At 42.3% G+C, this 71,738-nt stretch overlaps 3 protein-coding genes and 1 long non-coding RNA gene across 6 annotated transcripts in view; 2 read left to right on the top strand and 2 right to left on the bottom strand.

Moving 5' to 3' along the window:
* Window positions 1–26,547: 26,547 nt before the first annotated feature.
* Window positions 26,548–31,860, bottom strand: LOC129456953 (uncharacterized). The gene is made up of 4 exons (XR_008649009.1): window positions 28,802–31,860; window positions 28,380–28,419; window positions 28,014–28,112; window positions 26,548–26,992 (listed from the first exon to the last, which is right to left on the bottom strand). It is a non-coding gene; the product is annotated as an uncharacterized LOC129456953 (long non-coding RNA).
* Window positions 31,861–31,951: 91 nt separating this feature from the next.
* LOC117383692 (aldehyde dehydrogenase, mitochondrial-like) lies at window positions 31,952–47,421 on the top strand. The gene is made up of 13 exons (XM_033980900.2): window positions 31,952–32,095; window positions 32,476–32,580; window positions 35,902–36,042; window positions 38,307–38,386; window positions 41,158–41,269; window positions 42,118–42,246; window positions 42,500–42,613; window positions 43,598–43,700; window positions 43,772–43,956; window positions 44,566–44,730; window positions 45,476–45,633; window positions 45,705–45,819; window positions 47,287–47,421. The coding sequence occupies exons 1-13, from the start codon at window positions 31,973–31,975 to the stop codon at window positions 47,317–47,319; spliced, it is 1,563 nt and encodes a 520-aa protein (XP_033836791.1). The 5' UTR covers window positions 31,952–31,972; the 3' UTR covers window positions 47,320–47,421.
* Window positions 47,422–47,503: 82 nt separating this feature from the next.
* On the bottom strand, window positions 47,504–54,741 carry LOC129456926 (zona pellucida sperm-binding protein 3-like). Of its 2 annotated transcripts, none has more exons than XM_055227983.1 (8): window positions 54,309–54,741; window positions 53,827–53,939; window positions 52,201–52,304; window positions 51,032–51,206; window positions 50,006–50,114; window positions 49,240–49,349; window positions 48,616–48,686; window positions 47,504–48,401 (listed from the first exon to the last, which is right to left on the bottom strand). In XM_055227983.1, exons 1-8 carry the CDS (start codon window positions 54,726–54,728, stop codon window positions 48,058–48,060), a joined length of 1,446 nt encoding a protein of 481 aa, XP_055083958.1. In that variant the 5' UTR covers window positions 54,729–54,741; the 3' UTR covers window positions 47,504–48,057. The 2 variants fall into 2 exon arrangements, with proteins under 2 accessions (XP_055083958.1, XP_055083959.1); XM_055227984.1 differs by having other exon boundaries at window positions 47,633–48,401; window positions 49,240–49,325.
* Window positions 54,742–65,721: 10,980 nt separating this feature from the next.
* The window catches only part of LOC117383842 (dysbindin-A-like), a 9,900-nt gene continuing 3,883 nt past the window's right edge, over window positions 65,722–71,738 (top strand). The window contains exons 1-6 of one of the 2 annotated variants that reach the window (XM_033981081.2): window positions 65,722–65,915; window positions 67,670–67,723; window positions 68,518–68,568; window positions 69,055–69,115; window positions 69,889–70,021; window positions 70,693–70,825. In XM_033981081.2, coding sequence (XP_033836972.1) covers window positions 65,860–65,915; window positions 67,670–67,723; window positions 68,518–68,568; window positions 69,055–69,115; window positions 69,889–70,021; window positions 70,693–70,825 — 488 coding nt within the window. In that variant the 5' untranslated portion in view covers window positions 65,722–65,859. The remainder of the gene's footprint in view (window positions 65,916–67,669; window positions 67,724–68,517; window positions 68,569–69,054; window positions 69,116–69,888; window positions 70,022–70,692; window positions 70,826–71,738) is intronic. The other variant, XM_055228022.1, reaches the window with a different exon arrangement.

Raw genomic sequence — 71,738 nt, forward strand, 5'->3', positions numbered from 1 at the left:
ATAATAAAATAAGTCAAAACTAATAAATAAGTCAATAAATAATAAAATAAATAATAAAATAATCAATAAATAATAAAATAAGTCAAAACTAAACAAGTAAATAAAACATAAGTAAAACATAAACACACTAGCCAGCCTAAATAAGACTAAATAAATAGAGACGTAAACTAAAATGATAAATACTAATCAAAAGCTATGCTAAAAAGATGGGTCTTGAGCCTGCTTTTAAAAACCTGAATGTTCTCTGCGGCCCTGAGGTCCTCCGGCAGGCTGTTCCATAGACGGGGGCCATAAAACTGGAAAGAGGCCTCTCCATGCGTGTGTGTCCTGACTTTGGGAATAACTAGGAGCCTGCTGCCGGAGGAGCGCAGGGGCCGCGAGGGTTCATAGGATAAAAGCAGTTCTGTAAGATAAGAAGGCCCAAGACCATTAAGACATTTAAAAACCAGTAAAAGAACTTTAAAATCGATCCTGAAACACACAGGGAGCCAATGCAGGGATTCTAATACCGGTGTAATGTGGTCCCGCCCCCTGGTCTTAGTCAGGACACGTGCTGCTGAATTTTGTAATAATTGTAGACCTGAAATCGCCTTTTTGGGAAGACCAGAGAGCAGGGCATTACAGTAGTCTATACGACTGGTGATAAAAGCATGCATCAGCGTCTCTGTGTTGGCCCGAGAGAGAATGGGACGGACTCTGGCTATGTTTTTCAAATGGTAAAAAACAATTTTTGTGATGTTTTTAATGTGTGGAATAAAAGTCAGCTCAGAGTCAAAAATAACGCCCAGGTTTCTTACTTGTGATGATGGATTAAAAGACTGTGACTGTAATTTGGGTAAAAGTTTCTCTCTCTGGGCCTCAGGACCGATGATTAAAACCTCAGTTTTGTCCTGGTTAAGCTGGAGGAAGTTTTCTGCCATCCAGGATTTGATGTCTAAAAATACAGTTAAAAAAAGCATCCACTGGGCTGGTGTCATCAGGAGACACGGAGATGTAAAGCTGTGTATCAGCTGCATAGCTGTGGAAGCTGATTCCATGTCTCCTGATGACATCACCAAGAGGGAGCATGTACAGGTTAAAAAGTATAGGACCTAAAATGGAAATGGAGACATACCTGTGGATGTATTCAAAGGCAAATCTGCTTTTCTGATTTCTTTTGACATCATGAGAGGGTCAAAAGAAATCATACAGTCTAGTTCATCCCAATTCACAGATGCCTGAAGGTGCCACGTTCATCTGTTAAAATAATTATACACAAGTATAAACACCATGGGAATTTCCAGCCATCATACCACTCAAGAAGATGAAGGGTTCTGTGTCCCAAAGGTGAACGTGATTTGGTCCGAAATGTGCATATCAAGCCAAGAACAAAGGCTAAAGACCTTGTGAAGATGCTGCTGAAGCTGGTAAGAGTGTGTCATTATTCACGAAGGACTGTACTGACATGGACTGAAAGGACACTCTGCAGGAAGAAGCTATTACCCCAAAAGAAACTTTAAAAAAGGCAGGTTACAGTTTTTCAAATGCAAACAGCACCTTCATTTGAGACATGTCATGCCATGTGATGGCATCATGAAGAAAAAACAATATTTGGATTGAAGCAACATCTCAAAACATTAGCCAGAATGTTAAAGCGTGGGCACAAATGAGTTCCAAATGGACGGTGACAAAGCATACTGCCAACCAGTTTTGGAGTGGCCATCACAAAGCCCTGTTCTCAATCCTATTGAAAATTTATGGGCTTGCTTTTTGTTTATGGGCTTGCTTTTTGTAGGCGGGATAACAGACTGCAGACAAGATAAGTGACAGAAAAAAACTCCAATTTATGATTTTCTCAGTGGACCAATCAATTATGGGATTGTGAATTTTGAGCCACGGGAAACCCAAAACCAAGGGAGTCCCTCTATAATATCCTATATAACATCTGTTACTCACTTGACACTCTATAATCCCTGCCACTTTATAACCCACGACCTGCTTGCCCCTGAGTAGAATTGCACTATCATCTGGGCTGGCAGCTTGGCTTTCCTCAGATACCCTTAGCAGGAAGTAAATTCTCTGCTGAGCCTTCATGATGAGGGAGCTTAGTAAGAGGAAGCAAAAGGAGTCTACGGTGGAGAAGGGGATGTCAGTCAGGGCAAGAGAGGACAGGGCGAGATGGGACAGGGCAAGTGGGGACAGGGAGAGAGGGGACAGGGCGAGATGGGACAGAATGAGATGAGACAGGGCAAGATGGGACAGGACGAGAGGGGACAGGGTGAGAGAGAATGGGGGGCTGTGAGTTTCCGGAAGTTCACCATTATTTCCACTGTCGTCTGATCATCTCCGCTGTCTTCTGGGCATTGAGCTCCAGGTTGTTGCGAATGCATCAGAAAAGAGGGCAGTGAGAGAGAGAAGGGGCATGCTCCCACAGGACAATTCTCTATAAATATACAAAAACATGATACAAAAGGACTACAGCTTTACAAACCTGATACGATGTGCAGTAATTTCATTAGTGGAGTGCACGCCAATTGTAATGTGTTGGCACTCTGAAGGGGTCTAGACTTGGCACTGGTGCTGTTACGCAACTGGGTTTCGGTACCCATCTCTACTAGAGTGGGGTTTACGGTCACAGGCAGTACGCTGAGTCAGTGTGGCTGCTACTGTGGCACTGGGAGCAATAACATGGTATGCCTGAAGTTTTCCCCTCATCTGTAAAGTGTTTAACATGTTGTCAGTGTCATCCACCCACAGCTCCCTGTTCACTGCCGGACCTTAACCCTACCCCCTAACCCAGAGGCAGCAGTGAAATGCTGAGAAAGAGTCACAGGGGATGGGCAGGCAGAGAGCACCTACAGGTGAGTTGAATTGTGCTATTAAACAAGTCCCTCTCAAATAACATTAGAATGACAAGCTAGCTAGCATTAGCCAACTGTAGACCTGTCTCCATAATTACTATATCGACTGACTTATTGTTCAATATATGAAATCTGGGACAATATATTTTGGGGCTCAATATTTATTTTGTGTACATTTTCTATATAGTAATGGGGATTTTTTGTTGTTATTTTTGAGCTGCAGAGGCTTGAAAAAGTAACTTTTGTGTCTAGATATTTCTTCATTCTGTTATTTGTTGCTGCTTCAGCCTTTTAATGATACTGTCTATATAAACATTTGTTTACTGAGGTAATCCTGCTTTGTTTTTGCATTAGTGGCATAAAGTAGCTTCAGTATTATTGTTTATCGCAGTATATCGCTGTAGCAATATATTGTTCTTCAGAATGTGTTATTGTGACAGGCTTAATGCCAAGTGTTCTTCAGTGAGTCACTCAATAAACAAGACCGTGAATAAACAGGACCGTGAATATCACGTATTGATCACAGGCTCATGAAAATATGCTGTTTAAATTCATTTTGTATTTTTTTTCAGCTCTCCGACTCTTATTGCTTATTTGGCACTGTTTGATAATGTGTGCATTGTGCCACCATGGTAACTGGTGAACCTCCATGCAGTCCCACCATTGTGATGTCACTGCAGAGTATCAATAAGCTCATAACCTGCTCAGCATAATGTTACACTGTAGATGCATGCACACACCCGGCTCGTGCACACTCGGCTTGTGCACACTTGGCTCATGGGCATCAGTAGGTAGCCCATGTTGATACAGAAACAGGCGTACTGTGAGATTAATATTTCATGTAACATGATATATCATACTTTGACCTGTGTGTTTACATGTGCGCCAGCGTGGCATGTCTTGTCATAACATACTTTGTGCTGCCACATGCATGATTCTTAAGAAAGATCAGATAATACATGTTTTGCACACTCTGTCTTCAATGAACCCAGATAACATTCTTCATGTCTGTACATTTCAAGCTAATTATTAAGAAGTTATGACGTGTGCCACTAGTATATAGGTATATAGGAACTGCCCAGCCTTCTGGACTCCTGCTTTCAGTTCGTCTCCAGAGAAAACTGACAGTACAAAAGGTTTTATCCCTCTCTTTTATTATTATTATTATTTTTTTTTTTGTGTGTGATGCAAACAGAGACAGAACAGATCAGAACCAAAAATCACAGTTTATAAACCCTTGTCTGAGCTCACCAGGCCAGACAAATAAACCCGGGACCTTTTAATTGTGGTATGTTTTATATTAAAGTCCCTAAAAAAACAACCAATATTCGTGGAAATAGAAAAGGTATAGTGGGTTCAGCGAAGCCTTCAGACCAGTCGCAAACTCTTCAGGAACAGCCCTAAGAGCAGAGACAGAATGAGCCACAGCTGAGAGCACACAGGTAAAACAGGGCCAAGTACCACCTGGTCTGGATGGATTTGGGTTGGTCCTAGTTGGACCAGGACATGGAGATCAGGGTGCGGTTGGGGTCTTTCTTGAGGGACCGACGACGCCTGGCTATTCCACATGTCTGTCACACAGAGGGAATGAATTACCCACCACACCTACTGCACCCCCTTCTTCCTTGAGAGACCTGATTGCTGTCCATCTTCTTTACATAGATCTGGGCTGTGTCCACCCTAGTCCTTAACCCTTCACTACATAGACCTGCACTCTTTAGCGGACTCTATAGTGCCTCATTTACAGAATGATTTCTGTCATAAATAATGATCAAATTGGACTTGCACATAGGTATTTATGGATTAATAATAACCATACAAGTTTTTGTCAAGCTCAATCTCACGCAAATGGACTGGATTATTACATTTTTGTCTGAGATGTGTAAATCGTGGCTCTTTTAACCGTTCGAGCTAAAGCTGCTAATGCTAGCAACGTTATGCCATAACATTTACTTAATAGTGATTTATTCATAGTCAGGGATCAACCCTGAGATAAACCAGCACTTCTATCTGCTCCATTCAGCCATGTTGTGTTCAGTAAAAGTGGTCTTCGGTTCTTGTCTTCTGGTCATATTGTCCCGTCTGGTGACCACTGATGCCCACTACTTTTCAAGGTGGATTGTCGCAAATTTTGAGTGCACTACTTTTCCACTAACTGGACATTTGGACGCCACTAAAAATAGTGCCCTAAGTAGGAAATACTGTGGGCAGAGCCTTGGTCTCTTAGTCTTCCAGTAATTTATTAATGCTGCAAAGGCCATTTAATTTAATGTAATTTTTATTTTTTGGTTACTACTCATTTACAGTGATGTAAAGATGCAGTTTCCATGAAACTTGCACTAAAGCCACATTTATTGTTTAAAGAGTCTATATTAAGTAAAATTTACTCCTGTGAGCTTTAAGACAAGAAGAACATTATTGCCTCCTCAAAAACACACCTGGAGTTGTGCTTTGTTTCATTCACACATGTTTGCGAAATCCTTTATTATTAGGCTGTCTGCATGTCCAAAGCTCACAATGCTCTGTTCCACCTTGTGATGTTATGAAGCAGTAGTTTTCAAGTTAACAGCTACCTTTTATCTTTATCTTTTGTTTAGTAGAGATGGGTAATTCCACACTTTAAAAACAGAGTGGAGCCACATGACATCACAAAGTGAACAGAGTGTTTTTTATTTGAGAGAAGAACACAGCCTAAATATGCAGTGTTGTGTCTTACATATGTGAATGAAACAAAACACAACTCCAGGTAATTTTGTTGTTACTTTTGACCAGAGGTGGGACTAAGTCCCTTTTGTGCAAGTCTTAGGCCTCAGGTCTTTGGCTTCAAATCTGAGTCAACTCCCAAGCCAAAGACGAACAAGTCCAAGTTCAGTCCAGAGTCAGTGAGTCATTTCAAGTCTTTAAAGTGAAGTGCAGCTTATGTTTTTGCAATATGCAAATTTAAAACAAATCATACTAGTCATGGTAAGAAATAGGGACGCAACAATATCCAAATCTCTCAAAAGATGTGCTTTTTAAAAAGTGTGGGTCATTACTGTCATAATCCAAAGAATTATTTAATAACAGTTACTTTATCAGGTAGTTTGCACTGAACCTGAGCAAAGGATCATGGTCTATGTATTTCCCTTTGCTTTTTATCAGTTGCTGCCACAAAACTATGCATGTAAACAATAGATTCAGTTTATTGTCTTAAGATATTTGATAATACAATGTCATAATCCAATTTATTAGATTAAGACATATGGTGATACAATATCATAATCCAATTTACTGAATTAAGGCATTTGATGATACTATATCATAGTATTTGAGTAATTATTTCATCCCCAGTAATAAACAGGGAAGTGGGAGGGACATCCTCCAGTTTGTTCCTGTAAAATTAAGCACAGGAAGCATCAACTGTATAGAGAAAAGTATTTTCTAAAAAAAAATCAAGTTGTTTTAAGTCTCAGGGCTCAAGTCTGAGTCAAGCCCAAAGTCACTGGCCTTCAAATCCAAATCGAGTACATTTGATCAAGTCACATCTCAAGTCCTCAAAATAGTAACTTACTAAGTCAAAGTCAAGACTTGCGAGTCCACACCTCTGTTCATGACAATGAAAATAAATACTTGAACCTTGAAGCTTCAGACAATATTATACCCGTGCCTCAGACTGAATTACATGTCTTGGATATTAAACTTGATGCCCTTCCTGACACAACCTTCTCTCTGACAAATGATCTACGACTGGTAAAAGGTTGTTTAGGGTGTGGTATTGGTTGTTTGTAAAGATTGGACAAACTGGGACAATGTTGCTTTTGGTCACACACAGAGACACCTCAGTGAGGGTTTGTGTTAAGTGCCTCTGGGGTCAGTTGTGGGGTCGGTTGTGGGTTTGGTTGTGGGACTCACCTTGACACAGTTGGACACACATAGAGACACCTCACAGTGGAGGTAGACGTCAGAGGACGATCCGGTGAACTGGAATATGTTGAAGTTGAAGTAGTTGGAAATTCCCACACCATTCCCATGGACCTGCACTGTAGAGTCATTGGATGGACATCTGCAGAGAACAACCAGGATTGAACCAGGACTGGACCAGAACTGGACCAGGACTAAACCTGGACTGAACCAGGACTGAACAAGGACTAAATCAGGACTGTTCCGGGACTAAACCAGTATCTCACCCGTTTGAGACCAGGTTGTATCGGGGCGTGGAGTTGGCCATTTGTTGACTGGTGGCCCAGCAGTCGTCTGTTACTATGGTGATCAGCTTTTCGTCCAGCCCCACTGCGCTGAGCACCACCCAGATGGGATCGCCCAGCTCAAGGGCAGACTCGGCGAGTGTGGTCCGGGCTGGGTTATTGTAGGCCTTCATGGTCAGATTATAAGACCACAATCCAGACACAATGGTCTGCAACACAGAGCTGCACAGGAGACACAGGAGACATGACACAAAGATATAGAAGTCTGTGTAATCCCTCAGTCGTCCAGGTTAAAAAAAAAAAAAAAAAAAAAAAAAAAAAGGATTTGAATTAATAAACAGAAACTGTAAACAAATAGTTAAGTGGGTCTCAGCATAGTCAGACAGACAGATAAGGCCCACCAGAAATCTGACCAGAAGTAAAGAAACCTGGATGAGTGGCCATCTTCACTCTACAATGTTTGTCCAGTGACACATTTGAATTTTTCTTCTGTTATGGATCATACCTGGACAACTGAGGCATTACACAAGCAAAAAGGCTAAAGACTATTAACAGGTCTAACAGGAGGACTAAACCGGGACTATGCCATGACTATGCCTGGACTATGCCAGGACCAAACTAGGACTAAACCAGACCCAAACCACGACTGAGTCAGAACTGAACCAGAACCAAACCAGGACTAAACTAGGATCAAGCCAAGAACAAATCCAGGACCAAACTGGGACTAAGCCAGACCCAAACCAGGACTGAACCAGGTTTAAGTCAGAATTGAACCAGAACCAAACCAGGACTAAACCAGGACTAAACCAAAACCAAACCAGGACTAAACCAGGACTAGACACAGGGAGACACAAAAGACATATTTGAGACTTGACATAAACATAAGGAGCTAACTAAAGCAGAACTAAACCAGGACTAACACAGGAGTAAAGCAGGATTAAACCAGCAGCAGACCTGTCCTTGATCTTGAAGCCCACAGTCTTGACCTCAGGATCGCTGTAGTAGCAGGAGAAGTTCACCTGAAACTTGTCGTTTCGAGTGATGAGACTCGTTGTGTCATTCGGGAGCAAGATTTTGTTCTTAAAGATGAGCTGCTCATTCTCGCGCTGCCACAAAAGCAACAGAGTTAAACTTTATCATCTTTATGGAAACACATGCACCAGAGTTAAATTTAGTATCGCTATGGAAACACAAGCACCAGAGTTAAACTTAAGTATCGTTATGGAAACACAAGCACCAGAGTTAAACTTTATCATCTTTATGGAAATGCATGCACCAGAGTTCAATTTAGTATCACTATAGAAACACAAGCACCAGAGTTAAACTTTCTCATTGCTATGTAAACATAGTTTAGTGGTAGTAAAAAACACCATGGCACCAGTTTTTATTAAAACAAGTTTTGTGATGTAGTAATTGTGCCCTCACTGTGACTTCGGTGCCACACATCTTGTCAGAATTAAAGCTAAAGTTCAGCATGTGGGTCTCCTCGTCCAGTTGCCCGGTACAGTTGGCATGATTGAGATGTAACTCGTTATGACGGATACCTTTCTTGTCCAATAGACACACAGGGAGAGAGATGGAAGCAGAGTTTTGGTCGCACACTGTGACCTCACCTGGAACACAAACAGATCCTCATCTCCAATGTTTCAGTGAGATTTACCTCAGAGTGAAGTCACCTGAGCTCAATTTAGTGTCTTTAGTCGAGTTTAAATCAGTTTATCAAAGGCTTCTGTTACAGTCCTGTTCTTACCTAAGGTGTTGTTGGATTGGACTTGTTTGTAGACAAACAAGGAGCGGCACAGGCACATTTCCTTATTCATTTCAAATCCACAGAACTCATGGTCACTGCAGTAAGTGTCCGTACATAAACCAACAGCCGAACCTGCAACAAGAACAACTGAGATAGGAGCAAACAAGAGCAGAGGAGAACAGCCGGAGCAGCAGACAGAGAGGAGTAGACAGAGAGGAGCAGATTCAGAGGAGCAGATTCAGAGGAGCAGATTCAGAGGAGCAGATTCAGAGGAGCAGATTCAGAGGAGCAGAGACAGAGGAGCAGAGACAGAGGAGCAGACACAGAGGAGCAGAGGAGATGAACCAGAGGAGCAGAGCCAGAGGAGCAGATTGGAGCAGAGCCAGAGGAGCAGATTGGAACAGAGCCAGAGGAGCAGACATAGAGGAGCATATTTAGAGGAGCAGAGCCAGAGGAGCAGAGCCAGAGGAGCAGAGCCAGAGGAGCAGAGCCAGAGGAGCAGACCCAGAGGAGCAGACCCAGAGGAGCAGACCCAGAGGAGCAGAGCCAGAGGAACAGGGCCAGAGGAACAGAGCCCGAGGAGCAGAGCCCGAGGAGCAGAGCCCGAGGAGCAGAGCCCGAGGAGCAGAGCCCGAGGAGCAGAGCCAGAGGAGCAGGGCCAGAGGAACAGAGCCCGAGGAGCAGAGCCAGAGGAGCAGAGCCAGAGGAGCAGAGCCAGAGGAGCTGAAATCTTGAATGGAAAATGTTTATATAAAAATTCTTGGAGAATGTAAAACAAGTTTAATCCATAAAAATGGGTAGTCTGTGGCTGTTGTGACATTTAACAGATCAGTTCAATGATTATGATCACAAAGATGACTAAACAAACAGTCACAACATTTCAGAGTAAGATATAAGTAAAGGATGCAATATTTGATAACTATGTGTAAACAAAACAAAACAAAACAAAAGTATTGTGATATTTTTATATAACTGACTTTTGATGCAACAAGTTCAGTTCAAACTAAACCAAGACTGACCCAAGCAAGGGAAATCATGGACAAAATCTGCCTTTTGTCCATTTTACTTTAAAAGGAGACACTGCAGACAAAGCTATTTTTTTCATTTATTTGCCAATTTGGTCTCTCACTCAGCAGCGAAAGATCTTTTAATATTTAATGTAATCAATTTGCATCATTAGAGTTATATGGGATATTGTAACTTCAAATGCCGTTTTCTCAAAATGCCTTGTACCCCCATAGGGACATAAGGATCAGCCCTAAAGGAGCACCTAGACACACCAAACATTACAGTCTTGAACTTAACAAAATTTTGATGAAACTTACAGAAGGAATTTTAATTTAACTTTGAGCCTAATTTATCCCTGTTCTAACGTCACAAAATGAGGTCAAATCTGATTTTTTGGGCAAATTTTCAGTCAGATCTAGTTTACTCAAATAGTAAATATGATATCCAAACTCCCCTCTTTATATTTTTTTAATATGAAGCTTTTAATATGAGAACAAAAAGAAGCAAGACAAAAAACCTGGCTCTTTTCATATGTCTGTTTTGAATGTCACAAAGTAAATTTCGGCTGTTTTTACACATCAAATGTCTTATTTTTATATAAAAACGTTACAGGATGAAAATCTGTAATGCATTTCTTTCTTACATTAATAGAAGTAAACTACCGAAGAAGTTTCAAATTGCTATGTCTAATTTATTTTTTTTTCTATTCACCTGCAGTGTCTCACCTTAGAAAAATACATTTCTATAAAAATGATATTTTTGTGATATATTGTGCATCCTTAGTCCTACCGCATGTGGTTGAGTTTCTCCACCCTTGCACAGAGATGTTGAGCATGGAGCATGAGGAGGCATAGGCCTGATGGAAGGCGCAGTCCAAGCCGTCCACAGAAGGGTAGTTGCACAGAGTGTCTTTGCAGGCTTCAATGAACGCATCAGGCTGAGTACTGTTGTGGCACGCGGTGAAGGGTGAGGCCTTTAGCAGGTTACAGCTGTGGGCACAAACACGCCATTTTATAAGCGAAGCCAGAGGGGCAGAGGAGCAGACAGGAGCAGAGCTAGAGGAGCAGAGCCAGAAGAGCAAAGACAGGGGAGCAGAGTAGGAGCAGAGCCAGAGGAGCAGACAGGGGCAGAGCTAGAGGAGCAGAGCCAGAAGAGCAAAGACAGGGGAGCAGAGTAGGAGCAGAGCCAGAGGAGCAGACAGGGGCAGAGCTAGAGGAGCAGAGCCAGAAGAGCAAAGACAGGGGAGCAGAGTAGGAGCAGAGCCAGAGGAGCAGAGTGTGTGTATAAGTGTGTGTAGGGAGACTCACTGTTCCGTTTTCTCAGTACAGTTGATGGAAAGGCTGTCCTCTGTATAGTTCTTGTCACATCTGCAGCACAAACACATGTCTCATGTTATATGTACACACTAATACCTTTAATGAGTCCTGTTAATATGTGCTAAACCTAACCCTCACCCGATCTCGCTGAAACTGGACTTATAGGCGGCCAAGTCCGTATTGTTCATGCAGAGACCCATCAGTCCAGTTGAATCTATGGAAACAAGAGGCGTCTTTGTCATCAAAACAATCAGCTTGTGACTTGCACAGTATGTTGATACCTCTTGCTTTCTTAAGGATCCTATATTATGTGAAAAAAATGACTCTTGTGAGCTTTAAGCCATGTTATAATGACCCCATCAAAAACATCTCTGAAGTTGCGTTTTGTTTCATTCACACATTTTTGAGTAACCCTTTCGTCTGTCTACATCCCCCAAAGCTCAAAATCCTCTGTTCCACCCTGTAATGTCATGATGCAGTAGTTTTCAAGTTAACAGTGACCTTTTACCTTCTGTTCAGTAGAGATTGGCAATTCCAGGGCTGAAATCATCCAAATTATTCTATTGAGGGTTTATGGAAATTAAAAATGCAATGGAGCACTTCCTGTATTACCACATGACATCACAAGGTGGAACAGAGTGTTTTCTGTTCAAGAGAATAACTCAGCCTAAATATACAGGATTTGTGCGTTAAAACACGTGTGAATGAAAAAAACACAACTCCAGGTCTGTTTGTGATGAGGAAACAACATAGATAACATAGATCAGAAAACAGCATAATATGGGCCCTTTAACATATCTACTCCTGAGTACAATAGTTTAAGCGGCGTGAGCTGTAAGTGTAAGCCCACAACATGGTTTTGTGCGTGTTCATATAGAAGCAGCATCTTGATTTCAGTATCTTGGATAAGGCAACATCCCGGTTATGAGAAAACAGGATGCTCTCAATGGGATATTCTGATAGTACTCAGGATGCTGTGGCTTATAGATGCAGTATCCTGATTACTCACCACTGGCGCTGAACTAAGCATGTGCAAACTGAAACTGTCAAATAAAGTAGGAGCAACAACTTTCTCAAAACAACTCAAACTTCTACCAGGACGTTTTAAGTAATACTATTTTATGTATGTAAGCAAAATCTAAAAACTAGACTGATGGTGTGAGATTATTAGTAATGCCTTTTTGAGTGTATGTCTTCTTTTTTGCTGTTAGAACCATGCTAAAAGGCTTTATGTTTGCAAAGTGTCTACCTGTTTAGCTCCTTGTCATATCTCTGTCATATTTGTCATAATTGAGATAAGTCTCATGATCGGGATAAGGGTCATAATTAGGATAAGGCTCATAATGGGGATGCTTATTGAAGTTATTTCTGAATCGGTCCAAACTGTCAGATATTTTCTAGCAGTGCAGCACTACATCGAACTGGTATCTTGATTTACTAATGTGTAAATAACATGTGCCCACCAGTGGATATGGAATGCATGGGAGCTCGCCAAGACGCTATGGAGACTAGCATGAGAGCTTACAAGGATGGGTGGACAATAAGATAACAGCTATATTCTGGTCATTTTGGTTAAGGTCACTTCTTATCTGTAGCCTCTCTCAGTAAGGAATGTGTGACCCCCACTCTGAGAGAGTTATAAAACGATCACCTTGTTCGCCTAAGGTTTCTTAATGTGTAACCCCATGCAGACCAGAAGAGTACCCGTCTTACACACACACATACGTCAAGAGACACCATAAAAGCTGTCAACATGCACATCTTAGGACTCTCTTCCTATCCTTTACGGAGAGGCCATTGCTTCATGGTTCACTTTACCTATGTGGAACTCATCAAAACCCTTCTGACTTTATGTTTCAGACTCGTGGCCCTCTTTGACGCCTACACCAGAAATGAAAATTCTTACAAAATGCAAAGGAAGGATGCCATTTTCAGATGGTCCCTCTGCCCCAGGTCAATATTTATCGTGAGTATTTTTTTTATGTACTAGACAGGAGCCTTTTGTTACTTTTATGTACTACAATATGAGTTGATGTATAGAGCTACCTGTTTATTAGGCCCGAGCCCCTACAGGGCGTAGGGCCTATTGCTTCCGCAACGATGAGTGCTTCGCACTCATCGTTGCAGACTGTCTTCACGAAGTTGCGCGCTTCGCGCGCAACTTCGTGGCAGCACCGCGACCTTGCACAGACTCCTGTGTCCTAGCAACCCATGCCATAGGCATGGGACATACATATTTGTTCTTGCTAGCATGTCAGCGTCAACATTGAGTCAATGGGCGAAGCCCATTGACTCAATGTTGACGCTGACGCAGCGCGAAGCGCTAATGTCCCCAAACACACTCCTGGCATCGAGCCCTATCCAAGCCCCCATGCCGCAGGCATGGGCCATACTTGTTACTGCTAAAATGAATGGAAGTCAATGGGAGGTCAATGGCGGACCCCGACGTCATGGCGAATGACGAGCGCGTTAGCGCTCGTCCTACTTCAGTATTATTGTGTCAGTGGCATAAATTTGTTTCACTATTACCGTGTATCATATATATTTACTTATATATCCCACTTCAAAATGTGTTATTGTGTCAGGCCTACTTTCCTGCGAAGTCGTTTCATTCTACTGTTTCTTTGTATTGTCAGTAAAACAAAGACTTTTTATCATTTGTCCACAGTAACTGCATTATAAGAAGTACTTTGGATGTCGATGACTGCAGAGTAGCCTTCAAAGTTGAGTTCAAAATTGCTTTGGTAGAGTAGGGTCATTCCTGTTTGGGTCTTGGAGACATTTAGTCCCGTGGGGAGCGAGGGAGAGCTGCTGATATTCACTGCAGAGCCGTTCACCTGCACCACACAGAGGAGGGTTTAAAGTTGAACTAAACATTAAATCCACTTTTTTTTTCCACTACTCAACTGTGTGTAAAGTGTTTCAATAACATTATATATACTGTTCCTAGTCATTTTTAAACAGTTTTATTACAAACTCAGTAAACTTGCAGCTTTTTGGTCAAAACCGTACAAATCTAAGCATGTGTTGCATCCTGTGGCCTTTGCAATTTCAAGTACTATGTGACATCACACAGGACTGTGATGATTACAGCCAGATGATTCTGATTACAAACACCTGGCTGTAGGGGTGGAGTCTGAAGTGTAGAAACTTGTTGGGCTAATCACACTGTCCCTTATACCCCCAGACAACACCCCTCCTCTCCCCTCACTCTCCCCTTTAATCTTTCAGACCTGGCCCCTCCTCCCCCTCACTCTTCCTTTTAGTTCTCCAGACCCCGCCCCTCCTTCTTCCTCACTCTCCCCTTTAGTCCTCCAGGCACTTCCCAACTCTATTTGAAATGCAGTTGTGGGAGGAGTTTAGATGTTTAGTCCCTCACAGTAATTCAAAGATTTTCAGTTTAACTCCACAGTTGGCGGTTACTGTTATTACCACATCTGCCCTGGGGCTCTCTCCGCTTCTGTGCCAAGGGCCTGTCTCTCAGATGGATGTGTGCTGCTGCTGTGCATGTGAGTGTGTGTGTTTCCATGCTCACCTGTAGCAGCCCTGTTCCTGGCCCCAGCTGTATCTGGGTAGTCCCTGCTCTGAGTCTCAGATGGTCCAGGAGTGGCACCTTAATGCGGCGGCGCTCTTTGAAAACTGCCACCAGCTCCATATCAGTGTTGTTCAGCAAAATATAGCTACAGCGGTCAGGAATAAGGCTACCATTCGGAGATAGGATACTAAGGATACTTTGGGCCAACACTGCACAATGTGATGTACATCTGAGGGACAAACACACATGGGCCATATTTTACATCCAGGTACAAAAAGTTTAAATACAAAACTAATATTTGTACCACAGAATACACATGTATAAAGGTAAAAGGAACTTACTGCTTATTCTTACAGATGCTCGGACATTCCTTCTTTAAAACTTCACGGAAACTGTTATCGCATAGCCAAAGTTTATTGTTTTTACAGAAGAGGACATCATTATTTACATTCTTGCCATCACCATCTAAACGATGAAAATGGAGGGGAAGATGGAATAATGAACGTGTGTGTATCCTTACAGTGTCATTTGGATGCAGACAACATGTTTTGGTCCCAGATACATCAAACAAACAAGGAGAGACCATGTCAATGAACATACATGACACATGATGAGCACATGTAATGGTAAATATGATGGACTGTAGCCATAAGGCAAAATAACATGCTATTCACTGACCAGTACAGCCACATAATAGAAGAGGGTTGGCTTTGCCTGATCCAAAATTCACAGATCTGAACACAGTGCCATGTGGACCGGCCTCAAAGATGAGCTGCAGAACAGACAAAAAAACAAAACAAAAAACAACACTTTAATTCAGAAACCCAGAAACCACTCAGACTCCACAGGACTAACCCACACTCAAGAGGACTAGTGCAGACTCAAGAGACTAACCCAGACTCACCAGGTCTAACACAGACTCACAAGAACTAACACAGACTCGAGAAAACTAACATAGACTCAAGAGAACTAACCCAGATTAACCCTTGGAGTCTTGGACCAAGAGCTCTCATTCACATCACATATAAACCGACAGGCCTTTTTTCGACCTGTGTAATATCACCCATGCAATGTCGGTTTCACTGTTGATTTGATAACTTGATAACTCAACTCATGTTAAGCCCTAAGAGACAACTGCTGTTGCTTTAAAAAAACATTGAATTGAACTGAATATATAGACTATATGCAGTCTGATATAGCCATAAAGGTCATGGCCCCATCCTGTCTGCAAGGTGCTACCATCTCATTTAAACAGAGCACTCTGGTTTCAAAATGCTGGACTACTGGTGGTTCCTAGAGTGTCTGAAAGCTCCTGTGTTATGGAATCAGCTCCATGCCCACGTTCATTCATTCAACCCAAAGCACTTGCAGTCTGATATGTGGTTATTGTGGGTCCCAGGTAAATGCACCAATACAAAAATATTAGAGAAGGCAGTAAAACAGGTGTTTGTTTTATTTACTGTGGAATTGGTAACGGCAGAGGTTACTGTTACAAATCCATGGCCTCCATAGGTCCTCAACGAAAGGGTTATCTGCAAAAAACGTCAGATGGCAGGTCACATGGGAGTGATGTGAACAAGACATCAGAACAGGGGTCTCCAATGTTTTAGATCTGGTGAGTTAGCAGAATAATACATGTACAATGGTAATAAGGATTTCATTCATCACAGCTGAGTTTTCAGCACAATGTGCCCCTCCAATAGACTGATCAGGGCCAACACTTCATACATCCCTCACCTGTCCCTCACCTGTCACCTGTCCCTCACCTGTCACCTGTCCCTCACCTGTCACTTGTCCCTCACCTGTCACCAGTCCCTCACCTCTTCTACACATGTCACCTGTTCCATATCTGTCACCTGTCCCTCACCTGTCCCCAGTGTTATTTACCTGTCCCTCACTTGTCACCTGTCCCTCACCTGTCACTTGTCCCTCACCTGTCACCAGTCCCTCACCTCTTCTACACATGTCACCTGTTCCATATCTGTCACCTGTCCCTCATCTGTCACTTGTCCCTCACCTGTCACCTGTCCCACACCTGTCACCTGTCCCTCACCTGTCCCCAGTGTTACTCACCTGTCCCTCACTTGCCACCTGTCCCTCACCTGTCCCCAGTGTTACTCACCTGTCCCTCACTTGTCACCTGTCCCTCACCTGTCCCCAGTGTTATTTACCTGTCCCTCACTTGTCACCTGTCCCTCACCTGTCCCCAGTGTTATTTACCTGTCCCTCACTTGTCACCTGTCCCGCCCATGTCCCTAAGCCCAGTCAAAGAAAACTTGAGGATGCTCTCAGACAGGGAATTGCTGCCGATAGGCACGGATGACACATTCCACATCTCTTACCTGTCCCTCACTTGCCATCTGTCTGTCACTATTCACCTGTCCCTCACCTCTCACCTGTCCCTCACCTGTTCTGCACCTGTCACTTGTCCCTCAGTTGTCACCTGTCCCTCACCTCTCATCTGTCCCTCACCTGTCCCAGACCTGTTCCTCACCTGTCCTACACCTCTCACCTGTCTCTCAACTGTCCCACACCTGTCCCTCACTTGTCCCCAGTGTTACTCACCACAACAGTCCCAGCTGAGGAAAACCTGAGGATGTTCTCGCACGGGGAATCGCCGCCAATAGGTACAGACGTCAAATTGTGGAACAAGGTGTCTGTCGTTTGGGAGATATTCAGGTCGACACTGTCCACTGTTACACCCGGGGTCCAGACGCACACGTTGGATCCTCCATCTTTAAAGCGATGGGTGCATAGATAGAGGCCACCTGAATACTCGCTCACCTATAAATGACAATATTGTTGGGATATAGTAACTCATAACATTCAGCTCTGGTTTAGTCCATGCAGCCACTTTAGATCTGCTTTCGTCCTGGCTCAGATTAAGTCCAGCCCTGGTTCAGTCCTCCTGAAATATTACTCACATAAAGCGTAGTGTAGTTGGTCTTAGCAGCATCCAGGTGGCACTGACTGATATTCAAGGTTTGTGGACTAAATGTGGCCTCTGTAACAGAAGCAGCATGGGTCAGTCCCTTCACAATACACCTCCAACAAAGTAACTGTGATACCTGTCATGTGACTCAGCACAGCCACCACCAGGACCTGAAGGAGCATGTTGAACCAGCAGGAGGCAGCAGAGAGGGCTCAATGATACCTCTTCCATTAGACAATGAGGAACAAGAACAAAAACAACAAAACAAGTGTTGTTTCAGTTAAATGACGGCACACAAGCCAGTAAATGTTTATCTTATGTATCCGGGTCAAATATAAAAATCCTACTTTTAATAAGAAATAACTACAAATCTCTATTAGCCAGTAGGTGGCACTGTAGTTGTGTTTAGTAAGGGAAGGCAAGCAGGGCTCCAGACTCCAGATTTTTCTTCAGGAGTACTGTAGCACCTGGCTGAAATATTTTAGCAGCACAACCAGATCATGCAATAAATTGATAGCATTTTTCCTAGTAAATTTTATCAAGCTAATCTATATGTTTTATTTTAATGCTTAATTGTAATGTAACCAGCTCATAAATGTTAATGCAGACAGATTTAGTTTCAAGCAGGAAGCAAAACATAAATGTCATCTGTAAAATGCTTAAAAATCAGTCATATTTTGAATAAAAATAACTTTACCGTAGAATTGTCTAAATGTCTCTCAGTGCCCCTTTGTATTATTCATATACTTTCACTTATATGTATAGTCTGAGTAATAGTGTATTGTCTACTATTCTTTCATATGAGGGTCATCTTAAAGTACAGAGGCTGCAGATTACAGTGAGCAGCTGTCAAACCTTGCCTCTCTATATGCAGTCAGTGCCTCATGCTTACACACTGAGCTTCTTAGCTTCACTTTTGTCATTGAAACTATAATCCCTGACCCTGTGCTCTATAGGGACCATAGACTGTATAAAAGATAATACACAGTTACCAGGGATGTGCACAGACATTTTGAGGGGTGTTTAACCAACAAAAAGGGGCACTTTTATGTATCTCAATGAACGCATCCATTTCTTTCTTTTTTTCTAAGTAAGCAAATATGACATTGCTTGTATAAATTACTTTTGAGTCTGCAACTGCTGAACTTTTCCTGGTTGAACTGCTCTCAGACCGGCTGTTTACTGCAGTCCAGGGTGTTACGTAGACCTAACTAGTGGCAGTGTGAAAACGACCTTAGTATTCAAGTATACAAAAACAATTATCAGCTGGAGAAATGTTTTTGGAGTGAATACGTTTGGCCAAGAGGCTTCTTCAGTTCTGTCCAGTGATTGCACAGACATGTTATGGACTGCTGTAAAGTTTTCATGTTAGTAATGCTAATAATGAGCTAAGTTAGCAGAAAGATGTCATTGTAATGTCATCTGTATGTTTGTTACTGTTGTGTGCACTTGCCTGGGGACTGTAGACGACCAATCAAAAAGAGTTTAATTATCCTCAAGGGGAAATTCAGATTGTTGGTCTCTTCAAATCTTCATCTGGCATGAACCTCCTTATGTTAATTTACACACAGTCCCCGAAAAAAAAAAAAAAAATACTGACAAAATTATCCCTGTGTGTCAGATGCCCTTCCACTGTGTACAAATTGTTCAATTCTCTTGATTTAGCTTTAAGTCACTTTACGAAGATGTTATATTAGAGTCTATTTTTAGTTTATTTTTAAGTATATTTTTAAAATTATTTTAAACTATTTATCTATTATCTTGTTTTATTGCATGTACCATTTTCCTTCTGTTCTTTAACTGTGCGGTGCAATATTGGAATTTCCCCACTGTGGGACTAATAAAGGTATATCTTATCTTATGTGCTGCTCTGGCGCCTACAGCAGAGGGATAGTACAGACCTACACATACAGACTAGTGTGTTAGGTGTCATGAGTAATATTTACCTGTGGATGTGGAGGAGCAGATCTGGTTCTCTGGTCTGACACCAGCTCCTTTTAAACTGATGCTCTAGGGCCTGGGGCACATTCTTTATCTTTCACAAAAGTACGTGTTTCATTCTCTCTTGGCTCTTTTCCCCCTCTCTCCCCCTCTCTTCTCTCCGCTCCACCCATGTGTCCCTCTTTCTCTCCCCGCCCTCTCCTTCCCTGTCCCCGTCTTTTTTCTCTGGGCCAAAAGCACCAGTAGAATCTGCATAGTGGCATCATAGTCATAATTTCATCATATACAGCCATTGTTATGCAACTTATAACCCTCTGTCCTCTGTTTTTAGAAAATCACATTACTGTTAAACTCGACTGGAAAAAGGTGGCTTGCCCGCTGGACATGGAGTCTGTGCAACTGACATTCCCAGGCAAAGACTGAATGTTTACAAGCACCCTTGTAGAATATGTTGTACATGTCCAACATATATCTGCGTCACACAGTTGTAATCAAGTCCTCGTCTTCACATGAGCACTGGTACAATAATGAACTATAGCAATACAATAACAAACTATGGCAGTTTTTATGCAGAATAGCTAAGCATAGTTATTTATCCTAACACTAACATGCTTAACCTCCTTCATGATGACCTCCTTGTTTGCCCCTTGTCCAAACCCTATGCTCATGTGCTCAGGTACTATACCTGGAGTAGTATCTCTTTGGCTTTTACATTTTCAAAATCTTGTCCAAAAACATTCACCACTGCATGTGATGCTTTCATTTGCAGCACGTTGTGTGCATGGTGGATGTCCTGTTTCTGTCCATTTAATTTAATTCAATTTTAATTATATAGCACATTTAAAATATAACTGCAAACTCCCAAAGTGCTTCACACAAAAGTGCTGTCTATCTGTAACTAAATACCTGAGAGAAGAGGAGGGCTTTCAGTTCAGTCTTAAACTGTATTAAAGACTGAGAGGAATTGACAGCCAGAGTAGGTCAGCTGACCTCAGGGCTCTGGGTGGAGTATAGGGCCGCAGAAAACACCACTTGTTTGTTTTTGTGTGTAAGCAGCACGGTGGCTGAGTGGCTCATACCTCACAGCAAGAGGGTTTGGTTCGATCCCCGGGTGGCCCAGGCCTTTCTGTGTGGAGTTTTTCATGTTTCTCCCCGTGTCTGGATGGGTTTCCTCCGGGTACTCCAGTTTCCCCCATCAACCAAAACATGAACGCCCTTCGAGACAACTGTTGTTGTGATTTTGGGCGTTACAAAAATAAATGAATTGAATTGAAAAATTGAATTGATGTGAATTAGGAGGAAACTGGTTGTGTAGGTAGCAAGGCACAGGCCTGATGTGTCTCTTAGTTGTTGTTTTTTTGCATATAAGCAGCAGTATTCCGATGCAGAGAGCCTATATAATGGGAATTACAGGAATGTATGTTACAAATGCATAGATTGCTTTTTCACAAGCTGCCAGTGGAAGGTAGAGCTTTACTTTATTAAGGCGCCTCAACTGAAAGAAGCTGAACTTTCTGACAAAGTTTGGCCAAACACCACAAACTCAGTTTTATTTAGATTTAAGTTGAGGAAATTTGTGCTCAGCCAAGTCTGCACACCCCTGAGATAGTCCTGCAGAGCCCTGACTGTGATCTAGTAGTCATTTCTGTCAATGGCAGATATATTTGAATGTGATCTGAAAAACAATGAAATACAACATTGTCCTTTCTAAAACCATCACACAGGGGAAGCATGTACAGAGCAAAGAGGGCCGGCTCCAATGTAGATCCCTGGAGCACACATTACTCTAAGGGACACACAGAGGACCAGTACTGTCCTAGGTTCACAGAAAAATGTATTAAAACAGATAAGATTGAAACAGAGTGCAGCGCCATTAATGCCCACATGTGTCTCCAGGCGGGAAAGAAGGACGTTGTGATCCACTTTGTCCAAGGCAGCTGGGTTTTGGGTGATGGAGAATGGTAGAATAGTGTTGGTATGAAATTGAGGAAGAACCTGCCAAGAAAATGCAACCTTCTGTCTCTGCAATTGTGATTATGTAGCTTTTGCCCCCTGTCAGCCAATCTTGTTAGAGTGCAGTTTGTCCCAGTGAGAATGTTCTTCAGGAGAGGTGATGAGGATGTCATCTACATGTCTGGATGTCAGCAAGATCTCATGATTAAAATACCCAGGTAAGTATGTGTCTCTATTGCTTTATTGAGCAGTAGTTATGCACCATGTGATAATCAGGTTTGTCAATATTCTTTAGCAGCAGCAGCTGCTACACCCTCAGGTCTAACAAGAATTTCTCCACACACTAAGTCTGGGTGCAGCATAGTCTATGTTGTGTTCCAGTCATCATTACAAAGATAGTTAAATGTACAATGTATCAAGTCCTTTGGTGAACGATAGGAAAACCCTAGGACAAACTTGTTAAAGGTCCTATATAGCACAACATTCACTCCTGTGAGATTTAAGCCATGTTTGAGTTATTATGGTCTATTATGTGTCTACATTACACATGTGTCTACATACATAGAGCTTTCAAGTTTCAAGCATTTCCAGTTTTACCACACGACATCACAAGGTGGAACAAAGTGTTTTCAACTTGAGAAAAGAACACAGCCTAAATATACAGGGTTAGTGTGTTAAACATGTGTGAATGAAACAAAACACAAGTCCAGTTATCTTTTTGATGAGGAATCAACATTATAACATAGATGAGAGTGTAATATAGACACTTTGAAGTATGAGGTCTTGATTTTGACCATCTGCATATTTTGATTTAGAATGAATTCCTTTACATCTGACTTTTTTGTTCAGGGCCATATAAGTAATAATATTTCACCCCTGTCAAATTTAGCCACGTGGGCAGAAGGACAGGTTAGACTCTAACAGAGTCAGCTGTCAGATGTACTTATTTTGCCATTTTGTCTCAAGTTAAACCAATCAGATGAGTCTCTCATTTGGGTTGCCAGGTTCAGTGCTGAAATCCAGTTGGTTTAAAGGACTCTGATCTGAATGGTCACTGCCTAAACCCCAGCACCTGCAGCCAATCATGAATCAGTGCTAGTGCAGCCTCTGCAGCTCAGTGAGTGAATTCTGGAGGTTCTGAGCTTTCACATGAGGCCTGTCCATAAACTGAGAATGAGACAAACATACATGTGTCCTCTATCTGCAGGTTAAGGATCTAGCAACACAGGTTCAGTAGTGATTGTAATAACTTGTTTTATAACTGTAAGGCTGTATAACTTGTGATGGAAATTTAAGTATATTCATGATGTGTCTTTAAATGCATTTGATCACATGAGTCAGACCCAGACTAGACATTAACATGTGTGAACGCTCTGTCTCCATCCCACAGGAAACACGTTGTTCTACCTGTCTAAGTGTAAAGGTTCATTATCTCATGGGTATAAAACAAAAGTCACTCTGCTTTGAAATGTGTGCAGCATTGTCATTCTGGTGTAAAATGGTCAGACCACAGATGCTCAGGGTGGTGGAGACTGGAACTGAGACTTGGGGTAGACGGGAACTTCGATGGAGACTGGGGGAGACGCCGAAAGGCTGCCAGTCTGTGGCCAGGGCAGACCTGGGCCCTGTCCTGTCTGTATCTACTGTAACAAACAATAAACCGTCTTTTTTCTGTATTTCAAAATTCACCGAGCTTCGCAAATGGATTACTTTTCATCTAGAACTGTAATTTCTCCACAACAATAATGGTGTCAGAAATGGGATCCACAAGTGGTCATCCAGAACACAGTGAAGATGGAATTTTGCCTTTCTTTTCACTTTTGGGACTATTGGAAGTTACGAGTGTAATGGGGAGCAAAATTTCTAGGGAATATTCCCCTCCAGGAGGCCCCATTCTTGATTTTTGAGAAGAAAACATGGAGATAAGAAGTCTTCAGAATTTGGTGCATTCAGTTTAAAAAAATGTTCATGCACTGGAAAACAAATTATGTGAAATTGAAGTCAAAATGAGAGAAAAAGTAACATTTTTGATAAAAGTTTTTTTGAAAACATTGAAAATTACAAGGAATGTTTAAAATTTTCGAAAGACGAAGCTGAAGTCAGAATCAGAAAACCTATGCACAAACGTCTTCTCTTTGAAGATGCAACTGAAATGTGTGAGCTGAACTCGCCCCAATCGCAGAACTCTTTTTTCTCAACAGTTGACTGTACTGAAGTTTGACCCAGATCTGAACAACCCCCATCCAACCTGTCTGTCTGATCCTTCACCAAATAACTCTACAAAACAGGACAGTAATGAACACGTGCAAATACAGATGGAAACAAGCAAGATGAGCCGTCCTGAAGAAGACACAATGTACTCTATGCCAATGGTTGAAGTCTCTGGTCCACAAGGGTCAACAATAGTTTTCCGTCCTTGGATTTCTTCTGAAATATCTGCAGCATCTCAACATCTGCCCAATCCTACAACATCAGGTCAGACTTTTGCTAAAGAACTTATCACTTTTTGTCAAGATTTTAAACCTACTATAAGTGAACTAAGGAGAGTATTAATCCTGAAAATGAAACCTACTGAATGGCACAAAATAGCTGATCAACTTCAAAACACTGAATTGCGATGCAATCATGTTGATTGGAAACATGACTCCAATGCTTTGTATCGAGAAGCTGTGAATAACATCTGCACAGCTATCACAAAAGCCTTTCCTGCTTCTATTGATACTGACAAAATCCAATCCTGCAAACAAAGAGACACTGAGGACCCTGAAGAGTTTCTCACACATTTTACAGAAGTATATAACACCCACAGTGGATTTACAAGACCTGATCACATAGGTGTGACTCGTGATGTTTGGGAAACATATTTGTGTAACTATTTCATTAATGGACTAAAAACAGACATTTCTTCAGCTGTGAAGAAAACCTGCTTTGGCTGGAATGCTGCTCGCCTAACTGAACTGACAAGACACGCCACACATGCATATGAACAGCTAAACAGAAAGAAAAAATGCAGAAAGAACTGCATATGGCAACAGTGACTGTACAATAAGACCCAACAACATGAAAATGAAAATCACCATCTGAATTCACAATTACATAAACAACTACAGACTCGTCAGCCAACACGTAAGCAGAGCAAGTATGGGAGGAGAGCCCATCGAAAGAACAAGAGAAGATTTTCCAATAAACCTTGTTTCATCTGTTGTCAAGCTGGACATTGGAGACGGGAGTGCCCTCTACACCATAAGCCCTGTGCATTTTAAAGGTGCACGGGTTTAGTTGTGCTACTTTTTGCTTTGTATAATATCTAGTAGTGGGACATACTTGAATTTATTCTCCAGAATGAGGTTTAGGAGTCATTACAGCTAAATACCAAACAGTCATGGGTGAAATTCCCCTCTAGTTGTAACAATTCAGTTACCAAGCTCCTGTGCTATGGAATCAACTCCCTGCTGATGTTAAACAGGCCCCCACAGTCTCTGTATTTAAGACCAGGCTTAAAACCTTCCTCTTCGGTATAGCGTATGACCAGGTTACTTAGTGAGGGAGTTAGGGACATTAAAACCCGGGATAAGACAGGCTGCAGTAGGAGATAACTAGCTGGGGAAGTATGGCAACCTGAGCACTATCCTCTGCTTTGTCCTATTTTCTCATTAGCAATGCTATTCACATGTTGTCCCCTGTCCCACTCCCCCTGTGGAGTGTATCTCTTTCAGATGCCCCGATGACAGCTGGACCCTCTCCTCCTCCCCGCCTGGCCCTCCTCCTCGCCTGGCTCTCCTCCTCCTCGTCTGGTCTTCCTCCTCCTCGCCTGGCCGATTTTTCTTGTTTTGTCTGATTTTTCCTGTTGTTTTGTTTTTGTGTGTAGGCAGCACGGTGGCTGAGTGGTAACACTCATGCCTCACAGCAAGAGGGTTTGGTTCGATCCCCGGGTGGCCCAGGCCTTTCTGTGTGGAGTTTTTCATGTTTCTCCCCGTGTCTGGATGGGTTTCCTCCGGGTACTCCGGTTTCCCCCATCAATCAAAACATGAACGCTCTTCGAGACAACTGTTGTTGTGATTTTGGGCGTTACAAAAATAAATGAATTGAATTGAATAGAATTGAACAAGCTAGTAAACAGTCAAACGGGTGGAACGGGTTAGTCCCTGCTATTTAGCGAACAGTCACTAGGTGAAACTCCTATCTAAGGTTACTAACTGGTAAAAGGCAAAAGGGTGAAAGTCCCTGTGTAGTTGAGCGTAAGGACCGCTGAATTTTTTTCATGAGGGAGAGTAAATTCAGCAGTGCACCTTCATCAGGTCTAAGAATGGAAATATTATGCAAGTGCAAAATGCAGAAAAATGTAAATTTATGTAATGTTAACACTATGCTCTAACTTACTCACAATGTTAAGTGAAGGAAAAAACAAAAACTGAAAAAATCCTGAAAAAAAAGAAAAGAAAAAGTAAACTGTGCGTTTGTGTGTCCTTTGACCTGATCAGCTAAATTGTATGGTGTAAATTTTGCGACATCAGAAAATGTGTGTAACAGCTAAACCATTGTAAACAGTGTCCACAAGACACACTGAAAAAAGTAAAACACTGGTTTAAACTATAATTTATATCGTAATCATTTACATCTAAATAATCTTAACTGTTCATAATGATACATATTAAATTGGTCAAACTAAATTTGTAAATTTATAACAGTCAATAAAAAATAAATTGGTTCAATGTTTAAAATTGAATGGGCCAATTTAAAAATATAAAATTAAATGAACATAATTGTAATACATTAATACAACTTAAAATTCTAAATTAAATTAATGTACATTTAATCAATTAATGAAGTTCATTGGTTCAACTTACAATTTATATCGTAACCGATTTACATCTAAAAAGTCCAAGTTGTTCATAATGATATCTATTACATTGGTCTAACTCATTCTAAGAAAGAATTGGTTCAAGATGAAAATCGTGTTACCTTAATGTGCAACATTAATTGAGCAAATTTAAAACAACTAAAGTCCTTTATAACACAGTTCCATCCTCAATATTGTTGTCCTATATTCTTAGTAAATACATAACATTGATAATTTTGCTTTTTATTAACACTTGCATGTACAAAATTAACACAGCGAGCCGCAACAAAAAACATAACAAATAATATTTGCATATTGTGCAACTTTGAGCCAACAAATTTACAGTTACATTTTGTGTAACTTCAAACAAACAGCTGTAAAATTGTAGAAAGCAAATGAATAAGCTACTTGCTATGCAGCAAGACGCTGAGTTGGTGTACTAATTCTTTTTGATTTGAGTCCCAGAAGCACTTTTTGAACAAATTCACATGTGCGATCGCACTTTTTAAGATACCTCATATTTAGGGCATAGATGAGTCCAAACGACATGACGAACCCTTTAATCGCTGACTGGAGGTTCGTCATGACTGTTTCACCTTCCAGAGTTATATTGATGTCTGAAGGTGTTGTAATGACCGCCATGGTCACCTGGTCACCATCATTAGCATCTTTTTTTCCATCCATTGACATTTTCTGAAAAAGGTAAATACAGAACTTTGCATTAATCAAAACATTTTCTGACTCTAGTTTGACAGATGTATTTACAATAGTGACCCAGCAGTTTATTCTTCTTTTTGTATTGTTTTTGATAATGTAGCTCTATGAACATTTAACACATCTTGCTGTGCAAGGTTCGATATTTGTGTTCTGTCCCAAGGTCTATAGGTTGCGTTCAAATTCTTGAATTATAATTTCAGATTACTAGAGCAGATTTACAGTTTGTGAGAAATCTCTACTTAGGATGCATAAATGTTGAACACTTTTTTTTGAACCAGTTGGCTTCTTGTAGATACCCTCAGTAATCATACACAAATTAACCATAAAGGTCAATAAATCTGCAATCTGACAGCTAAACAGCAAATGGGTTGCGCTCACGTGAAATAACATTCTATGGGGTAATAACATGACAGTAATGCAGATGGTGGGCAGTTAAAATTAATATTGCTAAAATTAAGACTTTTGTTATAATACAAGGAGTTCTTCGGTCTAGTCACTAATAGAAATCATCAGGTTCAACAACATTGGTGAATATAGGTTATTTCTTGTCAAATACAACCACCAATTCCATGGTAGGGTTCATGTGATGTTACTACAATGTAGAATCCTAGTAGTTAAAATTGAGCTGGAGGGAAATTGAAAGTTCTAGTGAAGTTGGTTTTACAAAATGCAAACATTATTGTTACTACTGCCTTAAATAGCAGCTATAATGATTCAAATCTAGATCAAACATTTTAAAGTCGTACTATGTAATTTTCTGATGAAGGTTGTGAAATCTTATATTCAAGGGATATATTATTTTGCCTGAAATAACACAACAAATGGAATACAATAAAAGCTCCATGTCAAAATAAAAGCTCCATTAATTGAATAAACAGAAGAGCTTTTATCACACATTGGAACTTCATAACCAGCTTTATATTTTAGAAGGTGAGGAGTTTCAGACAGTATAAAACAAGACAAAGATTTTCTTCTCCTACATATTCTGTTATCATACCTGATCCTGTTCCTTTATCATTTGTTCAGCGGGGTCGCCGAGGAGAATCATCAGCAATTTTAACACACACAGCCTCCGTGCAGAGGTGTCCACTGAAGCCTGCAAAAAAAAGCAAAAAAAAAAAAAAAAGCATCAAATTTAATTTAAACCGTGTTAGTTACATGTCCCAAACAATATTTGTCTAGTTTTTAATTGGAATACTTTCTCAAATTGTGGTAGTTTCAATGTAATTAAATAAATTTGGGTACACCAGTTTTAACACTTGGTACACTAAAGGGCTTTTTGTTGCTGAAATATTTTTGATATGATGCTCTCTCTGGAATGCATTGGAGGAAACCAATGTTTTGCCATAATTGTGACACTTACCTCCTGAGAACTGACCAGGTGTGGGGTGGGGAATAGGCTCCTGTACATTAAACAAGGTAAAAAAAAAAAAAAATAGTGTTGAAATTGGCAAAATAATATACATTTTAGAGTAAATAATTTATGTTTTTTACATTTTAAGCATATAATTAATCATATATATATATAAAACATGTACACTATTAACTAGAGGTAGTAATGAGTAAAAATCCCTTCATAATACAAGTTTTGGAATTAATTGCAGTTAAAAAAAAAAATGTTTAAATGAATTGTATTGACCACTTTTATTCTCTTCACCCAAGTGGTGTGTGCGTGATGATTGGTGGTGGTCGGGGGGCGCAGATTGTCATAAGCTAATGTTAATGATTACACATGATACACATTTGACCCACAATTAAGTCAATAGCAGAATAAACCACGTTTACCGATCAGGAACAGCATCAGTCCATCAAATCATAAGGTCCTCTGCTCCTGAGTCCATCATGAGATCGTCACTCGGTTCCACAAACCGCTCCGGGTCCGAGATGCCTCTAGTTTAACTTGCACAAACATCCACAGTGTCCTCGGTCGCGTACTTCCTTTGTTTTGTCCGTTTCGTCACGTTTAAAACGCAAAACTGCTGCGTAAAATTACGCAATACGCGCGCGTAATTTTACGCACGGATCTTTATATCCAGTCTCTTTACGCGCGCAGCATAGTCCGTCTGTTTACAGTAAACCACTGTATGTCACGCATCGGCGTGTTCCACTGTCCATGGGCTTTAAGGGGAAAACATCATTAAACGTGTGTAATGTAACAGCTTGATTCTACAAGGGGGAGAGTGGGGCGTACTCTTTCAGTCATCTGTAGCTCTCATTCACTGTCCGCGGCTCCAGTAACCCACAGCCCCCACCTTATTGGCCAACTTTGGTGTCAATTGCAAGCTAACAAGTTCGTTTTGCGCTGAGGAACAAAGTTGGCGCTGTCAGAAGTTTATTATGCCTGAAACTGACAAAAGAAATGCAGAGAAGTGACGGAACAGATTTCACTTTCCTGCAGCAGATTGGACATGGAGGCTCTAAATTCCTTTGTGGACATAATTTCTTGACTGGATTATATTCTCTGGACCTTTACGGAACGAATGAGACCAACTTTGTGTGAATATGTTGATGTTTGACAGAACCAGAGCGCTCAATGGTAAGTGAAGTCCAAATCCACATTTCTGACTTCTCTGTAAAAACGGCTTTCCTGTCAGCACTGTGGTGATTAGAGGTGTAAATGGTTTACATATTCAGAAAGATGAATGCCGTAGCTTTCATTTGATGTGTAGATTGTTTGTGTGGGTGACGCAGAAATACACTGACATTGCTGTAAAGTTGTAACGTAAAGGCCACGGCTGGAACGTTAAGTGGTTTTAACATCCTCTCTGCCTCCTAACTAAATTATTTAAAAAAATACACGGTTAGCCACCAAGTATGATGCACCAAGTATTTCTTGGGCTGGTGGCCCGGTACCAATTGATCCGTGGACCGGTACCGGTTTGTGGCCCGGTGGTTGGGGACCACTGCTCCAAATGACTTCTAGTGAACTGTAAATGAGACTTCTTATGGATAGTTTTCAACAATAGTTTTCTTCTTGCCACTCTTCCATAAAGATCAGATTTGTGTAGTGCACGACTAATAGTTGTCCTGTGAACAGATTTCCCCACCTGAGCTGTGGATCTCTGCAGCTCTTCCAGAGTCACCATGGGCCTCCAGGCTGCATCTCTGTTGAGTGCTATTCTTGTTTGTTCTGTAAGTTTTGGTGGATGGCCAGGTCTGGGTAGGTCTGCAGTTGTGCCATACTCTTTCCATTTCTGGATGATGGATTGAACAGTGCTCCTTGAGATGTTCAACGATTGGGAAATCTTTTCAGATCCAAGCTCCGCTTTAAACTTAACCACAACTTTTTCTCTGACCTGTTCGGTTTGCTCATTTGACTTTATTTTGTGGTTTGCTCCCCAACACTCTCTTAATAAACTCCTGTGGCCTTCACTGCACAGCTGCATTTATACTGAGACAAGATTATACACAGGTGGACTCTTTTTAGTCATTAGGTCAACATTCAATCTTTCCAAAATCATCAGGCAACTTCTAAAAGCAATTGGTTACATTCAAGAAAAAGGGGGCTGAATACTTTTGCATGCTGCACTTTAAGTTTTTTTATTTAAAAAAAAATGGAAATCTGGTAAAATATTTCCTTCCACTTCACACTTGTGTGCCATTTTGTGTTGGTCATTCACATAAAATGCTAAGAAAATTTATTTTTATCTGTGGTTGTGACTTGACAATATGTGAAAAAGTTCCAGGGGGGTGAATAAAGCCACTGTAACAGATACTCATTTTACTAAAACTATAACATCGCTATATTTAAGATTTTACTAAAAGTCCATTACTTTTTGTTTTTCATTTTGTTGTAGTTTATAAATGGCTTTGAGTGGGACACTCAGGCAGTAAATAAGAGTTAGAGGTAATTCCATTGTAGCAGTTACCAATCGTAATGTAAACAAGGGTCAAAACTCAAAATGTACAGTAGTTAAGTGTTAATGAAAACACCTCTATTTTGTCTGAACTGTCAGAAAAATACCTTCCTTGTGAGTAGACTGTGTCCGTATGTTGGATGGAGTTTTCTGAGGGATTTTGCTTTTGAACTCAGTACTACTTCCTGTACTTTTGTAGCTTTTGTAACTTTTTTCTAAAACTTTTTCACAAACTGCCACTTGACTGGTGTAAAACTATTGTAAAGAAACCAAACCAATTCATAATTAGAAAAAGCATGAAAGCTTGTCAAATGCACTTAAACATTGCACTCTGTGATGAGATGTACAGTTGGAGTTAGTTTGAGCTGCAGTCTATAGTTGGTGCAGCAGTGATGGCTCCAGAGCCCCTTCCTCAAAAGCCTAGAATGTGAGCACGCCGGTCCCTTCTGTAGACAACGTTGGACCTTGGCCTCAAAAACAGATAAGATAACCCTCATTTCTGCTGTGTGGTCACTTTTCTTCAGCTTTTCTGAACACTTCCCAGGTAAACAAGTCCAGTTAAAGTTACATAGACTGTCACAGGTTCCAGATTCAACTCCTGGGTTGCCTGGGTTTGTGGAGTTTGCATGTTCTCTCCGTGTCTGGATGGGTTTCCTCCAGGCACTCCGGTTTCCCCCATCAACCCAAAACATGAACAACAGATCAAATCCTAAAGCTAAGGTAGTCCTGACCAAGAGTAGCTCAAGATCTGGAGATGGGTCCTACTGCTCCTGACAGGTTGCCCCAGCAGGATGAGTCAAATGCAGTGGACACATTTCCCTACAGGGGGCTATAAAATGTAACGTTATATAACTTTTTTCAGTTATATAATGTCAACTTCTGGGAAGCTCGGGGCAACCCCAAAATGAGCCACCAGAAAACATGTGAGAAGCACAGAGCCTGCATCCACGAGCGGAGCGGCAGGTGGCACTAACGCACCAATCACTGAGCGGAGGTGCCGCGTGCAGTGACTGAAGAGGAAGAGCCGTGTGTTTACCCCTGCAGAGGGAGAGACGCTGGAGAAGCACTCCTCTGAAGTTTCCTGCTGGTCTGCTACAGCATGAACCGCCTGCTGCTCGCCCGTGCTCGGCCCGCGCTGCAGCGGCTGTGCGTGAGCCACTTCTCCGCTCCCGCCGCGGCCATCCCGACCCCCAGCACCCAGCCCGAAGTCCACTACAACAAGGTATTGTCAGAGCTGCCTGTGCGTGCACTCGAACTTCAGCACCCACCACAAGGTGCGCGTGTTCAACTAGTGCGTAGAGCCCGTGGCACGCGCTCCACGGTGCGACGGTTCCGTGATATGAAATGTCAATAAAGTGAAAGTGAACATTGCACAAGAGAGCTTGCACACCCGCGCAGTTTAAGTGAATGTTCGGTGCAGTCGGTGTTCCGCTCTTTTGGTGTAGAGGGCTTTCTGATCTGACTTTTGATGGCGCAGTTTTAATTTGGCTCATTTGATTACACAAGAACCTCAGTTGAACCCTGAACACGATTGGAAGCCTTTAAAGGACTTCTGCGCATGCGTGTGTACTATGTCTAGTAAAAACATTGTTGATTTTTCAGCTTTTTATCAACAATGAATGGCACGACGCAGTGAGTGGACGAACTTTCCCCACGATCAACCCTTCCACCGGTGAGATCATCTGCCAGGTGGCCGAGGCGGACGCGGTGAGATCTGAAAATCATTCTTTTATTTGTAGATGATAAAATGCAGAGCAAGCATGTCCTTAGGCGGTACTTGGCGTCAAAAGTTTAAGAACCACTGGCCTAGTGTTTATTGAACTAAAATAGCATCTTGATATTCAGGTGAACTGTGTGGTCAGTGTGTAAAGCCTCAAAGGTCAAATCCAACGTCTGAGGCAGCTACAGAAAAAAAGTTGGCTCTAGCATCCCCATGCACTGAAGGACACTGATTCTGATCAAATGTTGTGCATTCTTTCACTCATCAGTCACAGTCTGGTGCTGACACACAGTATCTACAGCACAGTCGTCTCGAGGCAAACTGAAGAAAAATATTCTCATCTGAACTTGTTTATTTTTATAGCTGTGCATTTATTAGAATCAGAAAATCTATTGCCCGTGACAGTGAACAAGAATTCATAAACAAGGAATGTGCTTAGGCAATATGGTATTTACCTTTACCACACTCAAGGTGCCTAAAGTGCATTCCAATAAAATCACCATGCGCAACACATGCACATCATTTAAAGAGGAAATACTGTGCTTGTGTCTGCTATATGGTTATAATCTATCCCTTAAAGATCCCTAGGATCTTTATGAAGTTGGGGGGTTGACCTTAAAAAGAGGATATTTTAATTCTAAGGGGTATTAAATGCTAACACGTACTTATCTAAACATGTCACCTTTTATTGTTTTGAAAATGCTATATTTGCCGAAAACAATGTATTAACATGTTTTTGACACTCAAAAGTCACTCCCCCTTCAGAATGCTATCACATTACAATTGGTAGTAATGTACGCACTACACACTACTGCACATCATGTTTTATATTTATGGAGAGTTTTTGTGTAGGAGCATGGATGACGTGGGCTGGTGGCCGGATTACTGGACAAATCTTACACTTAAACATAAGGAGGATTTAGGGCCTGGTAGAGTCATGGGTGACATCTAAAATCACTTCTGGCATGATGAGGGAAAAATGATGAGGGAAAAATTTTATAACGTGGTAGAAACCTCCAAAAATTCAATTTTCTATAATACCCTTTCTTTAAGGCCCTGCTTGAGTTGTGAACAGATGGGAGTTTATGCAGATAAGGAGGGGCAAATCTAAAAATGTATAAAGGAACTTTATGTGGCCTGTGCTTTTACGATTTAAATAGAGATGCCACATTCACAACTGAACCTGTGTTGCCAGAGCCTTAACCTGCAGATAGAGGACACATACAGTGAGGCAAATAAGTATTTGAACACTCTGTGATTTTGTAAGTTCTCCCTCTTAGAAATCATGGAGGGGTCTGAAATTTTCATCTTAGTTGCATGTCCACTGTCAGAGACAAAATCTAAAAAAAATTGGAAATTACATATAATTTATTTGTCTGTTACTGCTTCAAATAAGTATTTGAACACCTGTCTATCAGATAGAATTCTGACCCTTAAAGACCAGTTAGTCCACCTTTAAAAAGTCCACCTCCACTCCACTTATTATCCTAAATTAGAAGCACCTGTTTGAGGTGGTTAGCTGCATAAAGACACCTGTCCACCCCATACAATCAGTAAGACTCCAACTACTAACGTGGCCAAGACCAAAGAACTGTCAAAATGCACAAGAGACAAAATTGTAGACCTCCACAAGGCTGGAACGGGCTATGGGGCAATTGCCAAGCAGCTTGGTGAAAAAAGATCCACTGTTGGAGCAATTATTAGAAAATGGAAAAAGCTAAACATGACTGTCAATCTCCCTCGGACTGGGGCTCCATGCAAGATCTCACCTCGTGGGATCTCAATGATCCTAAGAAAGGTGAGGAATCAACCCAGAACTACATGGGAGGAGCTGGTCAATGACCTGAAAAGAGCTGGGACCACCGATTCCAAGGTTACTGTTAGTAATACACTAAGACGTCATGGTTTAAAATCATGCATGGCGCGGAAGGTTCCCCTGCTTAAACCAGCACATGTCCAGGCCCATCTTAAGTTTGTCAGTGACCATTTGGATGATCCAGAGGAGTCAAAGTCATGTGGTCGGATGAGACCAAAATAGAACTTTTTGGTCTTAATTCCACTTGCCGTGTTTAGAGGAAGAAGAATGATGAGTACCATCCAAAGAACACCGTCCCTACTGTGAAGCATGGGGGTGGAAACATCATGCTTTGAGGGTGTTTTTCTGCACATGGGACAGGACGACTGCACTGTATTAAGGAGAGGATGACTGGAGCTATGTATTGCAAGATTTCGGGGAACAACCTCCTTCCCTCAGTTAGAGCATTGAAGATGGGTCACACAGCCAGAATAACCAAGGAGTGGCTCCGTAAGAAGCATATCAAGGTTCTGGAGTGGCCTAACCAGTCTCCAGACCTAAACCCAATAGAAAATCTTTGGAGGAAGCTCAAACTCCATGTTTCTCAGTGACGGCTCAGAAACCTGACTGATCTAGAGAAGATTTGTGCGGAGGAGTGGGTCCTCTTGCAGTGTGTGCAAACCTGGTGAAAAACTACAGGAAACGTTTGACCTCTGTAACTGCAAACAAAGGCTACTGTACCAAATATTACCATTGATTTTTCTCAGGTGTTCAAATACTTATTTGCAGCAATAACATACAAATAAATTATTTTAAAAAATCATGCAATGTGATTTCCAATTTTTTTTTAGATTATGTCCCTCACAGTGGACATGCACCCAAGATGAAAATTTCAGACCCCTCCATGATTTCTAAGTGGGAGAACTTAGAAAATCGCAGGGTGTTCAAATACTTATTTGCCTCACTGTATGTTTTTCTCATTCTCAGTATATGGACAGGCCTCATGTGAAAGGTCAGAACCTCCAGAATTGTTCCAGAGCAGGGTAGTGTCTGTTACTATAAGTGTTACGATACAAAAATTTCAAACTTGATTTTGATACTAAGGAATAGACTTGATACTCGATACTGATTCCAATACCACAATGATAATAAAAGCAGTCTTTCTTTAGACAACAGAATGTGATTTTGAAATTGTTCTTTCTTGTATATTCACAAGTGTCTTATATCTGTGTCGTCCCTCAGTGTCCAGGTAGGTTCCATAGTGGTCCATCTATGTGGTCTTACTTGTTGATTATCGATAAGTATCTGATTTTAAATACTTTTAACAACCCTAGTAATTTAGTAGGTGATTTACACTGAACTAAATCAAATCTTTTGTGAGCCACAAACAAAAGTTCAAAACAAACCTGAACTTACCTCAAACTCAAATCCAACCAGCTTCTAGCAACAGGGCCCCTGACCACTGTACTGGCTCCTGGTTTAAATGTGATATATCCTTGTGCACACCCTATAGGCAGATGTGGACAAAGCGGTGCAGGCTGCCCGGCAGGCCTTCAGGCTGGGCTCTCCATGGCGCCGCATGGACGCCTCCCACCGCGGCCTACTGCTCAGCAAGCTCGCTGACGCCATCGAGAAGAACGCAGCCTACCTTGCAGTAAGTAACTACAGTTGTCTCACTATAACGCGGTTCACCTTTCACAGCCCCACTGTTTCAGATTTTTTTGTGTGCAGTTTTGCATGCATTTTTTTTTACAGTGTATGAACGTGCATTGTGTTCTGCGTTCTGATTGGCTAAGGGACTGTAGACCATTGTCCATCAGTCTCCTCGTCTGTGCCGTGTCTCCTGTACAGTACAGAATGTGTTTACATGAATGTTCGATCGCTAGCATTTTTATTTACAGTATAGGAACATTTATATTTCTCAAACAAATATTTGGGACTGAAAACAGGTCTTGATCTTTGGTTTCATTCTATAATACTGTATTACCGTAAATTTCGGATTATAAGCCGCTACTTTTTTTCCACGCTTTGAACCCTGCGGCTTTTACAGCAGTGCGGCTTATATATGGAATTTTACTGGATAACGGACCCTGGGGGGCGCTCTCTAGCTGTAAACGTAAAAGTGAGACAGACGTGGGGAAAGATTCTGCTCTGAAGAATTCACTAGTTTTGATTTTGAACGATCATTTTGCGCATCATGAAATGGATATGCTGCAGTTTTTAAGATAAAGAAACAGAAAGGAAACAGAGCAGGGGTCGGCCTTTAACACGCAAAGAGCCATTTGGACCCACTTTCCACATAAAATAAAACACTGGGAGCCGCAAATACTTTTTGACATCTAAAATGAAAATAACACTGTATAATAACAATAATGTAACGGAATAATGTAGGTTTTACTTTCACGGACAAGCCTTCTACACGTGGCAGATAAATATGGCAAAAACAACTTAAGTGCATTAAAAAAATACAACTCACCAAACCGCTGCATAATGCATCGCGCTGATTATGTGATTATGTCTACTCTACTCCGCAGTTTCTTTAAAAAAACAACAACAAAAAAACTCGTAGCGTATCGTTTAATCCCAGGTGCTTATTCTCCATGTGCCAAAGCAGTTTTGAAGGTTTCATTGCCTTATTTGCTTTTCCCGTATGTTACGCAGAGCGGACTCTGTGCGTGAGTCACCTGTAGCGACAAACCCAGATTTTAAGTAGGCATTGTCTGTTAAATTTATCTTTCTTTTTCTTGGAGGTCGTAGTCTCCTCTTCTGGCTCCTCAGTTGTCCTTTTCCCCTTTGTTAAAAAGATCTCCAAAGACTTTTGTTTTGGCTCATTTTCACTCGCTTGTGGCTCTACTTTTGTGCGTCGTGTCTGATGTGTTATACGTGATACGTCACCGCGGAGACAAGAGCAGATAATATACTTGCTACTACATCAAATAGATTTCTGTGGCGATTTCCAGCAGGATTTTCATGATACATCTACGGACGAGCTTATTAGTGTGTCATTAGGGACGGGCCAAAGTTGCTCCTGACCCCTGTGCGTACAGCGTCTGAAAATCAGGGCTCTTTACGCAGGACTGTGAGCTGTGTCTGTGTCAGTTCCCAATCCACGCAGAGCCGCAGTATGAGGCTGAAAGAGGCGCATACGGCTCCGGAGCCGCGAGTTGCCGACCCCTGAAATAGAGCCACTGCACGTAAGCTCGACATCAATGAATCCAACTTGGTCAATGTAAAAAGACGACAAAAGTTTTCAGAGGAAATAAAAGCAGATTTTCCGTGTTGGTGCAGCTTTATTTTCTAAACCTGCAGATGTGTTCATCCCGTGTTGTTGTCGTGTTGGTGCCAATTTTCAGGCACAGTTTAAAAAAAAAGCGTGTCGGTGCACCGTCTTTCTGTGTAAATGTCTCATGTTACAATATGAAAACCTGCGGCTTTTATTCAGGTGCGGCTTATATATGTACAAAATTGATTTTCTCTTCAAATTTAGCTGGTGCGGCTTATATCAAGGTGCGCTCTGTAGTCCGAAATTTACGGTATATGTATATGTAAAACATGTATAATAATTGTAAAAAATAAAGCAGGTTATTTTTAGAATGTAACCCCCATGATAAACAAGGGGCCACTGTACACTGGTACTTTACAAGGGAATCACATTTTACATGAAGTGTGGTCAATTGATACTTTGTAGTGACATCATGCTGTGGGGGTTCTGCATGTATATCTATGGTGGAATGTTCACCAATAACTATGGTGACACAGTGCCCATTCAAACACTGCCAAAAAAGTTTGAAGATCTTCTATGACAGAGCAGTGCTTGCAGTTGGCACAGTTTGCAAAGTATCAATAAACAAAACATAACTGAACTCTACCGCCCCCTGTTGGTCATTCTGCTTGTGTTTTTCTGACTTGCCCTTTCAGGAGCTGGAGACCCTAGACAATGGAAAGCCGTACGCCGTAGCCTACTGTGTGGACCTGCCCAACGTGGTCAAGTGCCTCAGGTCAGATTTCAATCAATCAATCAAACTTTATTTCTATAGCACCTTCCAACAACCAAAGCTGCCCAAAGTGCTGTACAACATTAAAAACACGATTAAAAACAATAAACATCATACAAATCAACAGAGCACATTACACCATTAAAATAAAGAAAGTGTCACAGGGCCACTAAGTGTTAAAAGCCATTCTAAATAAATAAGTTTTAAGTTTGGCTTTAAACAGAGGCAGGTCAGAGATGGAACGTAACTCAATGGGCAAAGAGTTCCAGAGTTTTGGACTGGCCACTGCAAAAGAACGATCACCCCACTGATTTACACTGTCATAGAGATTATGACGATGACATCACAACATTCAGGAAAAAAAGGTCTTGGAACAGTAGACGATATTATTAAAACACCATAGAATGAGGTTAGTAGCAAAAAAGTGACTGGGGGGAGTTGAAATGCCATTATCTTCCCCTCCTGTTGGCTTTAGATGCTAGCTAAGCTCTGCACAGTCTATGCAATGGAGAAAAACTACTTTCAGTTTCCATTTTGTTGTATAAAGTTACTGTAATTTGAGCAACACATTTAATACTTTGCAGCTGATGTCACCAACATTCTCTGGGGGTGTGAAGCTAACTGAAGCTCTGTTACTTAAGTTAGACTTCAATCTGAGCTTTGTTTTGAAACAATCTGACCAGAAAGAACTGATTTTACCTGGAACTGCAACAGGTGAGCTGATTTGCGCTGTTAAACAAGTCCCTCTCAAATAACATTACAGTCAAAAACTAGCTAGCATTAGCCAACAGTTGTTGTTTTTTTCTCAGTTTGTCACTCTGGAAATGTGTTGTTTAAATCCATCTGGTATTTTTTTCTTGATTATCTTGAATTTTTTTTTTTTGTCAGTGTTTTGATAATGTGTTTCCGCCATAGATGTACATGTTGAACCCCCCCTCCTGTGTGATGTCACTGCAAAGTATCAATAGCGTCACAGTCATGATCAGTGCATAACTTCTATAGAAGAAAAACAAGAGGGGACGTGGCATATTCTGTAAGAACATGGAGCTGTGAACATGGCCCCGTTGTGGTTTCTTAAAGAGTAACCTCCGGGAAGTAACATCAGATTTATAATTTAAATTGAATGGGAGTGGAAGAACAAAACATTCAATAATGCACAAAATTTGGCATTTTCAAAGGATAAACCCAAAAATGAGACACTAAATCATATCTGAAGGAGCAGAGCAAACATTAAAAGCTTTAATATTAACAATATGAAATGATTTGGTCACCTGTAGACTTACTCAGAGTGGGAAGAGGAACCACAACTTTCAAGAGTACTGTTATTATAGTGGAATGTTTTATTTAGATTCTGAATAATTTCAAAGGTTAAAACACTTTCTCTTTAATTACCCGGTAGTTTGTTGTTCAAATTGGCTTCTGTCATATAAATAAATAATAAAAGAGCCAGTCTTTTGAACGGCTCCAAAAGACTCAGATCCCATATAAGAGCCAAAAGTCACTGCTGAGTACTACACACCTCTGAAACTAGGGAGGGTCAGATTATGCTCAGCTGATAGTGATATCTGTGAATGTTTCTCCCAGTACAGTGACCGTAAGGTGTGGCTCTGTTTGTCCCTGACCCAAATAGAGTCATAGGAGAGCTAAATCTGTTAACACTGTTTTTAGAGGGAAGTGACAAAGGAAAAGGGCAACAAACATGCACTACCAGTCAAATTTGGGGAAAAAAAAGAAATATAAGAAGCAAAATGTATGGAATTATGTAGCTAAGATTACGCAATGTTTTCTATTTTCTGATTCCTCGCCATATCCACCCTTTGCTTTGTCGACAGCGCTGTAAATCTTGCTGCAAATGAGTTATTTCACACTTTTTGTTTACTACATTTCATATGTGTCATTCATAGTTTTGATGCCTTCAGTAAATGACTTTCTATCTTCCACAATGTGATTTAACTGTTATGCGCATGAATCAAAAATCGAATACACTTTTTACGCTAATTAATTGTATTCGGTTTCTGAATGTGATGTTTGTGCGTTTTTACCTCCCATTTCTTATGCAACGCTTTAAAATACACATTAAAAAACAGTGTTGGGATTTAACTAAATACGTGTAATAGAAATACATATTCTGAAGACTTTTCTAATTTTAAGAGTGAGTTACCATGGTGACTGACTCAGGATTTAGGTTAACACTGTGAAAATGAAAACTCTGGGTTGACCTCTTTTCAGGTTTAACAAAGTCTGAGTCTGGACTAAACCTGGATTGTTTTATTTAGATTCTGAATAATTTCAAATGGCAAAACACTTTCTCTTTAATTAGTTTGTTGTTAAAATTGGTTGTCAAATTGGCTTCTGTCATATAAATAAATAATAAAAGAGCCAGTCTTTTGAACGGCTCCAAAAAGTCTGAGTCTGGACAAAAACCTGCTTCTTAAAATGGCTCTTCTTTAGTTCCGTGATTATTTACATTGTAGATTCTCACTGAAGGCATCAAAACTATGAAGACATATGAAAGGTGGCAAGCAAAAAATATACGCAATAAAACTCTAAACCTGTATGAGGTATTAGTTTCTAAAGAATAGCTACCCTTTGCTATAATCCTGGTTTGCGCTTTTGGCATTTCTTGACTCTGAGACGGCACAGCTGTGTTTAGACCACTGATTTTCACCCAGGTATGAGGGAATAGGGAACAAGTGAGGGTTCTGCTCTAAAGTAGTGACCTAAAGTCTTGCATTGTTGCCTGGTTTTGACCTGTGCTGACCTGTGTTGTGCAGATACTACGCGGGCTGGGCAGACAAGTGGGAAGGAAAGACCATCCCCATTGATGGAGATTTTTTCTGCTACACTCGCCATGAGCCTGTGGGCGTGTGCGGACAGATTATACCGGTAACATTACACCTCTCACCTCTAGGGCTGTAGGCCTTAAGTCATTTAGTTAGTCGATGGTGTCTTAGTTGATCAAAATTTGTATTATTATTATTATTATTATTACTCTTTATTAAGGACCATAGACTGTATAAAGAAGTGGAGGGTGTGTGACGTCACTCATAGTGTTCAGCTCCACTCAATGAAGCTCAACAAAGCTAGTAGTTATAGGGGCCTATTTGGGCGAGTTCCATATTTGGAATTCTGACTGAGAGTATCATAGCAACCAAAGAGCTAATCAGGAGAGAGGGAGATTTGGCAGGGGCATATTGTATATCTTTGGAAATGCTGTCAATCAAACCTGAGGAAGGCACTTGATTGGTCTGTTATTAATGTTCATATCTTGATTTGCGGGCAAAACTGTGAAATAAAAATACCAGGTTCATGTGGAATGGGTTAATATGAACATTTTTAAGATAAAAATTATGAGCCTGACAGCAGCATTTACAGAGAGAGGGGCAATGGTTTTTCAATGGTAAGTGAATTGGAGCCAGAGTCAACGGAGCCGGAAGCACGCACATGCTGCATAGAAGCACATTATAATATCTGTTCCCCTACAGTATACAAACATGAGATATTGGACGTAAACCTCACAGAGCTGACCTCAGGACAGACCAAAACAATAGCATTAGAAGAATTCATTAGTCTTCACATAAAACTGTGCTGCAGATGTCGAAGTGCAGCAGAACAAGAGCGTACACCACAGTTGGCAGTTGGGTTAACGTTTGACATTGTGGCTGTTTATGGAGCCTGTGATGCTAACAGAATAACAGGAGCTAACATAAGCTAACAGCTCTCCCTCTCCACAGTGGAACTTCCCTCTGCTGATGCAGGCCTGGAAACTGGGCCCGGCACTGGCCACAGGGAACACGGTGGTGATGAAGGTGGCCGAGCAGACGCCCCTGACCGCTCTGTTTGTGGCCAGTCTCATCAAGGAGGTCTGTGCTCCTATGCTTTTACAAGTCAATACCTCAAAGTTTATTTGTCTATATAAAAGGTAAGTGCTGCCTAGTGCTGCCAAAATAGAGATTTGTGAAGGATGTCAAATAATACGATCGATAAAATGTCTGCACGTTTTGACCCTTCGGCCTTCAACGAGGCGTACTGACTGAATACTTGTATCCAGGAATTTGTAATATCCACTATTTCAAAATAAAATCTTGCATCATAGACCTGCTGTTGCTTCTTCAGGTGGGCTTTCCTGAAGGAGTGGTGAACATCCTGCCCGGCATGGGTCCCTCTGCTGGAGCAGCCATCGCCAGGCACATGGATGTGGACAAAGTGGCCTTCACCGGCTCCACTGAGGTACTCCACGTTCTCTCTGTGGCCTCTGAGGGTCTTACTGTAAATGTATAGTCTCCAGATTTTAGAATGTTTAAACAAGACTTTTTAGAGTGGAAGTGGTTCAATGGTTAACCCCCGGCTCAGACTGCACATAGTGCAGCTCCGGTCCGGTGGTTGCAAGTATTCCAAATTCTGTTTTTACTGGACGTCTGTGCCCATTGCAAGTCTTTTCTCTTAATAAATTGTTATTGTGTGACCATGTGGTCTTGCACCTGTGGCATCAAAGGTGGTCACCACAATAGCACAGCAGAGCATCGCTCCGAGTGTGTGTGTCACACCACAATAAAACCGGTCCTACACTGCAGCTGGAGCTGAACCAGGTGTAGTCTGAGTGGGAGCACTTGTTTACAAACCCAGAGGTCAACAGTTCAAACCACACTTGCACCACGTACTGTTGTGGTGTCTCTGAGCAAGACACTATGAATCTAGTGTGTGAATGAAGGACTTATGGCATAGATAATCAGCCTTCCTGCCTTTTACCTTAGGGCAGCGGTGGCTACAGAAGTATCTTACCATCTGCCACAAAATTGTAGTGTCTGAAAAAGGAGAGTGTACCTCTGGTCCTAGAGCTCTGTGTTCCCACATCTTTAGGGTTGTAGGGTTATGGTTAAGGTCAGGGACTCGTTTTGGGGCTAAGGTTAAGGTTAGGGCTCTAACTTTTTAAATGTGAGAAAACAGGGCTGTGGGAACTTTGGTACACTCCCCATATCTGTAGTGGTAATTCAGAAGAGTACAGTCACTACACTACCATGTCACCTTCTGATATAAATGGATGTTTTTTTACGCATGTGTTACGCATGCGTTAGTGTTAGAGTATGCACACAGGAGTAACCCGCATGCACACACACACTGACATGCAGGTGCACACACACACACACACACACACACCCCTACACACATACACACACACACCTACATCTACATCTGACTGTGCTTTGTGTACAGGTGGGGCATCTGATCCAGCAGGCCTCTGGCAGCAGTAATCTGAAGAAGGTGACTTTGGAGCTTGGTGGGAAAAGCCCCAACATCATCCTGTCTGACGCTAACAGTATGTGTTTTAGCTTACCCTGTTCTCGAGTGCTAAAGGCTCTCTCTCATGTGAACCCTGTCTGCCTGCAGTGGCGGAGGCTGTGGAGCAGGCCCACTTTGCCCTCTTCTTTAACCAGGGCCAGTGCTGCTGTGCAGGCTCCAGAACCTACGTCCAGGCCGACATCTACGATGAGTTTGTGGAGCGGAGCGCGGAGAGGGCCAAGAATCGTGTGGTGGGGGACCCCTTTGACCTGCGCACAGAGCAGGGCCCTCAGGTCTGACTTCTCTCTTACAAAACACAAAAGATACTACTGGAATGCTCCAAGGACACTGTTTATTGACAGAAGACAGAATAATCATTTAAGATGTAAAATTGCCACAGTAACAAAGCCTTAGACAGAGCAGTTTCTACAGTTGGTATCACACTCCCAGGAAATGTTGATGACATCAGCTGCAAGGTATCAATTATAGTTAGGGCTTTGAAGCGCTCTTTCAGTTAGAGGCAGCAGTTTCAAAGTGGTTCATTGATTTACAAAGTTTCAAACTCCATTATTGTCAGGAATGTTCCAAACAGTTTGTAGGGACTTTTTCATTGTACTAGTGGGAAAAGTTTTTATATAGTGCTTTTCCACCTCCAAGACACTCAAAGCACTTTAAGGAACCACTCACCCATTCACACACACATTCATACACCAATGCACACAGACACTAGGGGCGAGGGGGATTAAGCAACAACAGCATTCATCTGTGTGAGCTGGATTTCTGTTGTTTATTTATTGTTTTTTATATTTTTTAAAAATTATTATGATTTAGTTTCAATATTATCATTTATCATTTATATTTACTTACAATTCAACTTCAGAATTTATTATCTGTGCCTGCAGGTGGACCAGGAGCAGTTCAACAAGATCCTGGGTTACATCAGCAGTGGGAAGAAGGAGGGGGCGCGGCTGCTCTGTGGGGGAGGGGTGGCGGCTGACCGGGGATACTTCATCCAGCCCACTGTGTTCGGAGACGTCCAGGACAGCATGACAATCGCCCAGGAGGAGGTACCTGCTCTGACACCTCTGACTGCTTTATGACTGCTCTGTGACCACTGACTAGAATTTCAAACTTTTAAAAGAAATTTAAATTTCGATACTAAGGAATAGATTCGATACAGATTCCAATACCAGAATGACAATTAAAAAAAAAAAACACTAGACAGTAGAATGTGATTTTCAACATTAAATGGTAGTACTTTCTTTTATATTCCCATGTGTCCTTATATCTGTGTAAGATGTCCAGTAGGTTCATAGTGGTCCATGGGTGTAAACTAGTCTGTGTGTCTTTATACTTGTGAAAGATACAGCCCAAGATCATTCTAAATTCAGGAAAAGGTTCATTTCTGTCCTGTGAATGTGACTGTTTTAGTATCGATACCTGCTCAAATGAGAATCTAGTTCCAATACTAGTTTCAGTATCAATAAATTATGTGAGGTGTGTGTGTGTAGACTGTAGGAAATATCATGTATTGGACTTTGGGACATTTGTTTAACAGTAACATTAGTTAAAATGTGTGTTTTAATGTGTGTTTACTTGCCCAGAAACTGCAGATGGAAAGTAGCAGTAGCTAAATCTGGTGCAAATCATATTTTCTTTTGTAAGATTAATGAATTTGTACATGGTCTCTAACAAATACAAAATGAAGAAATTTAAGTCTAGGTTTACTTCTTGGTTGGAAATCTTGAATTCTATAACTGTTACCTAGCATCTATGTTGAAACTTAAATCTGGCTTCATGGTTGCTTGGCAGATCTTTGGTCCCGTGATGCAGATCCTCAAGTTTAAAACCCTGGAGGAGGTCATTGAACGAGCCAACGACACCAAGTACGGCCTGGCAGCTGCCGTGTTCACCAGAGACATCGATAAGGCCCACTACATCTCCAACGGACTGCGTGCTGGCACTGTGTGGTAAATCCAACGCACAATCACACTCTCCACCATGTGTCTCGTTGCCACAGTCTCACACATGTTGTTCTCAGGATTAACTGCTACGACGTGTTCGGGGCGCAGGCTCCGTTTGGGGGATACAAGGCCTCAGGGAACGGCCGGGAGCTGGGAGAGTACGGCCTGGAGGGTTACACCGAGGTTAAGACGGTAAGAGGAGCGCAGCCGCTATCACAGGGTTTAAAGGTTCTATATTACACAACATTGAGTGATTGTGAGCTTTAAAACATGTTAAAATGTTTGAGTGAGCCTTTATTATTAGTCTGTCTACATCTCCAAAGCTCAACATGCTCTGTTCCACCTTGTGATGTCATGAAGTGGCAGTTCTCAAGTTAGCAGTTACTTTTTATCTTTAGTTCAGTAGAGATTGGCAATTCCAGGGCTGAAATGATTCATTATTCTAGTCGAGGTGTGTGGCGTTTAAAAACACAGTGGAACATGTTCTGTATTACCACGTGACATCACAAGGTGTTTCCTGAGAAGAACTCGGCTTAAATATGCAATGTTCGTGTATTAAATGTGCAAATGAAACAAAACACAGCTTCAGGTCTGTTTGTGATGAGGAAACAACATTATAACAGGTCAGAAAAGAGTGTAACATGGGCCCTTTAACATAGAGTTCAGTTTTAGACATTTTCCGTAGAAGTCCAGAGAATATTGATAAAAAGGCAGAAGACCGTCTGCATGGCTTCTGCAGAAGTTTATTTCAAATCACAACAGCCCGGAGACTTGAACACTCAACACAGCATTGTCACACATAGTATTGCTAATCCAAGCCCCAATGATGCTTCCACATAAAAGGGTTTTCTGGGCTTTCTAGTGTGTTATAATATTGTTCCCTCATCAAAAACATGCCTGAAGAGGTTTTAGATGTCATCCATGCATGTTTGAGTAATCTTGCGATCGTTTCCCAGCCCAATAGGAACCACACTACTGTCTCTTTTGATGTGATGTTTAGGACTCCCATTGGGCACTGCAGTTTTCTCATGCGGAAGTCTGGACTTGTCTTTTATTAAGTTGTTTTAGATGATTATAGTGATTTAAAATGTGCAAATTATAATGATTCACAGATGTCATTGATGATACCTATATAGCAGACACAAGCACAATACGTCTTCTTTAAGTGGTAGTGGTAGTACTTTCTGGATTTCCACCATCACACGGTTGAGATGAGCATTTTGAGTTCCGAAGAGGGACACATGTAAGACTGCTTCAAACATTTTTATATATATGTACTTAAAACACTAAATCAACTTTCCTTTGCCATTAAATTTTGTATATGGAGTTTTGATAGCATTGTCTAGTATTCCTAGTCATTTTACTGGCAATTTTAGTTCAAACTAGCTCATTTCAGTCAAAAATGTGTATGTATGCTACCTCTCAGGGCCACTGTAATTTCAAGTACTACATCACATCACAGGTGACTGCCCTGGTTACAGCCAGATTTTTTTATTTCAAACACCTGGCTGTAGGGACGGGGTTTGAATTGTGGAAATGTTGATATGATATATTGTGGATCATTTAGCAGACCTATTTGAAATGTGGTTGTGGGTGGAGTTTAGGTGTTTAATGCCCCTTTAATATGCTGACATTTCCTTTGTATGTTCTTTTTGTTAGGTTACCATCAAGGTGCCCCAGAAGAACTCTTAAAAAAACAGCAGCACATCAAAGAAGAATCATTTAACCTGCCACAGCACTGACTGTTCACCTGTCACCCATGTATGAATGAACACAATAAATCTATTTCACAAACATGTGTTAAGAGTTCACTACACAGATGTACCTTTGTTTGTTTTTAACAAGTTTGAAATATGTCGGGTTTGTACTCGGTTGTGGGTCTGAGGAAAATGTAATTGAAACCATAAATTGACTTTTTATATACATCTGCTGGAAATTTCTATAAAACTATGAAAGCATTTTGGGTTTATTTTGTCAGTGTGATACTTGCACAAAAAAACACCCTACACAATGTTTATTTGTCAAGTATATTCTTAGGACAGCCGGAGCAAGCACATTTAATGGACACTAGTCTTAGAATGAGCCAAAGTGGTTTCTATGTGGCATTCAGTGATAAAGTTCAGATGTCACCAAGTGTGGCAGGAGAGTAATATTTACTTGTATTGAAAATAGATGAACATTATACAACTGTGTGGTAAGAGTCTTGAGTTGCATGTACTTCTTTAATTTCTGCATGCATGTTTGTGGTAATCTCCCAACACTTAGATTCACCCATAGGCAGCACAGCAAAAACACTTCAATAACTGTCAGTTTATATTTAGGAGTTTAGGTATAAGCACACATCTGGACCAGATCTTGTAAAACTTTCAGCTGTTCAGTCCGCTGTTTCCTAGTCCTTGTCCCTGCCAAGTTTGTAAACCTTGCAGCTGTTCAGTCCAGTGCTAGAGTTGAGGTGTTTGTAGGTTTAATGCTCACAATTTGTTTCTCAGGAGTGTGATTTATGAGGGCACTTTTCAAGAGTATGTTGCTGTGCTGAGGGCGGGGCTCTGTGTGCTGCTTGTGCTGCTTATACTGCTTGTGCTCCGTGGCGCTGTTCCTTTGTGTGTCAGTCCACTGGTCTCCATTGACAAGCTCCGCACATGAGCCCTTCTGTGGATCTTTGGTGCAGGGCTCCTCTGTAAGGCCCGATCCCCTACTCATCAGAGAGACAGACCCGTCGTGCTGGTGCTGTGCGAAGTGCCAGCCAGCACTGCTCACCGAGGTACTGGATACATCTGAACAAAGAATCAAATGACAGTCAACTCCACCTATAACTGGACTATAACAGGATTTCTAAACTACATAATGCAGCTGCAGGTATACAGAGTACTCAGACTAAACTAGAAGAGCTATTCAACTGCAAAGGGGGAAGAAACAGCCAGAACGGTGTAGTTGCTGTTCTCTGTGCATGCAAGTATTGTCAGTAAGGTTAAAGTAAAGAGCACTTACAGTCCCCAGGGGCCCCACACACAGAGTTACAGCAAGAGCACACAAAGGGAGAGGCATCCAGCTCCTGCCATCTGGGCCACAAAATCAACAAGGAGGAAAGGAACATTTATTTTAGTTTACTGTAATTATAAAAGTTGTTTGTCATTCACAAGACAAAGGTTACAGGTAGGCCTCTCACAATAACAAATTTTGAAGTGCGATATATTGTTAGAGATATACTGTGATAATTAAAGTATTGAAACTACTTTATGCCACTTTCACAATAACAATAGAGAAGGATAATCCAAGTACAACATTCTATAATTAGACAGCATCATTCAAAAGGCTTGAACTGCAACAAATAACAGAATGAAATAATAATGAGCCATAGACGTTACAAAGAAAATGTACACACGATACATTTTTTTAACATGTAAGCTGCCATCTTTGTTTTGACACAACGGACAATGCATTTCTCTGATTGGTTAATCCATCCATCAATCGCGTCGGTTACAGTTTCAGACCCATTTGTCATTTTGTCGGCTCTGGCTAAATAAGCATGTGCATGAGTGCCCTTGTTGTATATTAAACGTTTAATCCTGTAGTACGTGTGGATGCCCCACAGCCTGTGCGCCCTGTACTCACCTGCCTGTATCCTGGCTGTAGGTGCAGCTCTTGGAAATGGGAGATGGCTGTAGACCCATCGACATGGAGCAGTGAAGAAACAGCATCTGAAGGGGGGACTCATGCCAAGTCTTTTGATTGAATCAAAACAGCAGTTTTATTGTAGTATGAATAGTAAATCACAAAGGCTTCAACTGATAATGTTCTTCGATTAATATCCCTGTGTCTCCATAGGGTCTTATTCTGTGTAATGAGAGGTTATTCTGCAAAATCCACTATTTGGAGCTTTCCATCATATCGTAACATTGTTCCCTCATCAAAAACATGCCTGAAGAGGTTTTAAATGTCATCCATGCATGTTTGAGTAATCTAGCGATCTGTCCCAAGCCCTATTCAAACCCTCTTTGCATTTAGCAGTACGAGTCTACGTCTCCTGTACAATCACCTATGCTCTTGCATGGCCATTCATACAAAATAAATATTCATAAATAGTCAAAAGCAGGATAAAAAACACCACACTATATCTTCACAAACCTGATGCGGTGTGCCGTACTCTCATTAGCAGAATGCACATCGATTGTGTTGTGATGTCACAAAACGTTTTTGATGAATATAGCATTTTCAAAACAAAAACATGGTGATCTAAATAGCTAAATAACATAGTTATCGTGTTAGCAGGTGACATGTTTGAAATTCCACGGTGAAGTGACTCTTTTTCACAATATGAAATGTGTCAAAAAAACAACATATTTCCCTAAACTTTCCATGTACTTCCATGGTGTCTTACCTGTGCCTCTGTGGTGAAGAGGAGGGAGTCCACAGAGAAGCGCAGCTCACTAGGGCCCCGCGACACGAAGTGCGAGTTGCTGTCAGCCCTCACACTGTCCGTCATACAGCTGAGAACACACAGTACACATGAGACCAGAGGGGGGCTATGGAGCATTTACTCTACAAGTGGAGTTCACATTCTCATTTCACTGGTTGGACAAAGGGGCCATTTTAAAAGAAATCTCTGCTAACAAAATGGTCCCCTGACCGTCCATTATTCTTACGCGGGGCTGGGTCGTGGAGGCACCAGTTTGAGCAGGGAAGCCCAGACATCCCTCTCCACACAAACTTCCTCCAGCTCTTCCAAGAGGATCCCGAGGTGTTCCCAGGCCAGCCAAGAGACATAGTCCCTCCAGTGTGTCCTGGGTCTTCCCTGGTGTCTTCTCCCGGTGGGACATGCCTGGAACACCTCTCTAAGGAGGAGGCATCTGGAATAGATGCCCGAGCCACCTCAGCTGACTACTTTCAATGTGGAATGTGCCTGAGCTCCTCACCCCATCTCTAAAGACCAGTAAATCGAGAACTTTGACTTTTGACTCAGCTCCTTCTGTACAACTATGTCCACCAACTTGCCCAATGTAATTACACAGACATTTGCCATAAATCGCACATTTCAACAAAAGAATTCTTTCTAGAAAATTAAATTTTTCCCTCAGCTCGCAATTTAGAATTTGACTAACCACCCCAATGTTTATGTATTTTTAATCAAATATTTCAGAAACTATTTTACAATGGCTACTAAAAATATAAACATTTACAGATTTTTTAAAAAGATGATTAGACCAGCATTAAAAGGCCCTGTACCTGTTTTCTCCCCACGTATTTGAGAAAAAGTTGCCCCAGAACAAATATATTGTAAAAAGCAGCTGTTGAGGTCAAAATAAGTCCAGTGTGTGCTGTCTGGATCCAAATATAAAGAGCTTGATTGCTCAATAATCAGAAAATACGTGTTAGCATAGCAGTTTTTGTTACCAAATAGACCTACCCGTGGTTGGTAATGATGTCCACTCTGGGGGTGCTGCTGGGGTCCCTGGAGCTGGTCACATGGCAGGAGTCCACGTAGAGCCTCTCCCCAGCCAGCAGTGCTCCGGCCCGGGCTACGAAGTACACAGGCTCCCCCAGAACAAACTGGTGTCCTGGAGGCAGAACTTCCCACTGGCCTGTAAACACATGGTTCAGAAAACACTCGCTGCACTCACGTCAGAAGAACACACACATTTTAAAGCAGACCTATTCTGCGAAATTGTCTTTTTAGAGCTTGTGAATGTTTTGCCTTAAAAGGAACATTTTGCAGGTTTTAGATTTTAATCCTTAACCTAAACCTGTAGATGTACACACACGCTTTTCTCAGTTTATGGACAGGCCTCATGTGAAAGCTCAGAACCTCCAGAATTCACTCACTGAGCTGCAGAGGCTGCACTAGCACTGATTCATGATTGGCTGCAGGTGCTGGGGTTTAGGTAGTGACCATTCAGATCAGAGAGAGGCATTTTAGGTTTAAACCAACTGGATTTCAGCATTGGAACTGGCAACTCAAATGACAGACTCATTCTGTGAGGCTCATTCTGCTTTCTGACTGCATAATGGTCTTGAGAACCAAAAACCCCAAATTATAACAAATAAATGTCAAATGTTTTTGTAATTAAAGAGGGGGTATTTTACTTCTATAGGTATTAACTGCTAATAACATTTAGATCACCTTTTATTGTTTTGAAAATGCAATATTTCGTCAAAAACAACATATTAACATGTTTATCCATCTGGACCCACCTACTTCCAAGACGCCATATTATTAATCAACCCCCCTTTTCACTGCCACAGGTACACGCCCACTGTGACGTACTTACTTCCTTCTCCAATTTAATTTTTTTTTAAATTGGTGATATATGTAGGATTCGGAAGTGTTGCATAATCATTTTGGTACAGATGAAAAAAAATTAAAAACCTGCACCTCGCTAGTGTGATATGCAGCCCTCCATTTATCTTATTAAGTCGTTTTAGATCAATATTGGGATTTAAAATGGGCAAATTATTATCAAGCACAATATGTCGGCTTTAAAAGACTAAAGACTAGATGACAATTAGCATGATCAAGCTAACAGACAGATGCTTTACTATAAACGCTACGTGGGTGTGTGTGCATCATGTGCTCACTGCTGCAGACGCTGAGGCTGAAGTCGGCTCTGCTCCGGGCGCTCTTCAGGAAGGACGAGGGCGGGGCTAAAGGCTGGTACCCCAATCTGTACGAGTAATGGAACCTGAGGACATTAGGGGGACATCAAGGGGACATCAGATGCACATCAGGACACTAGAGTGACCGCTGGGGCACTCAGAGGGACATCAGGACACTCAGGACATTAGAGTGAACACTGGAGTGACACTCAGAGGGACAGGAGAACACAGAGGGGATACACAAGAGGGACCTGAGGACATAAAGGGCAGTAGTCGCTGATGGGTTTAAATCAAATTTTCAAAGTAAAGGAGTGCCCCAAGGCTCAATTTTGGGCCAGTCACTTTTTACTATTTTTATTAATTCCCTCATAAATCTTGCATTGTCATTGAATGTAAATAAAAGTGAGCATTAGATTATTTTTCTTCTCTAAAAAACATTTAAGTAATGTGCAAGTTACAAATCTTCATATACTAAATGGTACATCGATAAGAGTCAACACTAATAAATATCTTGGGTTTTGGCTTGAGGAAACCAATCCTTTAAAAAACATATTTTAGAATATTATTATAGAAACACATATTGTATTCCAACAAATCACAGAACAGAAATAGTGCAAGCAACCTTTCTTTCTGTACTGGATTATGAGGATGTGATGTACACGCAGACTTCAGCCTCTGCTTTGAAACCAGTGGATCCACTATTTCACTCTTCCCATCATTTATTACAGGTGATGGATTTGAAACTCATCACTGTGTTCTCTATGAAAAAGCGATTTGTCCATCGCTGTCTGTTAGAAAAGAACAGCACAGTATGAAACATAACTATGAGGGACTACTTCAAAAACTATCAGAATACCTCACCTGCTTGTGACTCATTGAAACTGAAACATTTAATACCAGATCACATGACTGCATAAGGCTAAGGACGAGCTGCACCAAAACTGAGACGGGAAAGAGGCTTTTAGCTGTTCTGCTTCACAAAGATGGAATACATTCCAAGGAAAAGCTAAATTGGATACATTGCCTAATCAAAATGTAATAATCTGGGAACGAACTTCTATGCAAACACCTGCTCCTGTTTTTTAATGTTTTATATGGACTTATACTTGTTTTTCTGCCTGTGTTGTATTTTAAACAGGGGACCCATGAAAAAGAGAGCGTAAGTGCTTCTGGACACGGAGGGGACACTCAGGAGGACAGGAGGACACGGAGGGGACACTAAGGGGGACAGGAGGACACGGAGGGGACACTCAGGGGGACAGGAGGACACGGAGGGGACACTCAGGGGGACATTAGAGGGGAGAGTGAGAGAATCATTGCAGTACATTAAATGGTGTATACCTAACTTTTCCCATGTATCTGAGCAAAATGAGTCTTGCCCCGGACCAGATGTATTGAATAAGGTAAGTGAGGAATTAAATGTTTTTCACATTTTTAAAGACAATGCCTTTACACAAAACAATGGCTGCAGTGAGCTGCACCCAGTTAACTAAATTGTACATAGTAGGTTATGGAGAGTACCTGTTGCTGGTTGTCATGTTCGTGGGGTAAGAGGAGCTACGTTGGGGGGCAAGTAAACTGAGTATGGGGTAATGAGGGGTAGCCTACCTGTTGTAGTGGCAGCTAAGGGGTAGTTCCAGAGGGGGTACCCGGAGCACAGAACCCTGGCGAGGTGTGTCGTAGGACAAAGAGTACCTGTACACCAACTGCCCTCCCACCACCTGGACCACAGAAGACTGAGTCAGCACAACACCAACCTCCATCATCTTTTATCATTTGATCTTTGATCATTTAGTTAGCCTACTCCACAGAAGTGTCACGCTCAATGACACAACAAAATACGGCAATTTGACTGTAAAAACAGAACTGCATCATCTCCTCCACTAGGCCACAGAGCTAGACCTTATCAAAGAGAGTGGATGTATCAAAGAGAGAGTGATTCCATGCGCACTGTGTGGGTAGTTATGTCAGACCCAATACTGACACAATTTACAGTCAGAGTTTGTCATCCAAAAACAAAACTTATGAAGAGGATTAAACCACAAAAGCAGCCTACAAACACGCACATGCACAGCTAGACAGTAGTGTACCTGAACGTGGCCCCCACACTCGCCCAGGCCGCGATGGAAGTACAGGTACCGGGGAGTGGCCGCGCTCACGGGGCAGGAGCTGAGCCGAAACAGGCCCGGGATGCCCCAGTGACGGAGTCTCAGGCGGTCCACACGCACGCTCACCTGCCGCAGCCCGCACCACAAGTCCACCGGCCCCGGAGGAGAGAGCTGCTCGTGCCCTGAGTGCCGTCGCTCAGCGGGAGGAAGCAGTAACGGAGCCAGACCGTGTGGGAGCGGACTTTTGTGGGGAACGGGTCTGAACATCTCCCGAGCTACCAGCGGTCCCGGGGCGTGCTGGAACAGCGGCAGGTGATGTACGGGACGCCAGGACTGGTCCCGGGAGTGGCCCCGGAGAGAGGCTGCATACATAGCCCACAGCACGCACATCCGCAGCATCATGTTTGGGCCGAGAGCACGAGCTACATCGGGGGCGGGGTTGGCTCATCAGAGCACCTGCTGTTCTGGACACGCCCCTCCACAAAGACACGCCCCCCACAAAGACACGCCCCTCCACTAAGACACGCCTCTCCACAAAGGCACGCCCCTGAACAAAGACACGCCCCCCACAAAACACGCCCCTTCATAGAAATAGGTCCTGTCCCACCACCATTTGAAGTACCCTTCGATGTACCCGCCCGACAAAGGGTACTCCTCTGTGTCGCTCCTTAAAGACAAAAGAATATTCTTAAATAAGGACAAATTTTAAACATTACGATAGCTACACTAATATTCAAGTGTAAGAGATAATTTCACTCACCTTTGGTCAGTTACACAGAAATGACTGTAAACCCAAATGAACACGACTTCACTGAGGTTGAGTCGCCTCATCCAGATCTTTACTCATGTAGCACTGTTGTAGGTGGCGTAACCAGTACTTACATTTGAACTTTTACTACGTAGCGTACTCCATTTTCATCTATTTTGCGTAGGCGCGGTGCATGATGGGATATAGCAGTGTGCAAAATGTGCTCCGATCTCCATGGAAACACGCCACATTTTCAGCCGCATTCATCGGATACATGAAATGAGACAGCACTTGTTCGTACGTACTCGTTCATTATCTCTTACACTTGTATATTAGTGTAGCTTTCATAATATTTAATATTTGTCCTTATTTAAGAATAATATTTTGTCTTTAGGGAGCAACGAGCAGACAGCCGAATTTATCCGCCTAAGAGGGGAGAATGGGCACTTATTCACCGGTGCCAAATTCTCCGCAAGCGCACAGACAGCGGTTGAAGTACACTCCGTGTCCCATTTTGGCACAAAGGTGGCTACACGGAGGAGTACCCTTCGTCGGGTGAGTACTTTGAACGGGACTTTCAACGGTACATCGAAGGGTACTTCAAACAGTGCATTTGGCGAATTCGGACATGGCCTTAGACCTCGATAGTGACCGCATGCTCCGATTACAGAAGTAAATTTCCATTCATTTTTCCATAGAGTTTTTGAAAAATTCAGATATGAAGTGTTCAAAGACGTTGCAGAGGCTGAGCAACTACGTGCTGACTAATATACATAACGTGGTTGTTTAAAGAAAAAGTACATTTAAAACACAAGATTTGGCAAAATGCTTTAATAATCGGGTGATTTATAAAGTTGCACAAACAGATTTAAATTAAATTTTAGGCTAGGTCGTCATCAGTTAAAACAAAACTGATTAGCCCTGAGCAAGCTTACTCTTTTTGGGAAATGTATTGGAAAAATGAATGAGACATTTACGCCCATAACCGAGGCCCATCACTGTTCAGATCCATAGACCTACTACTGCTGACAGGCGGAAGAAATAGCCTATAATGATGCTTTTATACTGTGGCGAAAAAAATGTTTTTGAGATTTAGTGGTACCATTTTAAAGCAAACCTATTCTGCAAAATAGACCTTTCAGAGCTTTTAACCATGTTATAGTTGTTTCCCCTTTTCATTTACCCTCTCAGGGTTGTTTTTGGAGTGATTCGTGCATGTTTGAGTAATCTTCAATCGCTTATTTTCAAGACGCCATATTGTTGATCAATCCTCGTTTTCACTGCCACTGTGACACGCCCACTGTGACATACTTTGTTCTTCGATTTTATTTTTTATATCATCAATTCTTAGTTGATATGCGTTGGATTCGGCACTGCCACGTAGTCATTTTGATACAAATAGAAAAAAATATGCTATTTGCTGGTGCGATCTGCAGCTATCCACAGCGGGGGCCGATAGCTTCATGGCTTTTTGTGATGCTGTTTACAGCAACATCAGCTTCCATTGGGCACCGGAGTTTTCTAACACGGAAGTCAGCAGACTTGTTTTTTTATTAAGTTGTTGATGAATAATGAGATTTAAAATGTGCAAATTATAACATAACGATCATCAGATCAGATTAAAACTATAGAGCAGACACAAGCATAAGTCTTCTTTAAAATGTTTATTATATTGCAAATAAGAAAACAACAGTGCTCCTGAGAGGGACTGCAAACTGACTCAGACATGATATGAAACAGCAGGACACCAGAGGCCAAAGGCTGCTATGTTCTTCTTATGAGGAGCATGTCAGCTGCTAACCAAAGCATGTGTGTCAAGGCAAATCAACCTATTTTGAACAAATAAAATTATTCAAAAATAAGACCTAGATTTAATTCATGGTGTACCATAGGCCTATCCAAAATGTCCTTATGAGCTGGGCACAATTTATTTATCTTAAAGAGAGGGTATTTTATTTCTATGGGGTATTAACTGGTATGGTATGGTGCAGCCATGGCCCCACCTTGGGCCTGGGGCTGGGTGCCTTTGCCCACGGGGCCCGGCTGGGCTCAGCCTGAAAGGACGACGTGGGTCCGTCTTCCTGTGGGCTCACCACCTGCAGATGATTTCATAGGGGTCCGGTGCAAAGAGGACTGGGCAGCAGTTGGGGACAGGTGTCTTGGCGACCCAGTCCCCAGACACAGCATTTGGCTGTGGCAACGTGGAATGTCACCACACTGGGGAGTAGGAGCTAGGCGGGCTCACCTCCTCATACAGCTTAGGCTCTGGTACCCAACTCCTCGAGAGGGAATGGACCCGCCAGTTCTTTGGCATTGCCCACGGGGAGCGTCAGTGAGCTGTTGTGGGCTTGCTTATAGACCCACAGCTCAACCACCACGTTTTGGAGTTCACCCCAGTGAACAAGAGGGTCACGGCCCTACACCTTCGGGTCAGGGACAAGTCTCTCACTGTTGTGTCGGCCTATAGGCCGAACAGCAGTGCAGAGTACCTGGCCTTCTTGGAGTCCCTGAGAGGGGTACTAGACAGTGCACAGGCCAGGGATTCCATTGTTCAAATGGGGTACTTCAATCCCCACCCGGGCAACACCAGCGACACCTGGAGAGGGGTGATCGGGACGAATAGCTTCCCTGATATGAACACCAGTGGTGTTTGTTATTCAACTGCTGTGCCAGCCAGTTTGTCCATAACAAAAACCATGTTCAAGCAAAAGGGTGTCCAACAGTGCATGTGACACCAGGACCCCTTAGGCTGGAGGTCGATGATCGACTTTATCATCATGTCATCTGACCTCCAGCTGCATGTCTTGGACACTTGGGTTCATGGGAGTTTGCCCAACCAGCCCACATGTGTTTTGTGGATCTGGAGAAGGCATTCGACCGTATCCCTTGTGATGTCCTGTGAGATTGCTCTGGGCGAACAGGGCCCGGGGACTTTTGCTAAGGGCTGTTCGGTCCCTGTATGACTGGCGTAGGAGCTGTGTTCGCATTGTCGGCAGTAAGTCAGACTTGTTCCCAGTGCATGTTGGACTCCGCCAGGACTGCCGTTTGTCACTGGTTCTGTTCTTTGTTTTTATGGACCGACTGTATAGGTGCAGTCAGGGGCCGGAGGGGGTCCAGTATGGGGACTATAGGATCTCATGTCATTGAACCAGCACCTGCAATTTGCAAGGTGGTGGTTTTCCCGCCAAGTGTGGAGCGGCTGGGATGAAAATCAGCTCCTCCAAATTTGAGGCCATGGTTCTTAATTAGAAAAAGGCAGCTTGCCCTCTGCAGGTGGGTGGAGAGTCCCTGCCTCAAGTGGAGCAGCTCAGGTATCCCGGGGTCTTGTTCATGAGTGAGAGAAGGATGGAGCGTGAGATTGACAGGCGGATCGGTGCAGCGTTTGTAATGATGCGGTTGATGTATTGGACATTTATGTGTTAAAGAAGGAGCTGAGTTGAAAGGCAAAGCTCACGATTTACCGCTCAATCTACGCTCCTACCCTCACCTATGGTCATGAGCTTTGGGTAATTACCAAGACTGTGGATACAAGGCGTCAAAATTAGTTCCCTCCGCAGGGTGGCTGGGTGCTCCCTTAGAGAGAACGTGAGGTCAGTCACACTGGAGGAGCTTGGAGTAGAGCCGCTGCTCCTCATCTCCTGGGGAGGTGTTCCAGGCATGTCCCACTGTGAGGGGGCTCTGGGGAAGACCCAGGACATGCTGGAGGGATTATGTTTTTTAACTGGCCTGGGAATGCCTCCGGATCCCCCCTGGAAGAGCTGGAGGAAGTGTGTCTGGGCCTCCCTACTCAAACTATGGATGGACTTTTTTTTTGATGCTTTAAGTCTACCCTCCCTTTGCTCCCCGTGCTAAGTCTCCCTCTTCAGAGCACTATCTCAACACAATCAGTGTGGATTTCCTGGTATCGTGCAGCCATGTTTTCTTAATTGATGATACGCGTTGTGAAACTATTGCACATCACATCAGGTTTGTCAAGTTACTGTGTACAGTTTTGCATCATGCTTTTGTGCATTGATGGAGAATTGTTGTGTGGGAGCATGGATAATGTAGGCTTGTAGATGGAGCACTGCACAGAATCTTACAGCTAACCATAAGGAGGGTTCAAATAGGGCCAGGGAGAGATGGCTAAAATACCCAAACATGCATGAAAAAAAAAATTGCATAATACCCCCTCTTTAATATTTATGCTGGTTATATTTGAATGTAGCCTACCTATTAGGGCTCCTTTGTTTTACTCGATAATAATCGCAATACATTTTTATGGAGTTCAGTATTATTCCAATTTCAGGTACAGTTTTCAGCAGTGGGTGATACCAATCCACAGATGTCACTTGGACGTGATTTTGCCTCAAAAGAAATATAATATAATATAGTATAGAAAGTATAGAAATAATAAATATCTTCGCAGCTCAGGGAAGACTGACAGGATGTGAACTATCCTTTTGTAGGAGAAGAACCATAAAGGAAAACATTAAGATGACTTCATTGGGAGCTTGAATCTAAACTCCACATCCCTTCTACTGTATTTTGTCTGACAAAAATGTATGTTGATGAAAATTATAACCACATTTTAGCCAACAAAATGAATACTGTCCACCACTGAACACATCTGCTGGAGTTAGAAGTGGACTCTCACAGATAGTATTAAAACTGAAGAGGCTGTTTGCCTCTCTGTCATGTAGCACACTACTGCAATGTCCGGGTCTGTTTGGGACTGGAGGAGTTGGAATCTGGAGGAAGACCTCTTTTCCTCCTGGAAAACCTCACACTAGGGTTTCCCACAAGAGCTATAGACCTTTCAGCTATTCTCTGAGGCAGACTGTTAGCCCTGTCAGCTGTTGTCTGAGGCAGACTGGGAGCCCTTTCAGCTGTATGGTGAGGCACAGCTCTGGATGCTTTAATGTGAACAAGTGTAGGCCTTTGTGGTGCTCTTTGAGGCAAAGATCTGAACCTTTGTAATGTTCTGTGAGGCACAGCTGTAGAGGCTGAAGACCTTTCGGCTGTTTTCTGAGCTGGAGACCTTTCAGTTGTTCTTAGTGGCAGAGTTGTGGGCCTGCCTGGTGCTCTGGGAGCTGTAGCTTCAGACCTTAGTCTTTTTGGTTGATGCAGAGCTGTTGACCTTGAGGATGCCCCATGTTTTAGGGCAACTGACTTTTGAGGTAATCTGAGAGGCAGAGCTGTAGGTCGTTCAGGCGTAATGAGAGGCAGAGATGTAAACCTTTCAGCTGTTCTGGGAAGCAGAGCAGGGGATCTTTCAGGTGTTCTGATGAGGTGCACGAGGGCTGTATTGAAACAGTCTGAACACTGGCGGGGCTGCTTCTGAGAGGATCTACTGCATCGCGTTGGAATGCTCTGCCCTGTGAGGGCTCCCCCTGTAGGCTCAAACAATGAAGCAGGACGGATGCATGGGTTCTGCATACTATCCTGCCAGGATAAAAAGATTATTTGATATTAAGGTACAAGTTGAGAAAGCTTATGGATAAGTTATTATTAAACAGCATACTTGTTCCTCAGAACAAACCTTTGGGGGAACAGGGGGTCCTCCCTCTGTCCTGCCTGTGCTCTGGGCTTTCTGCTGTCGCGTTCCATAAACGTGAGCCAACTGGCCGTTAGACAACCCTCTATGAGGACTGCCAGGCACTATACAAAAAGTCACATATCAAACAGGTGAAAGCATCACATATGAAACATAAATGCATCACATATAAAACTCTTGAACACCTCACAGATGAAACACGCTGGAACAGGTGCAGTGTGTGCATGTCTCACCTCTCTTGTGTCTCTCAGGTGCATCCTTTTGTCTTGAGAGAAACGCCATGGTGCGGGGGATAGCTGTTGAACCTATCATGTAATCATTTATTTGTGTTTACACAATTATACTGGTTATTATAATATGTAATCTCTGTATAATCTGAAATACCTCTCAAACAAAGAAAAGACAGGAAGTCCTCAGTCTTAGGGCGACGTCTTGTTAGACTGGTTACCATGGTAATCCTGGTGCATACTGGGAGTCCGGGTGAGTTTGGTGGAGACTGGGCAAACTTCCTCTGAGCCTGCAGCTTGGGTCTGAAGTCACACAAACATTCATATAACTCCACTTTATGTAATACATGCTTTTTAACAAGTCCTCAGTGCGGATTAGAACCTACCTGCTATCCTCCCGCTCTAGGCTGGGGGGCTGTCCAGAGTTTGTCTGGAGGGCAAGTTTCCAGCTGCCTCTTTTACACTTGGGAACTGTGTCACCTGAAAAAAAGACCATAAGCTCACAGTCCAACCATCACTTTAACACCAAGACTGTTTTTGATGTTGTATATGTGTGTGTGTGTGTGTGTGTGGGTGTGTGGGGGGTGGGTGTGTGTGTGTGTGTGTGTGTGTAGATTGAAGGGGGTGAAAGTGAATTATTCCACTATGAAATACATAGTCCATTTTTGTGCAATGAACCACTGAAGACCCGGTCAAAGTTCAGCTGCCCACAAGGTATTCCACTGTCACAAAAACCCTAAAGCAGAATTATACCCACAAAATATTCTAAAAACATGAGCAGCAATAAACAAATAGTAGAATGAGCAGTATTGACTATGTATCTATAATGAGTCATAAAACCTACGAACATTAAGTTAATATACAACTCCAATAAAAAAACACAGAATGCAATGATTTGCAAACCTATATTGAACTTAATAAACTACAAAGACATGATATTTAATGTTAAAACTGATAAACTTTATTGTTTTTATGCAAATATTCACTCATTTTCAATTTGATGTCTGTAACACATTTCAATAAAGGGACAGGGGCATGTTTACCACTGTGTTACATCACCTTTCCTTTTAACAACAATCAATAAGCGTTTGGGAACTGAGGACACTAATTGTTGAAGCTTTGCAGCAGGAATTCTTACCCATTCTTGCTGAAAATACAACTTCAGTTGCTCAGCAGTCCGGGGTCTCCGTTGTCATATTTTGCACTTGATTATGCGCCTCACGTGTTCAATGGAAGACATGTCTGGACTGCAGGCAGGACAGTCTAGTACCCACACTCTTTTACTACAAAGCCACGCTGTTGTAACATGTGCAGAATGTGGCTTGGCTTTGTTTTGCTGAAATAAGGAGGGACGTCCCTGAAAAAGACGTTGCTTGGATGGCAGCAAATGTTACTCCAAAACCTGTATGTACCTTTCAGCATCAATGGAGCCTTCACAGATGTGCCAGTTCCCCATGGGCACGAACACACCCCCGGACCATCACAGAGGCACTAACACACCCCCGGACCATCACAGAGGCATTAACACACCCCCGGACATCAGAGAGGCACTAACACACCCCCGGACATCAGAGAGGCACTAACACACCCCCGGACCATCACAGAGGCACTAACACACCCCCGGACCATCACAGAGGCACTAACACACACCCCCAGACCATCACAGAGGGTTTTGAACTTTGTGCTGGTAACAATATGGATGATCCTTTATCTCTTTTGCCCACAGGACACGACGTCCATGATTCCCAAAAACAATTTGAAATGTGGACTCGTCAGACCACACATTCATGTCTGTTTTTAACACAGTCCCACATGAGGGGTCGAAGGTCACGGGCATTCAATGTTGGTTTTGGGCCTTGCCGCTTACGTGCAGAGATTCCTCCAGATTCTCAGACTCTTTAGATGATGAAATCCCTAAATTCCTTGCTATTTTATGTTGAAAAACTGCTGTTCACAACTTGGTGAACCTCACCTCATCCGGGGAAGCTCCTTTTAGACCCAATCATGACACTCACCTGTTTCCCATTAACCTGTTCACCTGTGGAATCTTCTAAACAGGTGGATTTTAAGCATTCCTCAACTTGTCCCACTTTTATTGGAACGTGCTGCAGACATCAAATGAGTGAATATTTGCATAAAAATAATAAAGTTTATCAGTTTGAACATTAAATGTCATGTCTTTGTAGTTCAGTTCAATACAGGTTGAAAAGGATTTGCACATCATTGTATTTTTTTTACACAGCGCCCCAACTTCATTGGAATTGGGGTTGTAGTAATTATTGTGACAGGCCTACCATAAGAAGAGGAGAAACACTGACCTGCAGGTTTGTGTGTGTTGTCAGCGCTGGCTCGGATCTTCACAGAGTGGCTGTTGGGCGTGCTGCTGCGGGGAAGTGCAGTTCTGGTGGTTAGGACGATTCTTGTGCTGAGAGCTGCTCTGGAGGAGGTGATGGTAGGTCTGCTGTGGGTGAGGGCGAGTGGGGTGGGGCGGCCTGCAGCTCTGAGGGGGACGGTTCTAGTGCTGGAGGCAGTTCTGCTGGGGGTTGGTGTAGTTCCACTAGGGCTGAGGGCAGTTCTTCTGGAGGCGAGGGCAGATCTAGTAGCTCTGGTGGGGATGAAAGCAGTTCTTTTGGAGGTGAGAGAAGTTCTTTTGGGGGCAGGGTCAGTTCTGGGGTTGGAGGTGGTTCTGGAGGGAGTGCGGGCAGTTCTTTTGGAGGTGGGGGCAGTTCTTTTGGGCATATGGTCAGTTCTTCTGGATGCGGGGGCAGTTCTCATGGAGGTGTGGACAGTTCTTTTGGAGGTGGGGGCAGTTCTTGTGGGATAGAGTGCAGTTCTGGTGGTAGGGGCAGTTCTTTTGGGGGTAGTGTCAGTTCTTTTAGGGATGGGGTCAGTTCTTTTGGGGGCGGGGTCAGTTCTTTTAGGGGTGAGGTCAGTTCTTTTAGTGCCATGGTCTGTTCTGGTTGGTCGAGTGAGACTCAGAGTCTTGTGTGAGCGCAGTGTTCTGCTGGACGCTGCCTTCCTCTGACTGCTGTGCACACTCCTTTTGGACTGACTGAGTGGCTCTTGAGGACGGGCCGCTGTACGGGTCTGTGGAGGGATCCTTGCTGGGCGCTGCTGGTGTGGGCTCTGTGTGCCTGCTCTGGGGCCCTTCTGAGGGGTCCGCTGGGTAGAGACAGGAGTCCTGCTCTTTGAGGGGACAGTGCTTCTAATGCTGGGATTGGGAGTGTGTGTGCGTGAGCGCTGGTGCATGGCTCGCTGTGTGTCTTTGAATTCCCTGAGGGACAGAAAAAGGACTTTGCGTACGAGGCGTTCTTCACCCCATGGCATCCCCTCACTGATGTCCTACAGCAGGAAGTAACCATGTTAATTAGAGAATTCACAAATCATTATGGATATTCATTCATAGAAATCTAAAAGCACATTTTTGGAAATGCTGTGGATAAATCTAGTAGAAGAGCACATAATCACTGGGGTTCCAGCACAAACACATGTGCTGTATAAACGTGTGTTTGTCCAAATAATTGGCCTACGTTTAACTAATAAATTTGGTAACATTTAATAGTCTATATATGGACATGCATCTTCTACTTTTGACCCATCCTTCAATCATGGCAACACTTCAGATGCAGTAGATGACCACATGGAGGACAGGGACCCATCTGGGACTAGTCTTGGTCAGGACTACTTAGATGGAGGATTCGACCTATTGTGCATGTTTTAGGCTGACAAGGGAAACTGGAGTGTCAGGAGGAAGCCCACCCTTAGTCATTTTATGATTGGGCTGTAAGCCTACGGAAAGCATTAAACCTGCAGGTGCTGGCTGTAGTGTTACTCACATATCTCTTCTTGATGCGGATGCGCTTGGGCCGCTCCGCGCTCATGTTTCCAGGATCCAGATGAACAGAGCCGCTCATGGACTGAACCGAGCTGGACCTGCAACAACAGCTACTTTCAGTTCAAACGGTTTGGTCACAGTGATGTTGAGCTGAAACAGGTTTATAACCAGTAAAACCAGCTCTCCACTGCGATGATCTGAAAGCTTACCTATACAATGGAACGCTAACAGACGACGCAAGCTACGGCTAAGCGCTACTCAAATAAAGCGTTCCTATTTAATAAAACATGAGTATGTCTGTGGGTGAGATCGGTCCGCGCGGGGAAGCCTCTGGTCCGTGCGTTCCGTCTCTGTAGCGCACGGCTCAGACAGATCGTACCGGAGCAGAGGGAGCACAGAGGATGCGATGTGCACCTGCATCAGGACCAGAGCTGAGCCGGGTCACGTGAGCTGCCGTACGACTCCAAAGGCGTCACGTGCCCCTCTGCAGCCTTTGCATATGAATCAGCCTGTTCGTTTGCCGTTTGCGCATGCCTACTGTCCACGCAAGTTTACAAATGCAGTAAGTTGTGCCATTTAGTGAGACGGACTCATTTAGGCTAATAAGAGGTAGGAGATAGGTCTGTTTAATCGGTAAAGTCTGAAATTGTGCGTTTTACTCAGGGGACCGGCCAACCGAACTGACCTTGTTGTTTTAAATGTAAATCTTGTAGCAATTAGGCAATATGTTCCTCTGAGCATCGTTGAAAAGGAGGCACATTCATCTATGATCCAGCCTAAAGGGGCAGCTAAATGCATAAACTGAGTAGACCTACAAACTCATCGATGTGGCCACCAGTTCGGTCTGTGATAAACTACCCTACACTTTACCTCAACGCCTATTAGCCTAATTATCACCTCGCTAAGTCTAAGTCTAATGTATTTAATAACTAATCTGTTTGAGCAGTTCCTTCGCTGGCGCTGTACCCCCTGTGCGCACTCCGCGGCTGAGGAGGGCGGCACAGCGCAGCGCACGGCTCTTCCGTCATTACGCAGCGTCACGTGGTTTCCAGACGGCAGCAGATCGGTTTGTTTTGCCCCTGTGTCAGCTCCGTGGTTCGGTTCTGCTCGGTTCTGTCCAGTCTTCTGTCGGTACTCGGGGACGGCGGGTTTGGTTTGGACACGTCTGCGATTCCGGTACCGCCGCCATGTTTGAGCATCTGAAGGAGCGTCTACAGTCCGTGCAACACGACTTTACCACCGGGTCAGTGCCGTGGTCATTGCGCCTTCCGCTCTTGACCTGTCAAACAGCAAACTGACTAATTTTTATACTTTATTGTACTGAATAAGGCTAAAAACTAAAGCACGATCCCTTGTTTACTCCGTGCGTAAAACGTGCAGTGTAGTATCCTAAATCAGCAGGGTTGGTATGACTTTCTCTCATCATCACAATCACTGTACTTTGGGGAATAGCTTACAGTTACTGCTCAAACGTAACCAAAGCTTTATTCGAGTCTGCGCGCCCTGTCCTAACCCACAACTTGTCCTTCCCACTTGGTTACTACGTTTTTGACTCGTGAAAATTACAAGATCTTTATAGGCCTACAGCTGCACTGTTCCCAGAGCTGTTATATTCAGTCATTTAAACCACATTCACCCAGAGGAGCCGTGCCCAGTGCGCTCAGCTGACTGTCATGTGCCTGTGGTTCTGCAGACAGAGGCTGAGTGCTGACATCTGGTGGAGTTTGTGAACACCGCAAAGTGGCCTACACCATTATAGCCATATAATAGATGATGACGCTCAGATCTGTGTCTCACTGCAGCTGGTGAATATGGACCAGTGGATTCACTCTGCCACTGCATCCAACAGATCAGTGTGTGGAGGAAAAACAACTTTCTCCCGCTAAATTCAGACAAGACTGAAGTCATCATCTTTGGCCACAGAAACATAGAGAAAGTGTCACCTCCAGTCTCTCTTTAAAACCTTCAAATCAGGCTAGAAATCTAGAGGTAATAATGGACTCAGACTTGAACTTTAACAGCCACATCAAATCAATCCTGGGGACCTCAGGGACCGGCCTCCTGCTGGTGCCCAGAGTCAGGACTAAATATGGAGAATCAGAGTTTCAGTTTTATGCAGCTAAATCCTGGAACAGTCTTCCTGAAGATGTGAGACAGGACTCTACTTTGACAATGTTTAAATCCAGGCTCAAATCAGTTCTGTTTAGCTGTGCATATGACTGAGGATTTTTATTCTCCACTTTTCTCCTTTAATGTTAATTTTATGATGATTATTTATGTTTTGATTTGTTGTATTGTGATTTTAGTGTCTTTCTTATTCTGTAAAGCACTTTGAATTAATTTATGTGTGAATTGTTCTCTACAAATAAACTTGCCTTGCCATAATAGGTCTACATTAAAGGGCCTTACGGCCTTAGGGCTATGTTCAAATGTTGTTTTCTCATTAAAATTTAGTTGTGTTTTGTTTCATTCACACATGTTTAACACACAAACCTGCATATTTAGGCTGAGTTCTTTTCTCAAACAGAAAACACTTGTGATGTCATGTGGTAATACTAGAAGCAGTCCATTGTGTTTTTAAACTCCATGCACCTTCACTAGAATAAAATGGATAATTTTAGCCCTGGAATTGCCCATCTCTACTGAACTAAAGGTAAAATGACCTGTTAACTTTAAAACAGCCATGTCATGACATCATAAGGTGTAATACAGTATTTTGAGCTTTGGAGATGTAGACAGACTAATAAAAAAGTATTACTCAAATATGTGTGAATGAAACAAAACAACTCCAGGTCTGTTTTTGAAGAGGTACATTATGGGTACATTATAGCATGTCTTAAAGTTGACAAGTGTCAATTTTGAGTAACAGAACCATTTAAGTTGGAATGCATGTAAGCAAATGCATGATGGAATGAAAGATTACATGCTACCATAGGTCTGAGCGATGAGCTTTGTCTGTTGTGTAGTTCTAATGATATGCTCTTTATCTCTCTGCAGGTTCAAGACTCTGGGTGATAAATCGAAAGAGGCCAAAGTTTTAAGGAAGCCGAGGTAACCTCAAAACTATTTTTTCTTAAGGCGGAGTATGTAACACGTACAGCTTAAAAAGGTACTACAATCACAACTCAACCTGTGTGTCAGGAGCCTTAATCTGCAGATAGGGGAGACACACAGGTTTTTCCTCATTCTCAGTTTATGGACAGGCCTCATGTGAAAGCTCAGAACCTCCAGAATTCACTCACTGAGCTGCAGAGGCTGCACTAGCACTGATTCATGTTTGTCTGCAGGTGCTGGGGTTTAAGTAGTGACCATTCAGATCAGAGAGAGGCATTTTAGGTTTAAACCAACTGGATTTCAGCATTGAAACTGATTGGATTGGATAATTGTTGTGAAAACCAAAAGCATAAGAAAATGTAATCCTGTCAACTTGACAAAAGCTTTAGAGACATTTTGCCTGTGGCCACTGAAGTGAAACAGTTTGAAGCAGGTGTAGGTGTAGTCTTAGCACATGTTTAATCTGCATGTAAGATATTGATTTTAAATTCCATACACATGACCTCACTGTGTCCCCAGATATGAGATAAACATGTTCATATATAGCTTTTTCAGAACATTTCTTATGCTGATTTATTCTTTAAAAGCATTGGGCAATGCTGAAATCCAGTTGTGTGTCTTCTATCGGCAGGTCCGGCAACACAAGTTCAGTCGTGATTGTAAAAAGCTACATACAGTTCCAGTTTAACTTAATGAATGTGTTTTCCATGCACATCCTTTACACTGTGAAATAGCACTGCTCCAGATGACCTTTAACCCTTGTCTTGTTCTTTTGTGTATGTGGTGCTCAGGCAAGAAGAGCGCCTCCTACACTCCAGCGCAGGACTGCACATCCTCCGCAGGTACAGAGGAACACACTACTGTCTCTGTGTGTGCAGTAGTATTGTGTTCTGCAGAGATGTAATTGTCTCTGTGTGTCAGATGTCCATGGTCTTATCCTGTGTTAAAGCTGCTAACCCCTAGACAGGAATGCATCGATCCATTTTTTCAGATCTGATACCAATTTTCGATTCCTAACAAAAATAGCCTATGACAAAACTGGTAATTAGCCTTAAACTAATTACAGAACAGCTTGGTATAAATAAACATCAGCCAGTAAATGGTCGTATTACATCAATTTATAGGCTCATCCAAGATAGCGACTTAACAATATTTTGGAGCCGATATGTCATTTGGATCGGCACCAAGATTCAATACTAGTATTAGCATTGATGCAGCTCTAGTCTTGGATTAGTTTAGCAGTTCATTTAAATCCCTTTGAGATGAAGCTTAGAAAAAAACATTCTTGGAACAAAATTGATATATTTTGATATTTATGCTGTGTGCAGGTATGAGGAGAGCTGGTATCAACTGCACAGGAAAACTAAGGACTGCGCTCAGGCTGCTCAGGTACAGGGACCCACTGTACTTTTGATTTACAGGATGGTTGCTAGGTAACAGTTATGGAATTACCTCTGCATATGTCACATGTGCTACTTAATAATAACTACAACTATATTTCTTGCATTGGCTGATGAAGAACAACGGAATTAGGCCTATTCTGCTGTTTAAAACTCCACTGAAACAAAGCAGTGTGTTACACCAGTGGACCATCGACCAAGCTTACACAAATATGATGAGATGAGATCCTGATATTGCCTGATATTACCTAAGGAAGAATATAATTTAACAAAGGCTCAAAAATTGTTCAAATAATAGTAACAAAAAGCTGGGCCCAACTGGGGTCAACTTAACATGAACTGAATACACCCAAAACTAACCCACCAGACAAAGGAGCAAAGGTGTTCAAATACTTAAGGACTAGCCAGAGCTGAACACAGGAGGGAGGCGTTACACTAAAGATAAACTACTAACGCAGGCAAAGGAACAATAAGGCAAATAATAATTATAACTATACAGAAAAATAACAGTGAAGTTAATTTTTAACTAAACTAAATAGAACAACAACACAGCCTAAATATGCAGGGTTTATGTTTTCAACGTGTTTGAATGAAACAAAACACAACTCCAGGTTTGTTTGTGTTGGGGAAACAACATTATAACAGATATATACTATATAGATCAGAAAATAGCATAAAATGGGTATTTGTATTATGCCTGTATCTTTGCTGTATCCATGCATGTGTAAGTCTTGTCTACCTCATTGTTGCTGTGGTGTCCAGCAGGTGGATGGAGACCTGGTCATGCTCTCCGCTCTGTGGGATAAACGCAGGACTGCTCTTGCACAGCTGGAGGAGCAGCTGCAGGGTTTGCCCGCCCTCATCACCGACCTGGGCACCATCACCTCCGGCCTGGGTATGAACCTGGCTGTTTGGCCTGACCTGTGTCATGCTCAGGTTGATATTTTGTTTTGGTTGACCTGCTGCCTAGACACAAAACTGTATTTTAAGACTTGAATGCAAATACGTCCCGGGAGGAGACCCCGGGTAAGACCCAGGACACGCTGGAGGGACTAGGTCTCTTGGCTGGTCTGGGAATGCCTCAGAATCCTCCCGGAAGAGCTGGAGGAGGTGTGTGTGTGGAGAGGAAAGTCTGGGCCTCCCTGCTCAGGCTGTTGCCTCCACAACCTGGCCTTGGATAAAGCGGAAGTAAATGGATGGATGAATGCAAATAGATAAATGGACAAAACATGCCTAAACAGTGCTCTTAAAGGTTTGTGGTTATAAAAAGGAACTGTGGGTGCCCAATTACATCATTTGTATTGATAACTTTAAAAGAGTCAAAATTGTCCTTGCATATTGACCCAGAAATAGAGCTGATCAGCCATTGATTGCTCTGGTTTGAAAAAAACAACAACTATCGGTCGATCTCTAATCACAGCATTCTAGTATCTCTGTATGGTGCAGAATGGCAGCCACGTCTCTGTTCCTTTGCCCCAGGGCAGCTGTAGCTCTGCCTAGGTGTGTGGGTTTTGAGGACAGGTACAGGTGTGTAGATTAACCCTTTGTCCTTGTGTCCTGTCTCAGCTCAGTTGGAGGGGGACTTTGAGGAGATGGAGAGCAGGATGGTGTACCTGGAGACTCTGTGCTGTCAGTGTGAACAACAGACCGTCAAACAGCAGCACCTGAAGGAGCTGGAGAGCTACAAAAAGAAGAAGAGGTACGGACTGCCTCCTACTGACTATAGTACTCACACCACACTTGCGCTTAGTGACTAGTGACAGTGACTTGTTATTGATACTTTGCAGCTGATGTCATCAACATTCTTTAGGGGTGTGATGCTAACTGTAGGCACTGCTCTGTCTGAAGCTTTGTCACGCAAGAGAGTTTAATCTGAATTTTGATTTAACACAATCTGACCGAATTAACTGATTTAGCTGGAAATATAACAGGTAAGCTGAATTTTGCTGTTAAACATTAGCTAACAGTTTTTCAGTTAGTCGCGCTCACCTTTTCTGTTAAAAATGAAACTCTTGAACAAGATCATTAACTCTCTTATTGACGACAGGCTCCTCAAAATGTGTTGTTTAAATCCATTTAGTCTTTTTTTTTTCTTAAGTTTTCATAAGATCATTATTTCATCATTATTATTTCATTATAAGGCAGAGTTTGTTACTGTGTGCAGTATGTCACCATGATCACAATACACATACATGTAGAAGCCCCCCTCATGATGTCACTGCAAAATATGGATCGGGATGTAATATCATCAATTATTTTTTACAGTGGATGATCCATAGGTTTACAGTACAACACCTGGATGCACTCATTCTTATTTATACTTTCTAACAAGTATCTTAGTTTAGTGCATTTAAAAAAAAAAAAAAAAAATTAATTAAGTACTGAAACACTGAACATAATGGCCACGTTGTTTTTTTGGTTCTCAAGACAAATCAGAAAGCAGAATGAGCCTCACATGAGTCTCTTTATTTGACTTGCCAGTTTCAGTGCTGAAATCCAGTTGGTTTAAACTTAAAATGACTCTGATCTGAATCATCACCACCCTATGCAGGTTCAGTTGTGATGAGGGTCCTTTTTTAACCCAGGAAGAGCACAGGTTACATATATTTCCT

The sequence above is a fragment of the Periophthalmus magnuspinnatus genome, chromosome 16, assembly GCF_009829125.3.
Source record: "Periophthalmus magnuspinnatus isolate fPerMag1 chromosome 16, fPerMag1.2.pri, whole genome shotgun sequence".
In the NCBI taxonomy this organism is placed as follows: Eukaryota; Metazoa; Chordata; class Actinopteri; order Gobiiformes; family Gobiidae; genus Periophthalmus; species Periophthalmus magnuspinnatus.

Excerpts from the sequence above, each read along its gene's own strand:
- LOC117383692 (XM_033980900.2), top strand. The coding sequence starts at position 31,973 with ATGAACCGCCTGCTGCTCGCCCGTGCTCGGCCCGCGCTGCAGCGGCTG. Across the intron at positions 36,043-38,306 it reads AGAACGCAGCCTACCTTGCA|GAGCTGGAGACCCTAGACAA; the intron begins GTAAGTAACTAC and ends TTGCCCTTTCAG. Across the intron at positions 43,957-44,565 it reads GCACAGAGCAGGGCCCTCAG|GTGGACCAGGAGCAGTTCAA; the intron begins GTCTGACTTCTC and ends CTGTGCCTGCAG.
- LOC129456926 (XM_055227983.1), bottom strand. The coding sequence starts at position 54,728 with ATGATGCTGCGGATGTGCGTGCTGTGGGCTATGTATGCAGCCTCTCTC. Across the intron at positions 51,207-52,200 it reads CAGCCTCAGCGTCTGCAGCA|GCCAGTGGGAAGTTCTGCCT; the intron begins GTGAGCACATGA and ends ATGTGTTTACAG. Across the intron at positions 48,402-48,615 it reads GTGTGGGGCCCCTGGGGACT|ATGTATCCAGTACCTCGGTG; the intron begins GTAAGTGCTCTT and ends TTCTTTGTTCAG.